The 66,896-nt window shown below is 42.2% G+C and overlaps 2 protein-coding genes across 2 annotated transcripts in view; one reads left to right on the forward strand and one right to left on the reverse strand.

Moving 5' to 3' along the window:
• Positions 1 to 7,559, forward strand: part of DGKK (diacylglycerol kinase kappa) — a 108,952-nt gene extending 101,393 nt beyond the window's left edge. The window contains exons 25-28 of the mRNA XM_062184297.1: positions 228 to 314; positions 3,320 to 3,430; positions 6,038 to 6,165; positions 7,484 to 7,559. Of these exons, the coding sequence (XP_062040281.1) occupies positions 228 to 314; positions 3,320 to 3,430; positions 6,038 to 6,165; positions 7,484 to 7,559 (402 nt within the window). The remainder of the gene's footprint in view (positions 1 to 227; positions 315 to 3,319; positions 3,431 to 6,037; positions 6,166 to 7,483) is intronic.
• Positions 7,560 to 15,953: 8,394 nt separating this feature from the next.
• LOC133752796 (G2/mitotic-specific cyclin-B3-like) lies at positions 15,954 to 49,156 on the reverse strand. The gene is given in 12 exon segments (XM_062183107.1): positions 15,954 to 15,995; positions 15,997 to 16,057; positions 16,298 to 16,428; positions 20,662 to 20,811; positions 21,600 to 21,755; positions 25,509 to 25,646; positions 33,183 to 33,275; positions 35,102 to 35,200; positions 36,502 to 38,860; positions 39,917 to 40,041; positions 46,432 to 46,503; positions 49,061 to 49,156. Coding segments are annotated over 12 exon segments (3,522 nt in total).
• Between the last annotated feature and the right edge of the window lie 17,740 nt (positions 49,157 to 66,896).

Below are 66,896 nucleotides of genomic sequence, written 5' to 3' on the forward strand. Positions count from 1 at the left end.
GTCACTTCTTAGGGCACACCAGAGCAACTGTACCAGTATTTGACAGCTGGCATCAGTTTCGACTAGTTGGAGCCCGTGCTGTACTAGTTGTCCTGTGTATTGAATAGTACTTTGTCACCTACAGTCATGTCCTATTATTCTGCTCCCACCTTCCCACAGAGAAGCCAGATGCATGCTTACTAACCCAACAACTCCTCTTTGTCCTTTCCCTTCACTTCTTCTCTCAGACTCTAAGCAGAAACGACGCAGTAGATGTTACATTTAGTCTTAAAGGGCTCTACAATGACACCAAAGCTTTCCTGGATGAAAATTTGGTGAGTGCAGGGGATGGGAGCACGGATGGGCTGAGTATCCCATCTGAAGTTGGTCTGTGCTTGGTTCCAGGGCACTGGAGACGTGGGAGCATTTTGATCAACGGCTTGCCCAGCCGTCTCTGTTGTGTCACTCAGGACTGTCATTGACCGTCTCAGTTCATAGGTTATTTTAATCCATAGAGACTACTATACCCTGGAAAGAAATGTCTCCTTTGCCTTTGGGAAATGGCTCCTGGGTCCAGACTACACCAATCCAAAGCAGAGTGTTCTCATCATGCCCAGTGAACTCTTCTGAATTGCTCATATTTTCCAAGTTTCTACATAGCTTTCTCACCATGCGGGAAGGCAATAGAGACAGTGGGAAAACTAGGGGAACTTGGGGTTCAAATCCCAAATCTACCACTTACTTGCTGTGTTTGTTTCCAAAGTCTGCCATTTCAAAGTGCCAAGAACTGGGTGACTTCAAAGCACAACAGTTCCAGATGCTAGAAGTCCAAACTCAAGGTATAGACAGGGTTTCCCTCTGAAGCCCACAGGGGAATCGATCTGGCTGCTGGTGGTTTGCTAATCGTCTTAGGTGCTCCTTGGCTGGTATGCATCACTCCAGTCTCTGCCTCCATCTTCGGCTGTGTGTCTCTATCTTTATTACAGTCATGGCATGACCCCAGCTTAACAATTCATTATGTCTGCCATGACCCTGTTTCCAAATAAGATCCCATTCTGAGGCACTGGGGATAAAGAACCCCTTAACACTAGCTGTGTGAAGTAACTTCATCTCGTGGGTCTTGGTTTCCATTTCTATAAAATAGGAGATGAAATCCCTATCTCTCAAGGTTATTGTGGGACGTTAAAATGAACTATTGTATAGTAAATGCCTAACACTGCCTGGCACATAGTAGCAGCTTGATAGATGGTAGCTTTTATTAGTGCTAAAGAGAATGGACGGAGGCTTCATTTTCAGGCTAAGACTAGCATGTTTCTCACAATGCAAAGCCCACGGCACACTTGGTAAGTGTGTTCTGATGAGGCAACTGATCATGACCACTCCACGTTGGGGTTGGTTGCTGAGGCCCCGAGACAGGTGCTGTGCTTTGCCTCTCATTAAATTAAAGTTTATTTGAAGAGGGGATTCTGAGTCGATATTGAAAGAAGTGTATCCACTTCCCCTATTCATTTGCTCATCTAATTGCCACATTGCACAAGAGGCAGAGTGGCTAAGACAATCAGGCCAGGCTGTCCCAGCATCTGAGCCCCAAGCTAGAGTCTTTCAGCCTTAGACAACAGCATCAGAAGTACCTTCTATATATAGACATAACACAATGTTCTTGCCAGTCTGGGGCAGCAGGAAACATGAGAGTTTAGCCTCTTGTTGCCACTCAGGATTTCTTAGGGCTCGTTGGCTGAAAATGGGTTTGTGCCAGCTAACAACCTAACTTGAGCATATACTACACTTGAGAAGGCTCCCGCTATGAGACCTGGTGAGGACCCCCCCCACACACACACACACACATGCACACAATCCATAATGAGGCCAGGAGGCAGACAGTAGCAATATAAGAATGGCATTGGATCTCCAGAAGGGCTGTCATAGAGATGGGATGGAGATAAGATTTGTTTCTGTTGGGTGTTGTTTATCCGCTTGAGGAAGGAGAGCTGTGACAAGCTCAGTGTCAGCAATGGGATGGAGATTTATGCTGAAGTGGATCTCACCCAGCAACTCCCATTGCCCTTATCTGCCATACACATGGGTCATGCAGCTGGGCCAGTCTGTATTGTCCTAAGTCATTCTTTGTAAAGCAAAAGAGCTTATTGTCACTCTTGACTTGCTTCTCCATCATCTCCCATCCTAACTGGCCATTATTTCCCATCCTTTCCTCCACACAGTCACTGCCACCCTTTTATGCCAGCTGGTGAGGCTCTAACATCAGCCTGGAGCAGCAAGTGATCCATGCACAACAAGAAGCCACTTAAGTGCCATATAGAGATTAGAATTCATGGTGGGGAGAAAAGGAGGCCAGATTAGGCAAGCTGCAAGCATGACAGAATTGATGATATCAATGTGCATGTGTGCTCCCAACTCCTTACTTAATGGAACATGAACTATCTCACCTATGTTACTGGTCTAGAACTCAGTTCTGCTGAGTTAGGATTAGTCCCAAAAGAATCCATAATAGGTTTCCCGTGAACTTACAGAGTTCAGAGTGTGCAGGGTGTTATCAGGGAGCACTTAAGCTTTGTTTCCCGAGCCTGTGGGACAAGAACCTGGAATTAGTTTCTTCTTTACTAAGAATGAATAGCTGGGAGCTAAAACTTAGCCTGGCAGGGCAAACCCTCTTTGCTATGAAGTGAAAATTGGAGCCAGTCTTTCTCTAGCCCTCTCTCCTTGCTTCATAAAGTGACCTTTACATTACAATAAGTGTGTAATAAAGATTCTCCCGGTATCTTGTCACTCCACATGTCCTTTCTGGAACAGTGTTGTGTTGAGGATAAACCATAGAGTTAAACAGATCTATGTTCTGTCTAGTCATGTGATTTTGAGCACTAAACTTCTTCAAGTCCTTTTCCTGACCTATGAAATGAGAACAATATGCCTTGGAATGAAATTACGTATGTATACTGCCTGCCTGACATACATTGTGTGCTCAAAACTTAATAGCTATTATTTAAGGCGATATCTCCAGGGACTTGAGGTTAAAGAATAAGACCCTTGTCCTGGACCCTAAGCTATAGGGGTAAAATTCAATGTTAATTGATACTGGTCAAAAGACCTCTCCACTTGCCAAACTGTATGTGAGTGTGGCCAGCCCCCTGGGGACCCTACAATTTGGTCATTTCCTGGATCTTCCTGTTGAGAAAGAAGAGAGCTGGCTACAGCCAATGAAGATGCAAGCAGGCACCCTGCGGTCTCTTAACTATTAGAAGTGCTGACAGTGAGGGAGAAGGAAATAGACTGTAGAGGTAAGGTGTTAAGCATTAGACACTCATTTTTTTTCTGTCTGTACCAGCTGAGAAATGCTGAAGACAAGGCCACATTACAAGCCGCCCTGGATGCCATGAATGAACAGTTTGAAAAGCTTTCTGAGATCGACTGGATGTGTCCAATTCTTGCTCCAGAGGTACTTAACCCAGAGTTTGGGAAGTAAAGGTGGAGGTGGATTCTTCTGTGGTGTCTTACCTTCCAGTATGTTCCAGAACATAATGTTTCATGTAGCAGAGGGAGCCTAGAGGTGGCTTTAAGCTTAATGGAGAGTCCACATCCATCTCTTCATCATAAGTGGACAGGGAAAGTAACAAAACACATTGAAAACTTAGGTGATCATAGGGAAATAAGACCCATTTTGTAGCCTAAGATAATCAAGGAATAGTAAGCAAGATTTTTTTTTCCTGTGTTTTCCTGGCTTCAAATTCCCCATCTCTGCTCAGGACCTGCTGCCAGGACTGAACTTCATCTGAAACACACACATCTGTTCTAAATGGTTGGTGCCCAAGCCATACTGGTGGTTAAATCTTCCAAATATCACCTTTCCCTGCTTCTTGATGGAGCTTAATGAGTGTTTTTCAGTTGTTCCTCCTAGCAAGTGCATGGTTGAAAAGAAAATCAAGCAAGGGAGAAGTTGCTACAAGATAGCTGTAGGGATGCTGTCTGTTATGGATAACCATAAGTGCTTTCCTAACATTGAAAAACAGTCCCACTTCATAAATCAAATAACCCAAAGAAGTCTACCTATCACTAAGAAATTACTCTCTTTGTGGTCTGAAAGGGTTTTTCTTGAAAATTCCCTACCATAAAACCGTTCCTGTCAACCTGTTGAAATCTTAAAATCCCTAGTCCCTCTACTCATTCTACCCAAGTTCTGATTCAATAGACCAGTTACATGCAAGCGAGCCTGCCAAACAGGTATGTTTGGATGAATCCAACAACCAGGCTACAATTTCTGAGAAAAAGCTATATACAAATTCAGATTTTCGAGGAGTCCCCAGCTTTCTTGCATGCCTTTGTTGACGACCTGAGTACTTTCCAGGACTCTTAATCAGTAGCACTCAAGGAAGACATTGTTAGGCAGAGAAGGAAAGAAATTCATGTTGCTTCCATTATTACCCAGTTCAGTTCTCCCTCACCAACCTTCCCAGCTATGTAAATGAGCTAGATCTTGAGAGAAATGAAGCAAACACAGTCCATTCCTTGAGGTCCCAATTTGTCTGTAAGTATGCCTGGCCTAGGACAGAATCTCTTTCCATAGGAAGGTATTTAGCCAAAGCAATAAGTAAGGGCTCACAAAATCATGCACAGCAGAGAACTGATATTCATAATACTGGAGCCCGTGTCTGAAGGAAGGAGTGCTTTTTTTCCCCCTAGTTCATGAAGAGCTGCCAGATGAGATAGTAGGGGCCTTGTTTAACCTCTCTGAGCCTCTGCTTTCTCATTTTTAAAAAGTTCTTCTCTGGGCCGGCACCGTGGATCACTTGGTTAATCCTCCGCCTGCGGCGTTGGCATCCCATATGGGCACCAGGTTCTAGTACTGGCTGCTTCTCTTCCAGTCCAGCTCTCTGCTCTGGCCCAGGAAGGCAGTGGAGGATGGCCCAAGTGCTTGGGCGCCTGCACCCGTGTGAGAAACCAGGAGGAAGCACTTGGCTCCTGGCTTTGGATCGGTGCAACACTGGCCATGGCGGCCATTTGGGGAGTGAACCAACGGAAGGAAGACTTCTCTCTCTGTCTCTCTCTCTCACTGTCTAACTCTGTCAAATAAATTTAAAAAAAAAAGTTCTTCTCATTTATTTGAAAGTCAGAAGCAAGGCTGGGCTAGGCAAAAGCCAGGAGCCAGGACATCCATTAAGGTCTCTCACATGGGTGGCAGCGACCCAAGTACTTGAGTCATCATCTTCCCAGGTGCATTAGCAAGGCAGACCAGAGAGAAACTCTGGGCATAGGTGTTTGATTAGATTTTCCTGACTGGGAGTAATCCTTCCCAGGTTCTCTTCTGGTCATGTAGAATGTTTACCCAAAGGTTCTGAGTTGAGCGTAGGAAGCTGGATTGAAATTGGAAGTAGAGTATGGTGGCATTGTGGCACAGCAAGTTAAGTTGCCACCAGCATCCCATATGAGGGCTAGCCACTCTGTTTCTAAACCAGCTCCTTGCTAATGCACCTAGAAAAGAAGCAGAAGATGGCCCAAGTACTTGGGCCCCTGCCACCCACATTGGAGACTGATGGAATTCTAGGTTCCTGGCTTCGTCTTGGTCTAGCGCTAGTCATTGCAGCCATTTGAGGAGAAAACCGGCAGATGGAAGATCTCTCCGTGTGTGTCTCTCCCTATTTGTAACTCTGCCTTTCAAATAAATAAATCTTTTTTAAAAAATGATTGTGGGACTTGATTGCAAGAACTCCAATATGGGATATGGGTATCTTGAGCAGCAGCTTAACCCCCTGTATTACAACAGCTACCCCTGCATCTTTATCTTTAATATGTGATTGATAATAGTCACTTTACAAGGTTATCATGAGACTTCTGTGAGTGCATTTACTATGAGGGTATCTACTCTCCCTGGCATTTTGGTAAAAAAAAAATCAGTTGTTTTCCTAGTGAGCAGTGAATAGAAGCATCTCTCATGCCTGCACAGAGAGATCTGCCTGCTTCCTGCAGCTATCCTTGCCAGGCATCCAGGAATTACTTATGAATGCTAGGTAACTAACATTTTGACCTTCCTCTTGCTCTGGTTTCCCAGGAAAAGTCTTCAGACATGGACAGTAGGAGCCTGAGGTTGAAAGGTCAGTTCCCCAAATTGGGGAAGAAGAAACTAGAAGAGGAAGACAGGCGTAAGTCAGGCCGAGGAATCCAGGGATTTTTTGGTAAGTCTCCACCACAGGGACACACAGCTCCAGGCAGAAATGCTCATAGGCATAATGGCGACGAAAAGGGAAGCCAGCTGAGAGCCCACAGCTTGGTAATGCCAAGCAATCGCTTGGAAAAGATGTGAATTCAAAAGTGATTGGGACACTGTGATCAGGGCAGGCGGTAGGGTGGAGGTGGAACCAGAAAAGGAATGTCGCTGTGTGGCCTTAATGATGTGTACAGCTGGAAACACAGACAGAAGCCAGCAGTTATTTTTCTGCTTGGCCCATTCCTGAAAGTCAGGAACAAGTTCCACAGCCTATCTAAACATTTTTCCCCATCTGTCATAAGAAGTCCCTGAAGATACGAAATGTCTATACATTTCATCACTTGAATTTGGCGCCCATTCCTTCCTTCTTCAGAATTGCTCCTAAGCACTACTTGTATGTCAGTAGGACTCAAAAGAATGTTTTCTTAGAGTCATCCATTATTCCAGTTCTGATGTCGATAGTTTATCTTATATCCGGAGCCAAGACAACCTGGAAGTTTGAGCCATATAGCAGTAGAGGACATGGGAAAAAAGAGAGTTGTTTTTTTTTTTTCTGGGTTGTGGGGAGTAACAAAGTTTGCATAGATGTCAAGAGAGAATCCCTTTCTTTTTTATCTATTTGAAAGGCACAATTACAGAGAGAGAGGGAGGGAGAGACAGAGAGAGAAAAAGAGGTCTTCCATCCACTGGTTCACTCCCCAAATGTCTGCATCAGCCAGAACTGGGATGATCCGAAGCTAGGAGCTGGGAGCTTCTTCTGGGTCTCCCATGCGGGTGCAGGGGCCCAAGGACTTGGGCCATCTTCCACTGCCTTCTCAGGCACATTAGCAGAGTGCTGGATAGAAAGTGGAGCAGTCAGGACTCAAACCAATGCCCATATGGGATGACAGCATTGCAACAGAGGCTTGACCTTCTATACCACAATGCTGGCCCCAAGAAAGAATCTCTTGAACCAAGAGATCTAGATTTTCTCAGCTATACTCCACCTGGTTTGAGTCCCTACTAATCTGCCAACTGGGAGACCATGCATGGTGATTGAGAGTATTTCTAAAGATGCTGATGGAGTCAGTAGCAATTCTATAAATTATCAGGTGCTGAGGATCCATCCCATTTGTGTTTGGCTCCCATGATATCAGCTGGTTTTCTCTGGTGATTCAGAGATGGTTGGTGTAGTGGGAACAAGCCAGTCTCCACTAACAGACTGTTTGCCATCTTTAGAGTTCATGTATTTGGCCATCTAGCAATGCACTAACCTTATGATTTCTGCACTTATTTTTTCTCTGAAGGCAGTTTATGGCATCGCCGAAATCGCGAATATCAAGCAACTGATGATGAGCCTCCAGCACCATCAAGATTTCTGTTGTAGCCCTTAAAAGCTGGAGGGTGAACTCACATACAAATTCTCCTTAAAAAAAAAAAAAACTCTTGAAACCTCAATCGAGCCTACACCACATTGTTTCAGAACAAGCATGTGCACCACCAAGGAAGACCCTCCAATTCTTTACACTAACACACTCTTCCTGGACTGCATCAGGTCTCCTTAGAGGTTTACATTTTCTCATTGGCCAAAGATTCTTGTTCTGAGTTGTCTTGTTCAGTTCTCCTTCTCTTTGTACATATTGAGCAATCATAGTATTTCCTGGGATGAGCACTTTATGAACAGCCTGGGATCTACAAAGGATTCAATGGAATTCAACTCTTGCAGCAAGACTGCTGATGCTAAGGAAACGAATGAATGCAAGAAAGACTTTCAGGGAGATGAAGAGAGGGGGCAGGACAGCCAGGTTTGGTTGTGTCTCCCCTCAATCCCTGCCAAACACAATTCACAGTTTCTTGATATCTCTGCTGGTTGGCTCACTAAGCTGAGTTCTAGGTCCTGGGAGCTGGAGGCTTGTCCACTTGCCTGTTTATATGACTATGTGAAATCTTTTTTTGGAGATATGGGAAACCCTCCTTTTCTGCAAAGCCTTTGTGTTTCTCCATGTGTGCTTGTAACGTCTCTGCACATGTCCAGGTGGTGCTCTGGTGGCTGGGTGGGTCCCTTGGTTGGCGCTCACCCCTCATAGCAACCATTAAGGCCCCCTCCTACTGCCTTAATCCTAGCCTGCATGCCTCCATGGGATGTTTGCCTGCATTCTTGCTGGGTTTTTTAAGTAAATGTTTTGCCACTGTGCTGCAGTATAGATTATATATAGAGACATAAAGATGTAAATATATAGAGATATTTTTAAAGAACTGAAAATACAACTCAACCTCTAAGTGACCCTATAATTTATTGTGCTAACCCAGGACTCCCTCCTTATCTCCATTGCCCTACACACACATACACCTCTACCAGCTGCCCTAGATCTTGGTGGAGCTTCTAATCTTTTGGTGCATTTTCAGCGTCTTAGAAATGGCTGGGCTCTACCTTTAGCCCAGTCAATTCTGACACCCCTTGAAAATTCTGAGCCAGGCCACAGAATTGAGAACAAAAAATACCAATGCCTCTGAGAAGGGGGCTATGCTGGCATGCTGCCTTTTTTGTTCAATTTGTCCTGGACTCTACATCAGCAACTACCCTGACCTGTCCTGGCCCCTTCCCCAGTAAAACAATCATTATGGAGCAACCAGGCCTTGAGTCACAGGCTGTTAGGACAGTCCCGAAATCACCTTCAGATCTTCCATCTTGCCTTTTTCCCTGGAGTGCAGAGAGGCATTCTACGTGACCAGAAGAGAACTTGGACATGGGGAAATGGAGGCTAAAAGCCCCTGCTTCCCCACGGTTTTTTCTTCCAAATTTCTAAGGACTACAAACAGGCCTAAACTGCTCCGAATCCCAATTTGTGTTTTTGAATTTCTACTCCCAGTCAGGCAAATCTAATCAAACACCTATGCCCAGAGTTTCTGGTCTGCCTTGCATCCTCACCCTATGCTCAACTCAGAACCTTTGGGTAAGCTTCCCTTCCCCTTTATCAAGAGAAAGCCAAAACCCTGACCTCTCCCCACTCTTCAAACTCAGTGTGCTCAATTTCCTGACTCAGTCCAATGGCTGGTTCATCGAGGTGCACAATCCAGACTCCAAGCACTGGTTCTCAGCTCTGGAACTCCACCAGCCTAATCCACTTAAACCAGCCTCCTGTATTCCACCTCTGCAGGGGTGAGGAGAAAACTACTAACAAGGGGATAATCCCCAAATGTCTGACTGCTCTGCCAAACAAAAGTCCTGGCGCTACAAGCAGAGAAGAAAGTCGAAGGAAAATGCCAAGAGGAAACATTTACAAAGCACCAGGATGTGTTAACTTATTGTGTATATCTGAGTGAGGAGTGTGCTGTTGCTGTGTTTTTGGCTTTCTCTGGATAGCTCTTTCTTTCCAAGAGGAGGTATTGGATCACATCAGCAAGGTCACCATCACAGCTCAACTTGGGTCCTCCATGGCAGCACGCCTTAATGCCTGCACACACACACTCATAGATTGGAAACCAAGTTGCATTTTTCTCAGAAGAAACTTTTCCAAAAGGGAAAATTTTCACATGAGAAAAGTTAAGGGAACAGAAGGAAGTCTTGAGAAAGGATGGCCTTAACTTGACCATATTCTAAGTGGGGCTATGTCTTGTAATTATTTTTTGCCAGTGATGATAGTAAACTGTAATAGGACTTCATATCTTGTGCTTGCTTGGCTGAAGTACTATAGGTCTTGGTACATTATAATGCTGCTGTTGCTCTGTTAATACCATGTGGATTCCCTTTCACCTACCCTATCTTCCCACCCTGAGTCAGAACAATATTGAATGTTCAGAACCACTAAGATTTGGGGCTTGAGTCCAATATGGAGCAGAGTTGACAGATGACAAGGCCCAGGAGCAGGTGTGGCTTGTTAAGTTGCTCAGTTACCTGCAAAATGGCTTAGTTCCCAGTTGTATCATGAAAAGGAAGACAACCTCCTGAGCATCTGTTCGTGCACATACTCGCTTAGAAATGAAGCAAGAAATGATTCCTCTCTCAAGGGAGTTGCCTTAGTCCCTGGGAGCATAAACTCTTTTCAGGACTTCACTGCTAACTACCTGCAGAGATACAATTGCTATGGTGGTGGGACCAGACACCAAATATCCATCTCAGTTTTGTTCACAGACACCATTAACAGCCAAAGCTCTGGGGTTTGGTTGCATCTTTGGTAGAAGTTTCTGAGGAATTGATAGAGTGGGCAATTCCAGGCCCGAAGAATAGTGGAGAAGGAAAAAGCCAGCTAGCTTTAAACTGGCATCAAGTCCTTTGGTGTCAACACTATAAGAGATTAGTCCCCTCATCCGAAAGGCCCTGTGCTATGTTGAACAGAACAGGGGAAGAGTACAGAAAAAAAAAGTCAACTTAATAAATATTAACCAGAAAAATCAACAGGGTCAACATCCCCTTCCCTGGGGATACAAGTGGGGAAAAAATGTTTTTTTACAAGAGGTAGAAACTAATACCAAAGCAACCAAACCGATTCACACCATTCCATCCTGTAAGGGACCTTGGCTGGCTGTGTGGATTAAGGGAATTACTTTTGTCTGTTTGATGGCTAGTCTGTAATCCTCTGTTGTTTTCTGTTGTGTGCTTTTTGTTCCCTCAGAGGCCACTGCAAATAAGCAGCAGGGCCAGGGGCTGGTGAGGAGAGGAAGTGGGGTAGTGAAAGGTTAACAGAAAAAAGAAAGAAAGAAAGAAAAGGTCCACAAAGTGTGCCTATTCCTCTTCCCCTCCTCCAAAATGGATCACCAGTCCTCAAAGTTAATAAAGTATTGCTTCTTAAAGTATTTTAATAAATGGATAAATATAGTTAACACCAGTGCTGCGTTATTTACCTCAGAATGGTGGGGGGAGGGCAATGGATGGTGGCAGAAATGGGAGGGGGAGGCTTGGGTGGTCACCCGGACTCTCTCAGCAAGTCACATGCACATAGGGCTGGTGGCAGCAGCACATGCCAAGAATATCCACTAGGGTTGACCGTAATACTAAAAGTGCTGCCACCAGGAATTCCGATGGCTAACTGCAACTCCCGACAACCCCATGGGGAAATAACTGCCACTGTAATTGGTTTAGAAGCCAGGTCTCTGCAGGATACAGATCTCAAGGAAGTGATTTGGTTACTGGGAAGATGAAATGGGATGATGGAGTAGAGCCCAGACTACTACTAAACACGCGTGTGAGGCACCTTGAAAAACTTGGCCAGCACAATCTATTTTCTCCAACACATACATCACATACAGTCCTCCCCTCCAGAAGGGCTTGTGGGAGAAGCCTTCCGTTTTCATGCAAAACTGAGTAGGCCCGACAACCGAAATGGTTGAACTCCTGCCTTATGAGCAGTGACCCCAGGCAAGCCAGATATTAGCTACATTGAATAGGTGGGCAACTGAGGCTGTACCAGGGCGGGATTTCACAACACACTATGCCAGGGTAGGACTCAGCCCTTGACTTTCCAGGACTCAAAAGTGTCTCTTCCTTAGAGACAAAAATCCTTGTGACTTTCAGGAGCACATTTTATTTTATTTTATTTGACAGGTAGAGTTATAGACAGTGAGAGAGAGACAGAGAGAAAGGTCTTCCTTCCATTGGTTCACTCTCCTAATCGCCGCCACGGCCGGTGCTGCACCAATCCGAAACCAGGAGCCGGGTGCCTCCTCCCGGTCTCCCATGTGGGTGCAGGGACCCAAGCACTTGGGCCATCCTCCGCTGCCCTCCCAGGCCACAGCAGAGAGCTGGACTGGAAGAGGAGCAACCGGGACTAGTACCCAGCACCCCAACTGGGACTAGAACCCAGGGTGCTGGTGCCGCAGGCACAGAATTAGCCAAGTGAGCCACGGCGCTGACCCAGGTGCACATCTTAGTCTACTGCGACAAAATGACATCCTTACACTTTATGTGGAGAAATAGCCCTACGGCCAAGGATCAACCACCAGGCTGGGCCCTCCTTGTGACCCCCACTAACAAGTCCATACTACATCCTGGAGGCTAGGGAAGAAACTTCCACATTCAACTTTCAAAGCTGCTTTCACAATTATCATACAATAACAGTACCCTTGTTCCTCTTGGTGCAGCATTCATGTGTGAAGACTTAGTAACTACCACCACTGTCAGGATCCTGAACAATTGCCACTGGCCCCATAAATCTCCTTAATACTGTTCCTTTAAGTCACTCCTTAACCTTGCCCCCTTACCACGGCAGTTTTGTCCTTTCAAGAATGTCACGTACTATGTAACCTTTTGAAACAGCCTTCCTTTTTCAAAGATTTATTTTTTATTTATTTGTTTGAAAGTCAGAGTTACAAAGAGACAGGGAGAAAGAGAGAGATCTTCCATCCATTCATTCACTCCCTAGATGGCTGCAATGGTCAGGGCTAGGCCAAACCAAAGCCAGGAGCCAGGAGCTTCATCCAGGTCGCCCACGTGTATGGCAGTAGCCAAACCCTTGGGCCATCTTCAGCTGCTTTGCTCAGGCCGTTAGCAGAGAGCAGTATTAAAAGTAAAGCAACTGAGACTTGAACCGGCACCCATATGGGATGTTAGCATTGTAGGTGATGGCTTTACCTGCAAGGCCTGGTGCCAGTCCCTAAAACAGGCATCATTAGCCAGAATAATGCCTTTCGGCATTTTTTTTTTTTTTGACAGTCAGAGTGGATAGTGAGAGAGAGACAGAGAGAAAGGTCTTCCTTTTTGCCACTGGTTCACCCTCCAATGGCCGCCGTGGCCGGTGCGCTGCGGCCAGCGTACTGCACTGATCCAAAGGCAGGAGCCAGGTGTTTCTCCTGGTCTCCCATGGGGTGCAGGGCCCAAGGACTTGGGCCATCCTCCTCTGCACTCAAGGGCCATAGCAGAGAGCTGGCCTGGAAGAGGGGCAACCGGGACAGAATCCGGCGCCCCTACCGGGACTAGAACCTGGGGTGCCGGCGCCACTAGGCAGAAGATTAGCCTGTTGAGCCTCAGCGCCGGCCTCAGCATCTTATAAGTTGTTATGTGAATTAAATGTATTGCTTTTGCTAATGGTATTCTATTACATGCGTCCATCAGTTTGTTCCTCCATTCACCCACGGAAGGATCTTTAGGTCATTTCCAGATTCTTTGATTCATGAATTATTTCAAAATGTGTTATTTCATTTTCAAGTGTTTGAAGATTTCACTATTTTTCTGTTACTGATTTCTAGTTTTCCCACTGTGGTCAAAGAACACATTCTAGGGGCTGGTGCTGTGGTGTAGGAGGTTAAGCTGTAGCCTGCAACACCAGCGTCTCATATGAGTGCTGGTTCAAGTCCCAGTTGCTCAGCTTTCCCATCTAGCTCTGCTAAGGCACCTGGGAAAGTAACAGAAGATGGTCCAGGTGCTTGGACCCTGCCACGCACATGGGAGACTTGGATGGAGTTCCTGGCTCCTGGCTTTGGCCTGACCCAGCCCCAGCTGTTGAAGCCATTTGGGGAATGAACCAATGGATGGAGTACCTCTGTGTGTGTGTGTGTGTGTGTGTCTCTGTAATTCTGCCTCTCAGCGCCAAGCCGTAGCAGCCACTTGGGGGGTGAACCAACAGAAAAAGGAAGACCTTTCTCTCTGACTCTCTCTCTCTCTCACTGTCTAACTCTGCCTGTCAAAAAAAATTTTCTTTAAAAAAGAATGCATTTTATATTAGTTCAATTCTTTTCAATTAATTAAGGCTTGTTTATGACCTAGATTAGGGTCTGTCTTGGTGGATGTCCCATGTGCACTTGGGAAGGTGGATTCTGCTATTGTTTTGTAAGATAGTCTAGAAATGCCTGTTGGATTCAATTGTTTGATGGTGGTGTTTATTTCTTCAATGTCTTTTCTGATTTCCTGCCTGCTAGCTTCTGCACCAATTACCAAAACTCTAAGTGTGGCTGCATTCATTTCTTCCTTGAATAATATCAGTTTTTGCTTGTATTTTGAAACCTTGATTATTAGGAACAAACAACATTTAGGATTTTATGTCTTCTTGGTGAATTGAAACTTTTATCCACAACAATGTACCTCTATCCTTGGCAGTTTCTTTGCTTTAAAGTGCACGTTGTCTTATGTTAATTTAGCCACTCCAGCTTTCTTTTGATTCATTTTTTGAATCAATGTTTTCAGTCTTTGATTTTACTTTTAAGGGCAACCCAGTGCGTTTTGCTTTTCTAAAGCACTGAAAAGTTTTTAAGGGCATTTTTATTCTGACACAGACCACGCACACTGAGTGAATATGTTGTCCTATTTTTTTAAAAAAGATTGATTTTTTTTATTTATTTGAAAGGCAGTGTTACAGAGAGAGCAAGAGCCAGAGAGAAAGGGAGAGAACTTGCATCTACTGCTTCACTCCCTAAATGGCTGCAAAGGCCGAGGCTAGGCCAGGCTGAAACCAGGAGCCAGGATTTTCTTTCCAGTCTGCCATATGAGTGCGAGGGCCCACGTATTTGAGTGATCTTCAACTGTTTTTCCATGGCTGTTAGCAGGAAGCTGGATCAGAAGTAGATCATCCGAGTTTCCAATCTGTGCCCACAATCAGATGCAGGTGTCACAGGCAGCAGCTTAACCCACTACTTCACAACACTGGCCCTAGCCTTTCACTTTTTTTTTTTTTGACAGGCAGAGTGGACAGTGAGAGAGAGAGAGAGAGAGAAAGGTCTTCCTTTGCTGTTGGTTCACCCTCCAATGGCCGCCACGGCCGGCGCTCTGTGGCGGGCGCACCGCGCTGATCCTAAGGCAGGAACCAGGTGCTTCCTCCTGGTCTCCCATGGGGTGCAGGGACCAAGCACTTGGGCCATCCTCCACTGCACTCCCTGGCCACAGCAGAGAGCTGGCCTGGAAGAGGGGCAACCGGGACAGGATCAGTGCCCCGACCAGGACTAGAACCCCGTGTGTCGGCGCTGCAAGGCGGAAGATTAGCCTAGTGAGCTGCGGCGCTGGCCAAGACCCCTCTTTCTGTCTCTCTTTCTGTCCATAACCCTGCCTCCCAAATAAATAAATAAATCTTAAAAAGAATAAAGTACTGGGTGTTTTCTACTGTGGCAGACATTACTTGCTGAATGTGGGGAGGCCGTGGAGGTAGGATTGAGGCAGTAGCTCTTGAACAACTTGCACAGAGGATGTTCAACTCCTCTACTAACATCTGCACTAACTTTCCCAGGCACATCACGCCAGAACCTCCTAAGGCTTTAGGAATTAAAATTGGTCAAGTGGTTGGTACTTGTATTCATGGGACATCTTGCTGATTTCCTGGGCAGCAGGGTCTTCTCTTGGTAGACAAAGAGTTCCAGCACATCACTCCGAGCAATTTTTAACAATATTTAGACTCCACAAAGCTACCTAACTATGAAAGTAGAGCTGTGTTGGGGTTAAAGTCCTGATTCCTACCTTACCATCACCTGGGAAGAAGCAAACAACCTGAGATTGGGACCCAAGGGTATTAGTCTACACTACCAGTTGTACCAGCCCTAAGCACTGAGGCCTGCCTCAGAGGTAGGGGTTTTTTTTCCTTGGTACAGCCTTTCCTAAGGCAGGAGGAAGTTTCTTGGATTGTGAGTGGAGCTCCTGAGCCACAAGAAAGGGAGTGAGCCATGTTAACAATAACCATTCATTTTTATTATTTTTTATGCTCATAAAATATAACAATAATTTCTTCTATTTAATAAAAATATTTATAACTTTTTTTTAACTTCAGGAGAGACAAACATAGAGGGAAAACAAGGAAAACTGATTAAGAAACAAATTCAGATAGAATAAATATAGCCTGGTTACATGTCTGTCCAGCCCTGGTGGCTACTGCCAGAAAACCAGGCCCTCCACCTCACAATTAGCCTTTGAACATCTCCTCCAGCTTCGATATTTCCAAGGGAGGGATTGTGGAGACTTTGAAGAAGTCACTGCAAAAGGAAGAAGAGAGGTCCACTCAGTGTAAAACAGGCCAAAGCCAAACCAGTTCCAGGGAACAAGTGGGAGATGGAGCCCTTGGTTCCCTATCTCCCTTTTACCATGGAATAGAAAGAAAGGTGAAAATCTCCTGGTCCTTTTTCTCTTAAGTGAGGCTAGCCTGGGCCTAGTGTTTGAAAGCTCTCTCATGGATGAACATGAACTCAACCTCCAAACCGAGCCTTGGTACTTACCTCTGAGAATACTTGGAATACACAGTCCGGAGCTTGTCGCGAAAATGGAGAGTCAGAGTGCCATTCAGTTGCTTGACCAAGGGGTACAGCTCAGAGATCGTGTAGCCACTGTAAAATTCTAAGGAAGGAACCTGGAAGAAGCAATATCATCAGTGACTTCTATAGGAAGCAGACCCTTTTCTCCAGCTCTGCTCTCCCAAGTCTAAACTTCCTATCCATGGCTTAGGCAAGGATAATATTCTAAACATTTCAGAATCATAACAGTACAGTCATCAATGATTATAGAGTACTATGTAGAAGAGTGGATTCCAGCCAAACCACTGGGATGGCTATATTCATATGTACCAATTAGATATTATCCCTGGGTACAAGTATTCCTGTAAGCTAATATCCACCAATGGCCAAAAGAACAGGAGTAACTGTCATTTTCTTATGCTCAGGTTCACATCCAACAACCAGACAAACCCCTGAACAAACCTGTAGTCCCAGCTCAACAGTCAACAGAAACTTAAGACTGCTTATCTCTCAGGATCTAACAGGTATCATTCCATACATTCATTTTCTCACTCAGCTATCAGAATGCTATTATGTAGGCTTAACAGGCTAATCCTCCGCCTTGCGGTGCCGGCACACCAGGTTCTAGTCCCGGTTGGGACGCCGGATTCTATCCCGGTTGCCCCTCTTCCAGGCCAGCTCTCTGCTGTGGCCAGGGAGTGCAGTGGATGATGGCCCAAGTGCTTGGGCCCTGCACCCACATGGGAGACCAGGAGAAGCACCTGGCTCCTGGCTTCGGATCAGCGAGATGCACTGGCCACAGCGACCATTGGAGAGTGAACCAACGGCAAAAAGGAAGACCTTTCTCTCTGTCTCACTCTCTCACTATCCACTCTGCCTGTCAAAAAAAAAAAAAAGAATGCTGTGATGTAGCAGAAGCAATGGGGTTGTGCTTAAGAGCAGAGGTTCTGCAAGCAGACTGCTTCAGTTCAAATTCCAGCTCTACTAACAGCATGGACTTGAACCAGTTATTTAACCTCCTGGTGCCTCAGTTTCCCCAATCTGCCAAATAGGGACCCTTTTAGTAGTTACACCATTAGATTAAAGAACTCAATCTACAGTCATCCCCCAGCATCCATGAGGGATTGGTTCCAGGACTTCCTGTGGATACGAAAATCCACATTCAAGCCCCTTAGATAAAATAGTGTAGCATTTGCCTATAACCTACCTCCTATATACTTTAAATCACCTCTTGCTTACTTATAATACTGAATACAATGTAAATGTTATATAAATAATTGCCATACTATATTGTTTATGGAGTAATGACAAGAAAAAAATCTGTACATGTTTAGTACAGATGTAATTTTTTTCTAAATATTATCCATCCACGACTGATAGAATCAATACATGTGGAACCCACAGGTACAGAAGGCCAACTGTCCATATAGAATACATAGAACACAGTCTAGCAATAGCCCCTTAACATGATATCTAGGAGTAATATTACTGTGTAGGATGCTGGGGACAAATGATGACTAAAGCGCTTGCCCTGGAGGAGTCCGTAACATAGTGGAGGAGACAGACATGCAAATGAGAGTTATAAAATATGCATGATGGATAATGAGCATGGACACTAGAGGAAGACAGCAGCAGAACCCATGCGTCTGTGAGAGTCATAGAACGCTTCACCACAGAGAAAGGGCTATCTCTATTGGGTGTTGAAAGTGAAGTGGGAGAGAAAAAAAGAAGGGTATTTATCCTATAAGTCAGGAACTTTCTAAAAATGTCTTAAAGTATTTTATCCTGAGCCACATTTTCCCCCCAAGTAGCTTGCCTGGAAGTGGGGCTGGGGGCTAAGAAGTCTATCAATTTGAGTCCCTTTACCTTTCACATGGTGTCAGACACATCCACAGGAAACCCAGGGTTCCCCTGAATGGAGTTTGGAGACCACCATCATGGACAAAGAGCAGGGCAGTCAGTCGCTAGCACAGTCCACTGGGTGTGTTAGCTTAAGATCAAATGGCCCCACTGCCACTGTATCCATTCAGGCCTTCAGTGTTCACTGATGCCCCTATCCTTATACTCTCTCGAAGATATGAGACTTCCCCACAAAACACATGGAAAAGGCATATCATAAAAAAATGCATGGATTTCAAAAATCTTCTGCATAAAAACAGCTTTATCTTTTCATTCCATTTTCCATGAACTTTTTGAAGAAAGCCTGTGTCAGCTCTGCTGCAAAACCAGTACTGTTTCCCATACACACAAACAGGGTTTGTCAGTTCCCCAGCCTAAAAGCCCATCCATACCTTAGTCTAGAGTGGATCTCTTGGTGTGCCACGTGAGGCCTTCCCAGTCTGAGCACAACCTACAATTCTGGCTTCATGTCTTACCACTTCATGAACATAACCCTTTGCTTGAGCCCCAGGAAACATCCCGCTCCTTTCCTTAGGGCTTCCACATCTTTGCAGTTACTGCTCCCTCTCCCTAGGGCTTCTCCTCTCCCAAGTTCCTAATCGTCTTTTCAAGATCCAGCTTTGAAGTTCCCTTTTCTAGAAGAGGCGGGATACATGACACAGAGGACTGTAGAGCAGATTAGAGCTGACATTTTAGCTGATACTCACTGGCTTAACCACCAGGTGTGACTACTGAAATATTTCTATCCTGGTTGACACACACTTTGCTGCCCTGACCAGCTCAGCTGTTTCCCTTAAGACCCACAAGACTTGCAGACTTCTGCAGGAAGTGGAACTTCCTCAGCTCAGCGTGGAACCTCCAGGACCATAGCTCCAGTGCCATAGGCACGCTCACTCTGATTATACAACAAGGTTAGGTTTCTGAAAATTTTCTAGTTCCCACAGCCTAACCCCACCTCTCATCAGCTGTGTAAACATGGGAACAATTTCATCTATAAAACTGGGATAAGAGCCCTCAAAAAAGTTTGTGGAAAATATATGTTATGAAGACACGATGCATGGATTTCAAAAAGGTCCTGTATCAAAATATACATATTTACCTTCCAATTTCCACAAACTTTTGGAGGTACCCTCATCATTTTGATTTTGTGGAGTTGTTGTGAAGGTTAAACAAGTTAACACACTGAATGCTCAGATCACTTGCTAAGCACTAGATAAATAGAAGCCCTTTGCTCTTTATTTTTTTTCATGATCAGTACTGCCATTTATGGGACACTTCCTTTGTTCCGAGAAATTTCAGTATGACTCATCCAAGGTGGCATTTTTCCTTCAGTACACAGCAGTAGTGGTCCCAGGATTTCTAGGGAGGAGGAGTTTAGGAGTGGTTGGGCAGAGGGAGCTGTATTTGCTACTGTGTTCTTTCTTCTATTTGGGTTTCATGGTACATATGAACAAGAATCCAGGGGCTGGCATTGTGGCATAGAAGATAAAGCTGCCACCTGCAGCACTGGCATCCCATGTGGGCACTGGTTTGAGTCTTGGTTGCTCCACTTCCGATCCAGCTCTCTGCTATGGCCTGCGAAAGCAGTAGAAGATGGCCCAAGTTCTTGGGCCTCTGCACTCACATGGGAGACCCAGAAGAAGCTCCAGGCTCCTGGCTTCAGATCAGTGAAGCTCTGGCTAGCCTTCGTGGCCATTTGGGGAATGAACCAGTGGATGGAAGACACTTTCTCTCTCTCTCTCTCTCTCTCTCTATATATATATATATATATATATATATCCACTTTCTTCCTCCCTCCCTCACTCTCTCTCTTCCTCTGCCTCTCTAACTCTGCCTTTCAAATAAATAAAGAATTCAAAGTCCTCCAAGTGGTTTCTATTTTCATAAAATTGAGAAAAGAATTGAACATGACTTTTATTTGTATTGGGTAGAAGGCTTTACAGGCCTTTGTCTTTAGAGAACACTATAGCCCATGCCCTGAGTGCTCTGTGATAAATGCACACAGTTGCTTGACTATTACCCAGATCAAAGCTGTTCAAACCCTGTTGCAATGAGCTCCTTCAGGGACCAATCTGTCTAGGAGTCTGCAAGGCATAAGGGCAGATGGTACTAGGGATAAGAAGTGGGGCCACCCAACCTCTGTGTCATCCAGAATCACTTCATATTAGTCTGTTTGGTAACCTTGGATTTTCAGGTAGTTTTTGTTGTTGTTATTGTTTGCAACAAAGGATCCTGTGACTAAGAAAACCAAAATAATATATTTCAAACCATTGCTGTAGAAACCCATGCCCCTAAGGTGTCCAGATATAACAATTCGTAACTGTGGACATGTCCGAGCTCCCCACAACCATAATTGATACCTGCTCCTTCCTCCTGAGTTGACCCTGTGCTTTTAACCCCCCCCCCGCTCCTCCTCACCCCCCCCCCCCCACACACGCACACACATTTACCTGGTCTCTGAGATTCTTCATGTAGAGGGCGAGGAGGAAGGCACCTGCTGCCAGCTTGGAAGCCTTCTCCTCGACGTAGTCATACTTCTGCAGGGTCATCTCACAGATGAAGCGGGACAAGGTCAGTGTCCTCATGCTGGCATGGACACACTAAAGGTAGCAAGAAGACTAGTTCAAAAATTAATTCAGAAAACCGGCACCCAGCAGAAGACTGCCTGTCCATTTATCCCACTCCCAGACCTAATGGTTCTCTGTTTGAGAGAGCTAGCATGCTCTCCTGCTGCCATGATTCACTCTAAGGTCCTTCCCTGTAGAAGTACAGACTCTTGTGCAGCAGGGGTGCGGTGTGGGGTGAGATTCTAAAATCAACAGGGGGTTCACTACCGTTAGTCCTGCTAACCAAATTATCACCAAGTGTGTTAGCCCCCTCCCCTTCTGTGCAGCTGGCTTTTGAAGAGCCAAAGGCCCCTAGGAGATGCTCTAAAACAACCCACCTTTTCTTGTTTAAACTTCAAAAAAATCATTAACTATAACACACACATACAAAAAGGTCCACAACACACTTGTAAGATACAATGGATAACTGTAAAGTGAACTCCCCATTAACTAACACTCAGGCAATGACAAACAGAACATTGCCAGCATCTCCCAAAACCTTCCCAGGTGGCCTTTCTGAGTCAAAGCACCTTTTTCCACTCCCCTACTCTGCCCTTACCTCAACACCTTATTAAGCATATCTTGGAAATCCATAACTTGCCCACTGCACCTCACTACTTTATAAAGATTGCCAACCCTCAAATAGGCAAGTTGCATTGAAGGAGAAACATCTCCTTGTCCCAGTTGTCCCTTTCCCTCTTCCTCCCACCCATGTAGCCACTCCAAGTACAGAGTGGACTAAGTCAGAGGTGGGGGATGAAGACGCACCTCCTCCCTCTTACCTTAGCATATCTCCGCAGGTAATGATAGGCGCTAGGAATGTTGATGTCAAAATTGAGGGTTGTCAGGATACTCATTTCCATGGCAAGCATTTCACGTCGCAGGTAAATATTGTCACAGATGTACAGTAAGTCCCTCACACAAGGTGGGGAGGACTCCTATGAGTAGAAAGGGAAAGCAATCACAACGAGCTGGAGAGCTATCTCCTCTCTGCTTAGAGATCCCAAGCAGAGGGGGTAAAGAACGAAGGAAGGATGGAAGGCAACCAAATTGCCTGGCATAAACCTTGAAGGCCATCTTTTGGTCTGATGAGTAACTCGTTAGAAAAATAACAGGAAGCAAAGTAGAGGAGAGGTCTGCCCCGAAACTTCACCACTGCCACAGAGGAGATAGGGCCTCTTGGAGTGGATTTTCACAGTGCCAGATGGGACACAATAGCAGGGCATGGAACCTGTAGGCAGCAAGTTAAGGAGTGGTTGGGCAGGGGGAGCTGCATTTGCTAAGGCACTCTACTTGCAATGCATGTTCCATATCACCAAGAATTCCAAGTCCTCTAATGTGGCTTCTGTACAGTTGATTCATAAAATTGAGAAAAGAATCAAATGTGGTATTATGTGGATGGGGTAGGAGGCCTTGTAGGCCTTCCTCTTTAGAGAACACTCTTTCTACTTAGATTGCATGTTACACATTCACAAGAATTCAATTCGCTCCCCGATGAGTGAGCGCCAGGAATGGGAACACTCTAAGGGGAGTTCTGCTCTTGGGGGAAAGGGAAGGAGGCCATGGCAAGGGGAGCCTGGATAGAAGAGAAGCCTGCACTCTGTGTTCTCCTTTAAGGAACGAGAAAGGATATTTGGGGAAGGCACCAGACAAGGAGAGAGTGGGGAGAAGCAGACAGGCACAGAGGGAGCCTGGCAGGGACAAAGGTCTGATGCTGGGGACAGTATGTGGATGGGAGGGGCAGGTGGCAGGGACAGATGTGGCCAAGAAGAGCCACTGTCCTGGGAGAACCTGCCCATGCCCTGTCCTCCAGAGACTGAACCTTGGCTTTGGGGGAGATTATGAGAATGCAGGAAGATCCCTGACTCTTTACTGCAGCCCACTGCTCATCCAAGCCCTCTTTCTTCCCCTCCCCTCTCCATTTTCATATCACACATTGGACTAACCATCTGGTTTTGCAACAAGGAGTTGGAGGCCCAGAGAGGGAAAGTCAATTGTTCAGATTTGCATGGCAAACTAATGGCAACCACAGGGCAAGAATCTCTCCCTTCCACCACTCTGCTTGCCAGCTCCTCCTTCCTTTTGTTGCTTCTCATTCTATACCCATACCTCTCCTTACCAAAGCCTTTCTGTACTTGTCAATACTGTAAGGGGATATAGTATTGTATCCCCTCTGTCCTGGCTATGAGAAGAGGGGTGCTGTTTCTAAGATTTGCTAAGTATCCCCCTTTTTCTCTTCTTCCTATGCCTTCCTGCCTCCCTTTTGGTTGGCAAGGGACTCCCAGCTATGTTCTTAACATCCCCTGAGGCTAAGCCCTAGAGTATCTTCTCATTCCACTGGGAGAGCCATTCCTAGGGAGTCTAGAAGAAGAAGGGAGGAAGCAAGGCAGGGAGGAAATGAGAGAACAGGTGATGGAAGAAGGGTCCAGAAGGTGAGGTGGACAGAGTGCTGAGCGATGTGAGTGTTAGGAGGCAAGGGCATAGGAACCAAGGCAATCACAAGTGTGGAAAGAGCAGGGAGAGCAGAGGAGCTCTAGGAGACCTACAGCAGGGGAGAGCAGGAGAGGGAGAGCTGGACATCCTGGATGAGTAGGGGAGTGCCAGTGCAAGGGGAGGGGAGACTGCCAGAGCACAGAACAGTTCTGGAATGGGGCGCACAGGGGTGGGGTGGGAGTGATCCAGGAGGAACAAGGAGAGAGCTGAGAAGCATCAGGAGAGAAAAGGAGCGCGGGGAGACAAAGCAAGAAGGAGAGCGCTGAGTGGTAGGGAAAGGTAAGAGCAGGAGAATACAAGATGGGGAACCTGTGAGAAGGGCAGGGAACAGCCCAGAGAGAACACGAGGAGAGAAGGCAGGAATGGGGGGAAGATACTGAGACGTCCTGCAGAGTAGAGCAGAGGGGGAGGGGCAGAGAGCACACAGGGAGAGGGAGAGAGCAAATGCACACAAGGAGAGTGTGAGAAAAAAGGAGAGAAAGGGATGGTACCAGGAGAGTAGGAGGAGCAGAAGTGAGCATGCCCAGGGGAGCAGGGGCATGTACACGTGTGTGTGTGTGTGTGTGTATTGGGGGAGGGCGATCACATAAGAGGGGATGGCATGAATAGAGGTGGAGTAAGCATGGAGCACAGGCAGTAGAAGGAGCAAGGGAGAGCACAAGGAGAGGGGGAGAGTGTGGGAACGGGGACAGGAACCCAGAAAGCAGGAGCCCAGCTGGTGCAGGAGGAGAGCGCAGAGTGCAGGGAGAGCCCCGCAGAGCTGGGAGTGCCAGTGCAGGTGGAAGCAGGGGAGAGGGGAGCCGGTACAGAGTGTGAGCAGAGGTGTGGGGAGCTGAACAGCACACACAGCAGGAAAACAGCAGGGAGAGGGCAAAGAGGGTCAGTGCTAGGGGTTGGCATGGGGCAGGGTGGGGGATGTGAAGAGAGCAGAAAAGTGAAGAATCTGAAGGAGAGAGTAGGGAGAACATGAAGTGGGAGGAAGAGGAGTGTGGAGAGCCAAAGAGCAGAGACAGAACGGGGAAGCACAGTGAGCCCCTGCAGCACAGTGGGGCATGGGGTGGGGAAGTGCGGGAGCAGGGAGGGAGGGGGTGAGCACAGGAACAATGAAGGAAGAAGTGGAGAGAGAAGAAGAGAGGGAGCAAAAGAGGGAACAGGCAGAAGGAGGGGATCAGTCAGGCTAGGGAAGGAGTAAGGAGGGCAGTAAACCTCAGATTGATGGAAGGAAGGAATCAGCACATGTACACGCCCACAAGATTATTTGAATCCTTTAGCAAGAGTTGCTACCTCTGGACTACCTAGCCCTAAGGATTCACACAATTAGCTTAGGTGAAGGAAAAGGGAGACTTGAAAGAGATCATTTCCCATCTAGGGAGAAAGAACCAGAGAAGTTAGCTAGTTGTTTTAGGGGTCAAGAACATCCAGCCCCAGGGCAGTATAAGGCCTGCTAAAGCAATCTCAGGTGGGACTTAAATAATTCAATACATCTGTAACAGGCTAATTTTTAAGTTTATAATTTTGTATGGTCCATGAATGATGCTATAGATATCCAAATGGCCCTTAGCAGAAAAAAAAGGTTCCCCACTTCCTGTTTTATGGTCATGAAGAAAAAGCTAACTACTTGATTTTACACTGCTACTTTAAAAATAAATTTTACCTGGGATAGATACACTCACTAACATCTACACCAGTCATTTTCTCATAAATGTCTCCAGCACTCTGGTTTCCAGATGCTTTATTATATTTGCAAATTAGGATCCCACTAGATGGGAGTGGAGCTGCTACAACAAGAAAAGCCTAGGGGTCAGGGAACCAGGAGTAGAAGGAAGCTTTAAAAAAAACTATTCATTTCATTAGGCAAATGTTCATACAATACGTCTTCAAAGAAGAAACGGAAAAACCTTGATGAAGCCAGAAGCAAATACACCACCTCTGCCAACCAACACCAGCTTCCCTGCTTTGGGGAGACAGAAAACAATTTAGCAGGAAAAAATATTTGTATGGAAGTATGTGATTTTATACATACAGTATACATCCACAAATGCATACTCATATGTTTACATGCTTATATATACATATATATACATATATATATATATATGCTTGTATAAATACATACATATATACTTATATTTGTGTAGATCACTGGTCTGGATATAACCTTGGTTATTTCTCTCCAGGCCTTCAGAACTTAGGCTTACCTCAAATTTTGCTGCAATCAGAAAGGCAGCACAACCAAGGAGTTGTAGCTTTTCCTTCTTGCATATTGTCTCATTCAAGTAGTGATCCACCAGCTTCACTGCCAAGTACAAGGTCTCATGACTCATCTCAAAACCCATCTGGAAGAAGAAAACAACAGGGCAGGAATCTACATATTGTCCCGAGCCACAGCCACCTCCAGATAGATCTAGCTACCAAGACTGCGGCTTCAAGGACAATCCAGACAGTTGGAACTCAACTAGAAATGCAGAAACTGCTTCAGCTAAGTGCCTGTGCATATCTCTGTGCTTTTCCTAACATTATCTATCCTTATATATTTGGGGAGGTAACCAGTCCTCCAAACCAGAGAGAGATGTTCTGCCTTCTCTGTGGGCACCTTGAGTGGACACACCCTCTCCCTTTGATATCTAATACTTAGATTCTTACTTTTCCCACTCGCTGCTAATCTATACCATGAATGCCCAAAAGAAACAGGTGAGAAGAAACCAAAAGAAAATGATCAATCAAATCTATAGAAGATATAACAATTACTCTTAGTCTTGAACTAAGAGACAATTATGACAAAAGCCATCTCAAATTCTAAAACTCAAAGACTACCTTCTATAAAGATGAATAAACAAAAAATACATCAGACATATGAAAAAGGATAATTATTAAAAACACAAATAGTATTAGGAATCAAATCAAGTGTCTAACTTAAGAAAATTTTTCAGTCCAAAGAACTGGAATGAAAATTTTTAAAGTACACTCTTAGCAAGCTCCAAGATGACACTGAATATATAAACAGAGAACCCTTCTGGGGTCCATAAAGACTGGTTTCTAATGAAAAAGTAATTTTTTAAGTGTAACTGAGGCAACAAATAGCATATTAGATACTGCCAAAAAAAAAAAAAGCAACTTTAAGAAATTTTCCCAGAACTGGGAGGTAAAAGGAAGATGAAGATAATGAATAAAAACCTGAGAGACATAGACAATAGATCCTGATGTTACAAACATACAATAAAAAGGAGAAAAAAAGGCAGAAGGGTAATAATATCACAGAAGTAAAAGAGAAAATTTTCTCTGAGCCAAAGGAAAACTGAACTTTTAAACTGAAAGGACTCACAATATGGGGCCGGCGTTGTGTAGCAAGTTAAGCCTCTGCCTGCAACACTGGCATCCCATATGGGTGCCAATTCGACACAGCTGCTCTACTCCCACTCCAGCTCCCTGCTAATGCACCTGGGAAAGCTGCAGAAGATGGCCCAAGTGCTTCAGCCCCTGCACCCACGTGGGAGACTCGGGGAAGGCTCCAGGCTCCTGACTTCAGCCTGGCCTAGCCCCAGCCATTGTGACCATTTGGGGAATGAACCAGCAGATGGAAGATATCTCTGTCTCTCCTCCTCTCTCTGTAACTCTGCCTTTTAAATACATAAAAATAAATAAATCTCTTTTTTAAAAAAAATGAAGAAAGGCATCACCATATACCAGATAACATTGACAACAACAAGTCCACATCTAGAAATTTCAGAAACATTTATTCATGGGGAAGATAAGAATTTGGATCTAAAAGCCTGGAGTATTTTAACTGAACACAAACAAAAAAAGAAATGAGTTAAAATGACACAAATTATCTCATCTTATTTCTGAGGAAATTAACATGTCAAGTCCATCCAAAGCCTTGATGGAATAAAGACTGTATTTCTAAGCAGAGCAGCCAGGACTCAAACCAGCCCCCTGCTAGGGGATGCAGCATCACACGTGGCTACTTGACCTGCTGCACCACAACACTGGCCCCAAATATTGGCATCTCTGAAGTGCCCCCTTTATTAGCACCTTCTCCCTACTTCACTCTCACTGCTACATCCCGACAGATGCTTGGTAAAGAATTTTTCAACTTGTTTGACTTTAGTCTGCAAAGTAGAAGTGGAGTTGCCAAAAGAAATAGACAGACTAAGAAATCTTACCTTTTAGGCAGATAGCGTTTCTCTCTCCCATGAGTATCATGTCTCTAAATAGAACACCCTCCTCTACACCACTTGGTGTTTTGCAGTTGATAATGAACCTTCTTATATTAAATCACATTTGTTTACCTTATGAAGTGTTTAGGGCAAGTTATTTTTTTTAACTTTTATTTAATGAATATAAATTTCCAAACTACAGCTTATGGATTACAATGGCTTCCCCCCCCATAACTTCCCTCCCACCTGCAACCCTCCCCTTTCCCGCTCCCTCTCCCCTTCTGTTCACATCAAGATTCATTTTCAATTCTCTTTATATAAAGAAGATCAGTTCAGCATATATTAAGTAAAGATTTCAACAGTTTGTACCCACATAGAAACACAAAGTGAAAAATACTGTTTGAGTACTAGTTATAGCATTAAATCACAATGTACAGCACATTAAGGATAGAGATCCTACATGAGGAGTAAGTGCACAGTGACTCCTGTTGTTGACTTAACAAATTGACACTCTTGTTTATGGCGTCAGTAATAACCCTAGGCTCTTATCACGAGTTGCCAAGGCTATGGAAGCCTTTTGAGTTCACCAAGTCTGATCATATTTAGACAAGGTCGTAGTCAAAGTGGAAGTTCTCTCCTCCCTTCAGAGAAAGGTACCTCCTTCTTTGATGACCTGTTCTTTCCACTGGGCTCTCTCTCGCAGAGATCTTTCATTTAGGTCATTTTTTTGCCAAAGTTTCTTGGCTTTCCATGCCTGAAATACACTCATGGGCTTTTCAGCCGGATCTGCGTGCCTTAAGGGCTGATTCTGAGGCCAGAGTGCTGTTTAGGACATCTGCCATTCTATGAGTCTGCTGTGTATCCCGCTTCCCATGTTGGATTGTTCTCTCCCTTTTTTATTCTATCCATTAGTATTTGCAGACACTAGTCTTGTTTATGTGATTAGGGCAAGTTTTAATTTCCCCATCTTACCCACAGTGAGGTTGAGACTTGGAAACACTAAGTGACTTTCTCTCTCACCAGTATGACTATTAATTATAGGAGAAGCTGGGTGTGGTTTCTCAATTGTAACAAATATATCATACTAAGATAAGATGTTAATAATAGGGGAAGTTGGAGAGCAGCAAGATGGCGGAATAAGAAGGGAGCACATTGATATTTTTCGGCAAGACACACGTTAATAAAAGTGGAGATACTGCAGGGTCAAGGAAGAGTAGGGGAAGAAACAGCAGAGGAAACTCTTCCGGAACTAGTGATTCACAGTGGACCTGCGTGGAGAGTGTGGGAGCCCAAGTTCGGGACACCAGTGGCAGACTCAACGCACCAGCGCTGGAACGCAAGGTGAGCCGAACCTCAATAGCCCGAGACACCAGCGGGAAAGCAGAAAGAGGAGACTAGAGGGAACGAGGCTTGAAACTCCGTGGGGAAAAGTTCACCAGGCTAACTAGAAGAGAGAGAGGGAAAAGAAAAAAAAGTGACCGATACAGACACGAGTTTCTCTCCGCTCACCCCTCAAAGGCGAGCAAGACAAAGAGCAGGCGCCATTTTGTACATACGTCATAAGCAGGGCGACCTCAGGTCTGCACCGGCCCTGAGCCTAGCAGAAAAACCTGACTCTGGGGGGAGGGGTGAAATAACAGGAGATTAGGATCTAACTTGGCAACCCAGTGGGAGGCTGCAGGAGAATTGGAGCCCACACTGAGGGCAGCAGAGATTCCCTGTGTGGTCCTTGGGAAAGAGCTTCCGATCTCTGGCTCCTGTGGGTATATCATTTGCCTGCTAACTACCTCAAATTACGTTCAGCTGTGTGGAATTACTTCCCTTTTGAATCAAAAGAAAAAAAAAAGAAAGAAAGAGAGATTTACAACGCCTAACCTGGGAGTGTCATCTTTGACACACCCTCAACCCTGAGGAACCAAACACAGCTCTCAGTCCACACTCATCTCAAGCCTCTAAGGCTCCACTGAAAGCAGACAGTCCACTTAATATAGAGCCATAGTGTAACAAGAAGAAACACCACAGTGAAGAAACCAAATATCTCCAACATGCCATACAACAAACGCAAAAACCGAGGTAACAAGAACAAGGAAGACACTATGACGCCCCCAAATGAAAAAGACACCCCAATTCAAGATTATGAAGATGATGAGATAGAAGAAATGCAAGAAGCAGATCTCAAAAAATTGATAAGAACATTAAGAAGTTCTCAAAAACAAATTCTTGAACTACAGAAATCCTTAATGGACAACATAGAAAATCTCTCTCGTGAAAATGAAATATTAAGGAGGAATCAAAATGAAATGAAACAACTAGTAGAACAAGAAACTGTGATAGTGACGAGAAATCATAATGAAATGAAGAATTCAATAGATCAAATGACAAACACATTAGAGAGCCTTAAAAACAGAATGGGTGAAGCAGAAGAGAGAATATCAGACTTAGAAGACAGAGAACAGGAAAGGAAACAGGCAAACCAAAGAAAAGAAGAGGAAATCAGAAATCTAAAAAATACTGTCGGGAATCTACAGGATACTATTAAAAAACCCAACATTCGGGTTCTAGGAGTTCCTGAAGGCATGGAGAGGGAGAAAGGATTAGAAGGCATTTTCAGTGAGATACTAGCAAAAAAATTTCCCAGGTTTGGAGAAGGACAGAGGCATCTTAGTACAGGAAGCTTATAGAACCCCTAATAAACATGACCAAAAGAGATCCTCACCACGACACGTTGTAATCAAATTCACCACAATGAAACATAAAGAAAAGATCCTAAAATGTGCAAGAAAGAAACGTCAGATTACTCTTAGAGGATCTCCAATTAGACTCACAGCAGACTTCTCATCAGAAACCCTACAAGCTAGAAGGGAATGGTGAGACATAGCCCAGGCACTAAGAGAGAAAAACTGCCAGCCCAGAATATTATATCCTGCAAAGCTCTCATTTGTGAATGAAGGTGAAATTAAGACTTTTCATAGCAAACAGAAACTGAAAGAATTTGTTGCCACTCATCCTGCCCTGCAAAAGATGCTTAAAGATGTCTTACACACAGAAACACAGAAACATGGTCACCAATATGAAAGAAGGTAAAGGAAGGAAACCTCACAGCAAAAGATCACAGGAAGCTCAATTTCTCTTTGACATAGAATTAAACTCTGATGCTCTGTTAAAGCAATGTGATAAAGTAATCTATTATGTTCTCTTGATGTCTGTTAAATTCTAATTGTTCAAAAACAGCTGAATTTTTATTAAGAGCTATGGGTCATTTAAATATGTGCTTATTTTCAAAGATTTGAATAATCACCTTGTAACAATGATCAAATTTGGTCTATGTTATGTCATGATTTTAAGGAATCTTATTTCAACCAGATATTTTGGATTTTGAGCCTTCTTGGCATTCATGGCAGGCATTCAAAAAATCAAAGTTTCAAACAATCTGGACTCTAAAATTTACAGTAAATCCTGGACTTTGGTTTTTCCAGTTTGGGCCCAACTGAAAAAAAATCGAAGGACCTATGTTTCTCATCTTATAGAGACACCAACTAATCAGGCTATTTGGATTATATTAGAAGTACTGTCAAGATGTGATGTGATACCAAACTTTAAGTTTCTATAATGGAAAATGCTATTAATACAAATGTTTGAGAATTAAAAAGTCTAATGATTTTGTGTTACTAGACATGATAGTTATCTTAATGAGAAAGCCCCAGAGGCCTAAAATGTTAAATACTTGTAAAATCCTACAGGTGCTTTCAAAAATACTGTGAAGTAAGCAAGTGCCTCTTGTTGGTTGATGAGTTTATAATTTTAAACATGGCGACTTAAAGTCTATTGTCATCCATAGTTATATATGATTTGCTGCTCATAAAACTAAAGTTTTGTTGGTTCTGTGTTTAGCTGTCCTCCTATAGGTTCCTATGGACTTTTTCCAGCCACTTCTATTGTATCAGTACTTTGGGATGGCTGTGTAAACAGATGAAGCCAATAATGTATTAACAGTACCAACTGAGAGAAAGTATGGTTAACTGAGGTTACTAAAAACAAAAAGCAATTCAAATCAATTGGCAATCGACAAAAAGAGTTAAAGATTTTAAAAGCTATTATTAAAATTGCTATATTGGTCTATTATGCTATGTTATATGTGTGTACATATTGTATGTCCACATGGGGAAATTTTATTAAGAGTTTTATTTTAAATGGCTTGTAGATAAGATTGTCCATAAATTTAAGCTGCTAAAATCAATCAAAGATACATTTTAATTTGTGTGACCTGAATCTCTGTATCACATGTTTTAAACTTATTGGTAGAAAGAAACTAAAAACATTTTATATGGTTGTGCTTAGGTTTACTGGTTAAACAAACTACACCATGTTAGATATTTAAGAGGTGTTTTCAAATACATGATTCTTAAAATTTACAGAAGGCATTGGACCTTCTGGTAAATGTTTTCTTAAGTTGTTATCTAATGGTTGAAATGGTTTGCTAAGTATTCATGTAATATTGCTAATGTCAGCAAGCGATCTAGGACTTGCTCCCTCATTTCTCTATTCTAAGCCCAACTTGTTCTTTCATTTCTCTATTCTCTTCAAGGTAGGAAACTAATTCTATTATGAAGGAATCTGTAGGACGCACAATTTAATCTTTAGACCTTATAAAAGAGATGGCTAACATTTTTCTGTAATAGCATAGCCAAAATAAGAACTTAAATAATAATCTCATAGCTAGTATTTTGGTATAAATCTAACAAAATATGTATAGGATTAGTAATGGTGAGAGAAATAAATCAAGGGAAACCCAAATAAATGGAAACACATCCCATGCTTTTGGGTTGGAAAAGTGAACATAGTACATTGTAAGTTCTGTTGAAATTCACCTACAGATGTGTGTCAGAGGTCCTTAACACACAATGATTTTCTAGAGGGACTCACAGGACTCAGCATATATTCACAGCTATGATTTGTTATAACAAAAGAATAAAAAGCTAAAACAGCTAAGGGAACAGGAGGAACATGGGAAAAAGTCTAGAGAAACCCTAGAGTTCTACCCCAATAGGATCATTTCATGATGAACTTAATTCCTCATTCTGTGAAAAGACATACGAAGCATTGTCTACCAGGAAAGCTAATCACTCAATGTCCAAGACATCACTGGGAACTGGTCGCATAAGCACTCTCTGTCTAGCATGTTCCCAAATCTCAGACTCCTGGGAAGAAAGCAGGTTATCAGCATAAGTCACATTGTTTGTTTGTACAAAGATTTCAGGCACAATGAGGCACAGTGATCATTTAGCTGGAGTTTTATATCAAAGTCGGGAACTATTTTACCAGCCAAGTGTGGAGCTATCAGCCAATGGCCAACCTTGCAAACAGGCTTTTTTAAGGATAGCAGTAATGGGACCATTATATTAACTCTTTCATGAATAAGACATAACTCAAACTTCTAGCAAGATCTTTTGTAGATACAAATTGATCCTAAAATTTATGTAAAAAGGCAAAGGAACTAGAGTAACTAAAACAATTTTGGAAAAAAAAAAAGAATACAGTTGGAAATATAACTTTACCCAGTTTTAAGACTATAGAAATAAAGACCAGGTGATACTGACAAAGGGTTAAACACAGAGATCAATGAAACAAAATATGAAAATAGACCCACCAAATTGATGCTGAATGACTAGTTAAGAAAGAATACCAGCACCTTAAGGCAGTAGTTGTCAGGCTTACCTGTACCTCCACCAACCAGTCCACAAGAATGGCTCTCATATCACTGCTGATCTCAACCTGCCAGCTCATATATTTTGTAAGTATGAACATTTTCTAGCAGCAATGAGAAAAAAATTAACATATAAACTCTTCTTGTAGTTCAAAATTGTAACTTAACAATTAACTTTTCCCTCATGGCTCTCTCTCATCATTTTCATTTGCTATCTGATAGAAGCAGATCAAAGTATCCTTTATCCAGACCAGTTCCAGTTAGCCTTGGGAAACAGACACAAGCAATATTCAGGGGTCAAAGTGGATATTGAGGAGTCCAGCGGGCAGAAACATGCCTATGGCTAAAGGGGAATACCAAAATGGTTAAGCCCCTTCTCTGCAATTCAGTTTAAAGCACAATAATATGATATGTTGAATAGTTTTTTTCAATATTTAACATGCAAATACACCACATGGGGGATTTTATAAAACTTTAGATTCTGACTTAGAAGGCCTGGGGTAGGGCTAGGCTTTTGCACCTCTAACAAGATCACAAGTGAAACTAATACTATTTAATCCAAGGCTCATACTTAAATTGTTTCTTAAAGGTGCAGAAGGTTCCTAATTCGACTTGGAATTCTGTGACTTAATGATGGTGCAAAAGTGATGCACATTTAGCAGACACTATACCTCAAATTTTCATCTTAAACTAGGCTAGCAATTTGTGATCTGATATTCTTTTGTGATTCTGGGCAGCAGCAGCAAGTGCAGCTCCAAGTCAGCCACGTGATCATGAAGGGAAACATCCAATGCTCTGCAGTGTACTGTGTTACTGAGCTATGATATGAATTAGGTGAAGTGTATTAGTGTATTTTTGATTTATAATATTTTTGACTTATGATGGGCACATCAGGGTGTAACCCCATCATAAGTTGAGGGATATCTACAGATTAGAAAAGGCACCAGGGTGAGCATTTGACACAGAGGTTAAATTACTGCTCAGAATGTTCACATCCTACATCAGAATGCCTGCTTTGAGTAGTGGCTACTCTACTTCTGGTGCATGGCTAGTACATACCCTGCAAAGCAGCAGATGATGGCTCAAGTACTGGGGTCCCTGCTACCCACATGAGAGACTCAGACTAAGTTTGGGCTCCTATATAGCCTGGCCCAGACCTAGCTGTTGTGGGCATGTATGGAGTGAAGCAGTGGATAGAAGATATCTATCTCTCAATATCTCTTTTTCTTTCTGTCTTTCAAATAAAAATTAAAAATATTTTAAAAAGAAAAAGCATAGAATTTAAAGTCATGCAGTTAATCACTCTCTCTACAGAAAGAGATATTATTGCCTTGTTATACATGGGCTGCTAAAAATTCTAGTTAGTAGACAATCTTGATCCTGTCTGTTTCATTGAGAAAGACAGAAGAAAATGTGGAATTGAATAAAATTAGTGGTTAAAAAAAAGGAGAGAGACTGTCAGAATTCAAAGGAGAAAAAAAAACTTCTCCACATTGGAACACTTAAACATGGGATGTGATTTTACATGCAGTGCCAGAAACATACATAGAAAAGGAAAGTCTACAAGAGCAGTCACTCAAACACAGATGAGTTGACCATTTTTGTGTCTGAGACAATCTCCTCCGCAATTAGACAGCAGGATTACAGTTTTCAGAGTGACCAGACTTTAGTTAATAGCCTAGCTTTACTGCATCATTTTCCCTACCTGTAAAGGGAGGTAATAATACCTACCATCATAAAGTTATTGGGAGAATTAAACAAGATAATGTCCATAAATCTCTTAGCACAATGTATGACCCACAGTAAGCTACCAATGGATACTGGTTGTTATTGTTATTTTCATCATTCCATTTCAACCTGTATGGTGAAAGATGGAATGATGAAGAAATGAGAACTAGAAATCATTGCACACCCATAGCTACCTACATACCTCTCTCTCCTTCATATAATTGAAGATATCCTTGGCATATGCTGAGTTGACATATGGATCATTATAGTACCTGTTAGTATCTTCCAGTTCATGATTCACCTTTAAAATCATCAGAAAGACATGTTAGGAGAAGAATCCAAGGAGGGCTTAGTACATACACATCGAACATGGATCTCTTCTCCCCACTGTCATATATTACAGTTCCTCAAGTCTCATATGTCCTAGGCCATATCAGACCATCCCCTGGCCCTGCAATTCCCATATCCAGTGACAATAAATGTCTAGTCTCCCTTGTATATACCCATTATGCTCTATTAATCAAACACCCTTTTTTTCGGATAAGCTCAAAACTTCCAAAAAAATAAGACATTCTTACTATATTTCAGCTGCATCACTTGTCTTCTTAGTCTCTTGGTTTTGGCCCAATTCATCCCCCTGAGAGTCTCTTCCTCCATTCCTCACTGAGGTTGTTTTGTTGACAAGTTTCAGGGCCAGCATTGTGGCATAGCAGGCAAAGTATCTGCCTGCAACGTCGGCATCCCATATGGACACCGGTTTGAGACCCAGCTACTCCACTTCCAATCCAGCTGCCTGCTAATGCACCTGGAAAACCAGTGAAAGATGGCCCAAGTGCTTGGGCCTCTGCACCCACGTGGGAAACCTGTCAAAAGCTCCTGGCTCCTGGATTTGGTCTGGCCCAGCCCCAGCTGTTGCAACCATTTTGGGAATTAACCAGCAGATCTAAGATATCTCTCTCGCTCTCATTCTCTCTCCTCTCTCTATAATTCTGCCTTTCAAATAAATAAAAAATAAATCTGAAAAAGGACATTTTCCTCCTGCTTGCTAAATCTCATCCATCACTCTTTTAATTTACAACTTAAATACCACCTGCCAGGAGGGATGCCCCAGTGAACTTTATCTTTGACTAAAGCCTACTATATTGTAGACTGAAATGAATAAGATAATTTCCTGAATGAAATGGTCTAACCACTATTGCAAAGCTCAAGTATATAGCACAATATTCCATATTCTTGTATGTATTCTTGGAATAAATAGTTTCTGATTGCTTAGATCTATCACTTATACCAATCAGGAAGTCAAGAGACTCTACAAGACCAACTTAACTTAAGAGAAAAACACCAAATAGTCTGATAAATTTATCGCATATCGTGGGGTAACCTTAGGCTACAAAATGTGAGAAGAGATGATTTTTTTCATCATGTATCATTCAATAAAACTCAAAGTAGATCCAAGAAATGCTTGCTTGCTTTATATATAGACCTCCCACTACTTATACACAGTTCATTGCTTAGGAAGACAGAAAAAAATCTCTTTGCTAGCAGCCAACCCCAGGACAACAAAACACTTCAGCTAATTTAAGAAGAGATTAATACCTGTACCTGTTCTCCCTTGCCATTAGGTGTGGAAAATTTGTTGCAAGAAAATTCACACGTACTGGAGTTGCCGTCAGAACTGGACCTGTGCACACCAAACGTGGTGGGAGTTCTGGGAGTCACCAATCTGGATCCAAGGGCAGTGCTGGACATGTCTGAGCTGGTCTTAACTAGGGGGACCATTAAGAATGTCTTGAGAAAGGTAGCTCCTTTGGGGAAAGAATTTTCTCCCAAAGCCATTGTTTCTTCAAAGAACAACCTCTTCCCAGTGGTGAGGTTCTTATTCAAGATCAATACTTCCTTGAGAACGAATGGCCCATTGATGACAGTCTTTGCCTCTGAGGCTAATGCTTCTTTGATTATGGGCTTCTTCTTCTCAGGGCTTGATTTCTTCTGAAAGGCCCAGTGCTCATTCAGGTTAATCCCCCTCACTCTTGCCCTGTCCTGTAATATCACGGGTCCCTGAGAGTAGCACTCCTCATCAAATGTGAGAGTCTTCTTACAGGACAAGCACTTCTTGTACAGAGTCCCCTTTTCAGGGCTGGGCTTCTCCTGTGAAGCACAGGGCTCCCTCAGCTTAGCGTCATTGGTTCTTGCCATCTCACGAAATATTAAGGGCCCCTCAGAGAGGCTATCCTTTTCAAGGGACAGCTTTTTCTGAAAGGACAGCTGCTGCTTGCACGGAGCCTCCTCTTTCCTGGGGCTGGGCTGCTTCTGCAGGATGACCCCCTTCATTCTTGCCCTCTCCTGAAATATTACAGGCCCCTGAGAGTAGCACTCCTCATCAAATGTGAGACTCCTCTTAAAAGAAAACTGCTGCTGGCACAGAGGCCCCTTCTTGGAGTGGGACTTCTCCTGCAAGGCCAGTGGCTGCTTAGTAAAAGGCTCCTCATTCTTGGTGATATTCTTCCATGGAGCCAACTGCTTTTGCAAGAGGCCTCTCTTCCCCTGAGCAGTGGGTTCCTTCTCTGAAGATAATTGGCACTCTGTGCTTGTTGCTGCCTCAGTGGACAACTGGTTCAAAAGCAACTTCTTACTGCCAAGGGACTCCCTTTCAGTGATGCTTTTGTCTTTCAAGGTCAACAGCTCATGGAAAGAGTCCTCTTTGGGATCAGGCTTCGCAAGCAAGACCAAAGACACCTGAGAGGTGGACTCAGCAATGTCATGTGTCACAGCAGGTGAAAAGAGCTCTGGAGAGAAAAATATCTCGTCACCGGTAGGCTTTGCCTTCAAAGTCAAGGATCTCTTAATAGGTGATTGTTTTTCCATGGTGCTCTTCTTCTTTGAGAAGGACACCTCCTGAGGAGCAGTGCGCTTCTCTGTCAGTGCTGATGGAGCCTTCAAAAGGACGTCCCCTGCATTGAAAGGCTGCTTCTTAGAGGACAGCAGCTTCTTATTCACTGAGTCCTCTTGAAAGGTGTTCTTCTGCAAGACCAGGGGCTTCCGTAAGGGCGTCACCGGTCTCTTAGTGACTTGCTCCTTATTTGAGGACAATGGTATCTTGGGGAGGATTTGCTCCTCAGTTGCAGGGCAGCCCTTCTGCAATACTGGTGGCATAGAAGGGAACACGGCCCATCCAATGGCCTGCTTCTGCTTCTTTGGAAATATAGTGCTGGACTGAGGTGCCTCTTCAATGGCACGCTTCTTCTTAAGAGCCAAAGCCTCCCTAGAAAGCGACTTCTCCTCACTGGCATGTTTCTCTCGCAGTGCAGATGGCTCCTGGCAAAGGGACTCCTTCTCCATGGCAGGCTTTCTATTAAAGGAAAATGGCTCCTTAGTGAGTGGCTTGTCTTTACAGCTGACCCACTGCAATGCCAGGGGCTTCCTGTGGGAACTCTTCCTTTGAGGAGTACACATCTTTAAGGATAAGGGCTTCGTGGTTGGCTTTTCAGTCTTAGATTTCTTCTTAATCTTCAAAAACCGCACACCAAAGGGATTGTCATCATCACTGCTATCGTCAGTGGAAAGGAAATCTTTCCAGCTGAACTTATATTCCTTACGTGCACTTGTCTTCTGCTCGGAGGGCAATGTCTTCTTGGTGGTGGCTTCCTCCATTTTACGTCTCTTTTTAACTGCCATTTCTTCTAGGAAAAAGTCATTGTCACTGTCATTTTCTTTCTGAAAAGCAAGTGTCTTCTTCAATAAGGGCATCTCACACCTCAAAAATCGCCTCCTTGAAGATGATAATTTGCTGACTATGGTTATATGGTCACAACTTTCTTCATCTTCTGAAACTTGTGTTTTTTTGAGGGCGGATGCCTCCTCAGTAGTGGGTGCTTTAGAGATGGTAGATTTCTCCACAGGGGGCAGTTTCTCCTTATTTAGTACCAGTGTGGAAGAGGCTACTACTGGTTTTGGCTTATATCTGGTAAACAAAACAATGTCTTGGTAAGAAAAACATAGTTCCAAGGGTACTCATCTACCATACCTGCTTTGTTGCTATATTTATCAAAGCTATGTAAGGGGAAAAGGCTTCCACCTCAAGAGACAGATTAGAAGGTAAAACATCAATGGATAGGAACCTTGATAAATCAAGTAACTAGCATACTATAGAGTTCTATGCCTAGGTCGCTACATGTTTTCTCCTGAAATCCATATTATGCTTTCATATATGATCTGGCTTTTATTATCATACTTATCACAGGGAGATAGTAATGTCTCCATGGTCATGAGGGACAAACCTCCCTTAAATCTTCTAACGGGAGAAGCAGACTGGTAAGCTATCAGCCAGCTCCTGAGAATCCCAGAAAAGTTAAGTTGTCTCCAGACCTACTCAAATAGTGACTGAATTACTAAAAGAGAGAAGGCTAAGGTCTTTTGATAAATTGCTTGATGAGAACAGCTCTTTGAATATGTGCACACACACCATGAAAAAGAGAAAAAGTTTGTAACTCTGCAGCATCCACAGCTGGGCCTACCTCAGAACTCAGGGTTAATATAGTAGTTACCACTGTGACTCGCTAAATATAGTCTCAACAAGGACAGAAGGGGATCAAAAGGATGACACATACTCACCTTTATCATCTGAAACAATGTCAGCTGAGCCTCCTCCTGTGGTGGAATGAGAAGGCCATGCCAAGATGGCCTCTGGCAACGGAAACTGCCTGGCAACAGGCTGTGATTGGATGGCTTTGGAAACCACATGACAACGGAGCCTGCCTGGCAACAGGCTGTGATTGGATGGCTTCGGAAACTGCCTGGCATCAGGCTGTGATTGGTTAGGGCATAGACCGCCCCTTGACCAGATAGGCTGCCTTGGCTATTTAAGCTGCTGTACCAACTGAAATAAATGAGTCTGCAGGCTTCTTGCCTCTGGCCTGCTTTCACCGGACTCCCGGGGTCTGTGTGGTGACTCTGCGCCTCTTGCTCCCATCATGCTCCTCCTTTCAGAATGAATCCACCTCAACATCCTCGTACTCACCTGTCAGAATTCATCTTGCTGGTTTTGGTCAAGCTTAGAGCTATATTCCCCTTTGTCTTCTTGGAAACATCTTTTACAAACTCATTATATCCCTTCTTGGGCTGGGCAGGTTGAATTTGACAAGCCTATGGAAAATAAGGGAGAAGGAGGCAGTCAAACGAAGAGAACAACAAATGTTCCAGTAGATGGCTCTTACAGGTCCTGACCCACCTCCCCATCTTCTTTGGGTGTTCACAGGAGTGAGAATCTAAATATCTCATAACCAGTATAGCACTGGATCAACCAACCACAGTAGAAGCTAGCACCAAACAAGCCCTATAGTAGCACAGTACATACGGGCCAAGTAGCAGCCTTAAGTGCTTCCAAGGAATACAGAACTGGCTAGCTTTCTTAACATCACATTCCACTCCTTTTAAAGATGTACAGAGGGGATAATGGTGGTATGACTGGCTTTGTCACCTGAGCATGCTAAAAGCAACTAGTTTTTCAGAGTAGATTTCTAACACAATGCTATCTCTGATCCAAGTGTCCCATGTCATTGAGTTATGGTATTTAATTAATGTGGGGCTCTGGGGAGTTCCACAACAGACTCTAATCATGACTGCCTCTATTAAATAGTAGGAAAGATCCCGGGACTGTGAATAATGTCAGTAAAAACAAATTTAAGTTATACTTTTCAAATGAAACATGAATCTATTTATATTTCAAATAAATACCATGTCCGCATTAAAGGGAAAAGAGGGAAACTAAAGAAAATAAGAAATAACCAATCCATATAACTTATAAATATAACTATATACTCTGATATATACATTCTTGATCAGGATAGGTTTGTGGGAGGTAGAGACTGCAAATAAATCTGGAACTCTTTTTAGTAGATTTGTTACAATAGTACAGCTGGAAGTAACTTTGAAACTATTTTAGAAGTATTACAGTACTGAGAAAATGTGTCCATGTTCTTGAGAACCAGCGTTCTCATTGCAGAAAAAGGAACATACATAGATAGATAGACAGACAGACAGACTGGGGAATGCAAGAAAGAAATTTGTTATGGAAAGTGGAGCTATGTAAATCCATGGTTTCTTAAACAGTATGTGTTTGTGTGTGTGTATGTATTTTTGTATATATATATATATATATATATATATATATGAATACAGATGTGTTTATGTGTATATGTACAAGTGTGTGAAACAGATTTTCCTAGCTCTCTCTGCTGAAAGGGCAGAAAAAGCAGACACTAGTAGCATAGCTACCACTGAGATCTTGATATATAATACTGTTCCCCATTAAAAGGAATCAGAACTCTTTGGAGAAATGGTTGACTCCAGTGCCAGGACAAAGTAGCTATGACATCGAACAGGAACGTCTTTTTGTGCTGGAAAGAAAATGCTCAAAAAAAAATTATAAGAGCATCCCACATTGAAGTGACTCCTACTGACCATAACTGAGACATTTCAAGTACCAAAATAAAGTACAATAAAAACAATAAACCACTGGAAAAAACAGCAATTCATGAGTCCATATCAATAATAAACAAACAGGGGAGAAGGAAAAGCTCAGGCTTGTAGAATGCCAAGGGAAGACTGCTAAGTGGGGAAGTTCTGGAGTTGGAATAATCATAATAAAGATTGATTTAGACAAAAAAATCAATGGATGCTAAATCTAGGGAACATTTTGATGAACAGCAAGTTATTTACAGGCTCTTAAGAGTATGTCCTAGTGGTCAGTGTTGTGGACTAGTGGGTAAAGCTGCCGCCTGTATCCTATATGAGTGTCGGTTTGTGTCCTAGCTGCTCCACTTCTGATCCAGCTCCCTGATGAGGGCCTGGGAAAAGCAGCAAAGGATGGCCCAGGTGTTTGGGGCCCTGAAACCCACATGGGAGATTCAGATGAAGCTCCGAGCTCCCAGCTTTGACCTGGCCCAGCCCTGCCCACTGCAGCCATTTGGGGAGTGAACCAACAGATGGAAGATCCCTGACTCTCTGCCTCTTCCTCTCTCTATGTAATTCTGACTTTCAAATAAATAAATTTTTATAAAGAATATGTCCTACAGACTGCTTATGAGTTTTAAGAGGAAAAATACAGGAACTATACAGTAGAGAAACCAGGTCACATTTTGACCAGGTGATCAAAATTAACATCAACAGTGAGGGACAGATAAACATGTGCTCCCAGAGATGATACATTAAGAAAGACTGAGCATCACCTACACCTATACTAGTATTCCAGTCCACAATCTATAACATTGATCCAAGTACAAGGAAACATCACCTAAACACACAAAGAGGACTGTTAAAGGGGAGTTGAGGAGAAGGCATTTGGATGCCTGCAACCCATATGAGAGTTCTTGGGTTCAAATCCCAGCTCCAATTCTGATTCTAGCTTCCTGCTAATGTGCACCTCGGGAAGCAGCAGGTTATGGCTCAAGTACTTGGGTTCCTGCCACCCTCATTGAAGACCCAGATTTTGCTCTGGGCCTTTAGCTTCAGCATGGCCCAGCTCCAGCTGTCGCCAGCATTTGGGGAGTGAACCAGCTCTCTCCCCCACCTCCTTTCAAATAAACAAAAAGTTAATAATTTAAAATGCTTAAAGGGATTTGGGTGGGACTCCATCACTCAAAAATAACAATGTTATGAAAATTAAAAAAAACATACAAAGGTAGAGCCGGTATTGTGGCATAACAAGTAAAGCTGCCATCTGCAATGCCAGCATCCCAAATGGGTACATGTTGTGTCCTGGCTGCTCCACTTCCAATCCAGCTCCCTGCTAATGGCTTGGGTAAAGCAGCAGAAGATGGCCCAAGTCCTTGGGCCCCTGCTACCCATGTGAGAGGCCTGGAAGAAGCTCCTGACTGCTGATTTTAGCCTGGCCTAATCCTGTCTGGTGCAGCCACCTGGGGAGTGAACCAGCAGATGGAAGATATTTCTCTCTCTCCTTCTTCCTCTCCCTCACCCAACCCTGTGTGTGTGTGTGTGTGTGTGTGTAACTCTTTCAAGTAAATAGAACAAATATTTAGGGGGCTGGCAGTGTGGTGTAGCTGGTAAAGCCACCACCTGCAGTGCTGGCATCCCATATGGGCACTGGTTTGAGTCCCAGCTGTTCCACTTCTGATCTGGCTCTCGGCTATGGCCTGGGAAAGCAGTGGAAGGTGGCCCAAGTCCTTGGGACCCTGCACCCATGTGGGAGGCCTGGAGGAAGCTCCTGGCTCCTGGCTTCGGATCAGCGCAGCTCCAGCTATTGCAGCCAGTGGGGGAGTGAACCAGCAGATTAAGGCTTCTCTCTCTCTGCCTCTCCTTCTCTCTCTGTGTAACTCGTTCAAATAAATAAATAAATCCTAAAAAAATAAATATTTAAAAAATACTGTGAATTCCCTACTTGGTATAGGGTTAATCTTATGAGTATAAAAATTAACTGAAAATTGATTTCTGCAAAAAATAAAACTGAGAAAGGAAGAGGGAAGAGGAAGAAAGGCAGGAGTATGGGAGGGAGGGAGGTGGGGGGAAGAAGCACCATCTTCCCAATTGTGTATATATTAAATTCATGAAGTTGTATTCCTTAAAAAAAAATACAAAGGCTATGGAAATGTTCCAGGCTAAGAGGCTAAAAAGATAAGGCAAGTAATTGGCCAGAGTGAGATTAGAGTCATTTACTGGAGCAGAAAATCATTTAAAGAGTATTATGACATCAAATGAGAACACTGGAAAATGGCTAATCACATAAAAGTGTTTCATCAGTATAAATCTATACAGTTGGAAACTGTACTGTGGTTATATGAGACAATTTCCTTATTCTTTGGAAAAACACACTGAAGTACTCAGGGGAACTAAAAGCCATGGTATATGTAAACAAATGATAAAGCAAATATAGTAAAAGTTATAAGAATATTCTTTATTTTTGCAATGCTTTGCAAATTTGAAGTGATTTCCAAATGAAATGTGGAACAAAAAGTATGTCTCTGTGTCAGCAGATCATAATGAGCAAGTGTAACTTAATAGGGAATTATTTATTGGGTCCTCAAGTCATCCACCTCTGCTCTTCAAAGAGCTTGGCACCACTTTCATGTTAGTTTTACAAACTCACTGTATATGCAATCAAGATTCAGAATGGGAAAACAGGTGCATTTCTGGACAAAAGAGAGGTAGAGATCCTAACCTCCAAAGTTAACCTCTTTACTCACCATATATGCAGGTTCAAAGCACTGATACTTTCAGACCTAAGCTCAAGGGACAATTACACATTCTTCTCCAGAATTCTTTCACCACAAAATAGAATAGAGGTGAAAATCCAAACATGAAACTACGTAGGTAAACAAGGATATAGGCCCTATCTCCTTATCTTAGCACCTGCTTCGTCATAACAAATGCCCTTCCCATTCTGCAAATGATAAGAGGGAGGGTGAAAAATTCATAGATCAGCTTATTAAAACATATCAACTCTTTTTAACAAGCCAGGATCTCACTGTCACAAATGTTGAAAAGCCAAAGATAGGGACACAGAGACCTAGTAATACTAACAGGAAGGAGCAAATCATCATATAAGGAATCCCCAAAATTCAGAGCGAAAGGAGCCCCTCAACCCTCAATCTGATGAGCTCAGACATTGGTATAACCTAGACACTAGGAATGGTTTAGGTATATTGCAATTATGTAACCTTTCCTGGAACCCACCAAAGAACATTCAAGGCAACCAAAGTGAATCTGCAGAATTTGAATGCAGAAGAGAAATAGGATTTCTGAGCAGCTGGAAAGCTAGAGGCAGAAATACCACTCAGGGATGCCTTGCACCCTGCCAAATACTGTCAATAAGGATGTGACCAGTAGTTTGTTTGAAGAACCAAGAAGGTTATATATACTGGCACAGATTTCCTAGGATTGAAACAGTTCATTTGTGTCTGTTCTTTCTTAATAGTGATAAAAAAAAACCCACTCATGAAAGAAAGGAGTGAAACATAGTAAGAAAGTTTCTCATATACTGTGGAGCCTTATTACTGTGGTCTGAATATTTGTGTCTGCCCAAAATTCATGTCAAAATCTAATCCTCAATGTGACTGTATTAAGAGACGGGTTCTGCTGGGAGGTGATTAAGTCATAAGGGCAGAGCTTGCAGAAATGGGATTAGTGCACTTATAAAAGAGGGCAAAGGGAGCTTGATTTCCCCTTTCACCATGTGACAACACAGCTAGAAGATACCATTTATGAAGAACGGGCCCTCTGTAGATACCAGCACCTTGATCTTGGATTTCCAGCAATACATTTCTGCCATTCATAACCTTACCTAGTCTATTTTGCTATAGCATCCCAAACAGACTAAAACACCTTTGAAAAGTGTCATTGTACTCCCCTTAGGGACTCTGTGGGCCAATGGAGTTACACTAAGACTAGCTGTATAGCTCATGATTTGTGTGGTTACCTTATTTCAACCAAGCTCCTAGACCCATGGCTCAGTAGATTAGGAAGTAAATCTAATCTTAGGGGGTGTGTATGGGAGGGAGTTCTTTTTACCAATTATTAGTAAGTCTAAGATTATGCAGAAAGCCATGAATTAACCACATACATTTTAATTTGCATCAGAATGTGACTGCATTAGTAGAAGGATGGTCATACATCATTTACACAACAGGAATCCAAAGGACAGAATTTTGCCAATTCTTATCCAATTCTTCCCAAGACAGTATAACATTATCTAGCAGATACAGGTTTTCTGGTAACCACAGAAACACACTCTATTCTATTGGGCAGGAATTGTTCACCAGGTTTCTCTGTAGCCTGGATGAAATAAGACTTCAAAACCAACATTGTCCTCATCTGTAAAATACAGATGATTACAGTATCTGCCTAATAAGGTTACATGAAAATAACCTGAGTTTATACATTAAAAAGTGCTTAGAATAGTACCTACTACATGGTAAGTACTCAGTATTCTTTAGTTGTTATTGTTTTCTAAGACCAGCAGTTACCTTCAGCCTGATTTTATACTCCATTAGCAAATTCTCTTACTTTTTATGTTTGCTGGTCCTTTAATAATACCAGAAGGGAGGTGACTTAGAGGCAAACTTGGATCACAGAACTACAGTTCTCAATGGTTCTGCACATAAGTACTTTTTATTGTCCTACACAACAGAAAAATTGTGCTGCCCAAAATGCCCATGGTGCTTGAACTGATAAACACTGCCCTAGTCTACAATGATTCTACAAAGTACTTGCTTCTAAGACATAGGCAGCCAACTGAGCCACATCTGGACTTTATCTCAATGCCATATCCCTTATCTATAATTTCATATCTGTTATTCACTCTGCCTACTACTTCCAGAGAACTCTACCAATTGACCCAGATGGTGTGTGCCAGTAGAAGAGCCCCCTGGAGTTTCTGAAGTTGAGTCACTCATTCCAAATAAAATCTGCTCTCAGTGTTTCTGAGAGGCTCAGGGGGTATGGTAAACTGGAAAGGTTCCCCAAGGAAGAAGCTATCTAACCCTTATGCAAAATGACAGAAGATTGGACTGGCATACTCACATTGGTGAGATCTTCAAAAGCTGATCTCATTGTGAATACTCCCTGCAGTGAAGAACAAGATTTCTCCACTCTCTGAAAAAGTAAAAAGAGGTTAATGAATATATCCAATTGCGAACATTCTCTTCGTGAACTATGGGTCATAGTCAGGGTTCTGGGGAAACTTCAGAATTGAATCTCCAGATAACTTAAGATACATATAATAAACCCCAATTGACTACAATATAAGGAAATTTTTACACTCAGAGCTACTTACAGAGTCTCTGAGGAAGGTACTCACTGATGATAGGGACAAGGCTTTTAAGAGAGAAGATGACCTTCAGTTTAACTCTCAGAATGAGAAAATTTTGGTGAAGCTAATTTTTCTTCTTTCTCCTTTCATGCTTATGGTTATCCTATCTAAGATAGGATATCTAACATAGGGATCTCTTATGTTAAAGTAGCAGATTTAAGACATTTCTAAGAGGGACAGTAGCATACATACCTCGATAGTGTCTTCCAGGATCAGCTCTTTACTACCTCTTTTTTTTTTTAAGATTTATTTTATTTGAAAGACACAGTTACAGAGAGAGGTAGAGACACACACACACACACACAGAGAGAGAGGTCTTCCATCCTCTGGTTCACTAACCAGATGGCCGCAATGGCCGGAGCTGCACTGATCCAAAGCCAGGAGGCAGGAGCTCCCACACAGGTACAGGGGCCCAATCACTTAAGCCATCTTTTACTGCTTTCCCAGGCCATAGCAGAGAGCTGGATCAGAAGAGGAGCAGCCAAGACTAGAACCGGCGCCCATATGGGATGCCAGCACTTCAGGCCAGGGCTTTAACCTGCTGTGCCATGGCGCCGGCCCCTTTACTACCTCTTGGCCTTGGACAAGTCACTTAATCTCTGAGCTTCAACTGGAATGACACCTACCTCACAGAGCCTTTGAGGATTAAATGATAGAATGCATGCTTTTTAAAAGTGCATAAACTATAAATGGAGAGAAATAGTACTTAAAAGTATGTAGTTTGATATGATTATAAACCTCTCAAGGGAAATTTTGTATTTTAACAAAGGAGTTTGGTAATCCAGAGTAACCTTCAATTGCTAGCGTATATACAGGAAGGATGAGAGAAAGGAGGAAAGGGGAATACTTTGATGCAGAGGAGGTTTGCTTTCTAGGTACTGTGAATATATGCATGCCTTACTCAAGTCCCAAATGAGTAGGGTTATCAGAAGTTAGAGGTTAGGGAAAATGACGCTGTAGTGCTCCTCTATCCCCAACAGCTTTTATTTGGTGAAAGTCTCCTAAGTCTCCGATTTTCCTTACAGAATTCTGAGAATAAATCTTGCTTTTTACCAACGTCAGAGAGCAGAATGTCAGTGAAGCAGAACTCTGGGATCAGACCATTTGCTTTCTTTTCCAGTTCCTCCATTAACAGTTGGTACATGACACAGTAAGTAATCAGGTTAGAAAATGGATTCATGATAACAATAGTTCAATCCAATTCAACAGAGTACCTGGTAAGGCTGAGAAGAATTCCTTCCATTTTCTAATTGATTAAGCTAATAAGTAAGTAAATGATTAGTCTCTTGTCTAGTTCATGAAAAATAATCCTAGTATGAATAATTAGCAAAAAGTAAAATATTATTTTCTTACCAAGTAGCCACGAAATGAACTGTAATCTATTATCCAATTCCTATTTAATACTACAGGTAGAAATAATCAGCCTCATGTAAAAGCAGCAACTGAAACAGAACTCAATAAAACCTAGGCTTGCAAAATATGCTCCAGGAAAGTTGGATTTGGAACATAATTGACACAAAAGAAAACTACAGGGGCAGAACTCTAGTCAGAAAATTAAATATGAACAGAAACCAGATCAATGTATCAAATATTTCCTAAAAAATTTACATGGGAAAAATTTGGCTCTTCCATGAAAATCATTTTAGTAAAATAAGGAAAATTATTAGAAAATATGTATAGGGGCCGGTGCCATGGTGTAGTGGGCAAAGTTGTTGCCTGCAGTGACAGCATCCCATATGGGCGGCAGTTCGAGTTCTGGCTGCTCCACTTCCTATCCAGCTCTCTGCTTTGGCCTGGGAAAACAGTGGAAGGTGGCCCAAGTGCTTGGGCCCCTGTAACCACATGGGAGACCTGGAAGAAGCTTCAAGTTCCTGGCTTTGGATTGGCACAGCTCCCAGCCATTGTGGCCATTCAGCAAATGAACTAGCAGATGGAAGATTTTGCCTTTCAAATAAATAAATCTTTAAAAAATCAATGATAATACATTTGCTAGCATAATCTTCATACTCTTCCCAGAATGCACTAGACAGCCTCTGGCAAGCCTTCTTAGCTTCTCAAGGAAAGTAAGAATATAGATGTGATCATTAACGAGGGTTCAGTATCATTTGGCTTTGAAACTTATAGAGAGTGGCCTTCAATCGGCCCACGCATTTATGGGAAAGAAGACTTCACACTTCGAAACTTCTCATTTTCTGGTATTCTCCAACTTTAAGGACTGCCACCTCTCCCCATTTTCTCAGATTAAATCGAACATACTCTGAACGATTCAGAGGCGAGGATAGATACTGAGCCAACAGAAAAGATTACTTGTGACACTTAGGAAAGACAGCTTGCACTAACCTCTACATGATGGCCACGATCCTTGAATGGATTTTTACGGTACTGAGGTCTCTTAATGTTAGGTTTAAAGATTGGAGGTGATTTTGGCAATGACATCTCTGCAGATTTAGCTATGCGTTATCCAAGACAGGGCTGCAATCAGAAAGGGACATTTTTAAAACATCATTCACCAAAAGCATCACAGAATTATCTTCAGATTCTTGAGAAAACCCAGTATCTCTATAGTAATCCCAGAGGAAAACCAGACATTGAAGTTAGGCAGATATAAGTTCAAACATTGGTTCTATCACAATCAACCATGGGCAAGTGACTTCAATGACCTTATCTGTGAAATGGAGATAAGTATGCACACAGTATCAGAGTGTTTTTCAAATTAAATGAGACATTCCACGTAAAAAGCCCAGCACAATGCCTTGCCATCCTCTGGAGCCACTAGGACTATGGCCTAGTCCCCAGTTTAGACTTCAGAATACTGGAGATAAATTCCATGAAAGTTTTGTAATGTAAACAGTGAAGAACATGGTAGCTTATATAGTCCGGGGGCTTGCTGGTAAAGTCAGTGTTCTTGAAAAGACATGAGGTCCCAGCCACAACAATGATAACAATCCTACACAAAAGATAGAATTATTGCATGCCCCGCACACGTGTGTGCACGCATGCATGCACACATGACAGTCTGAGTAAGCATTTTTAGGCTTCATTCAGTCAGATGAGACTATAATCCAGTTCCAGATGCCTGGTAGGAAAGAAAATTCAAAAGATAAGATAACATGGGGCCAGCATTGTGGCACAGTGGGTTAAGCTGCCACCTGCAATGCAGGCATCCCATAGCAGAGTGCAGGTTGGAGTCCTGGCTGCTCCACTTCCAATCCAGCTTTCTGCTAATGCACCTGGGAAGGCAGCGGGAGATGGTCCAAATACTTGTGTCTCTGACACACATATGGGAGACCCAAATAGAGTTCCAGGTTCCTGGCTCTGGTCTGGCCCAGTCCCAGGCACTGCAGCCATTTGGAGAGTGAATCAGTAGATGGAAGATTGATATCTCTCTAACTCTGCATTATAATTGATTGATTGATTGATTTTTGCAAAAGAGATGAACTGGGGCCGGTGTTTTGCCATATTGGGTAAAGCCACCGCCTATAATACCAGCATCCCATATGGGCACCATTGTATGTCCTGGCTGCTCACTTCTGATCTGGCTCCCTGCTAATGGCCTAGCAAAGCTGATTTGGGTTTTGCTTTGGACAAAGAAGTATTAAAACATTTTTTAGGTAAAGAAAGGCCAGTGCAACTACATGCCTTCACATTTATTATCTCAGTTTATTCTTACAATGAAACTCAGGCGGTAAGCAATGCAGGTACAATTTTCTTCATTTTACAGTACCAGATTAGTTAAGTTACTTACTACCTGGGATAAATTAACCATCAAGCAGCCAGATCACCTTTTCTAGGATTCCTAAAATACCATTAAGTTTCTCAGATCACATGGAAAAGCATTCCAAAAAAGTGAAAGGAAGTCGAATGAACACAGGTTTTGGACTATGAGCAACTAGGCTTCTAAACCAGTTCTCTTAACATCTCTGCGCCTCAGTTTCCTCATCTTCAAAATAGCTATAACCACAACGACTTACACAAGAGTCAGGTGGCTCAATGTTAACTTGGATATACAAAGCCTGGAGCATGGCACTCAATAAATGGCAAGTCTTACTTGCCTTCTCATTCTTCAAATCCAAACCTATTTTCTCTCTCATCCTTCAAAACTCAGCCAAGCAGCAATAAAACTAAATTGAGTGCACCCACTCAACTTCACCACGTGAAAACCACTTACTCCCCTTTTATTATTTATGCTTCCTACAATTCCTTATAGATATCCAAAGACTCACGCTCTGAAACCTTTACATTTCAAAGGGAAAGAACATTGAACAGGCTAGGAACTTTAGCTTACAGCATTACAGGTTAACTAAACCTCCGAGAATGTAAGATTAGGCAGATGATAGTCATATACAACATTCATTATCCTAAACACTCATCACTTGCTTTGGAGGACCCACACTTAGGAAAACTAATTCTGTTGCCTCTGGGGATAGAGATGGGAGGGGACTGACACCACCAAAAGCAGCCTTTTATAAAAGGACACACTCCACAGAACATTCATGTTCTACCTCCTGCAGAACCCTGAACCTTAATTGGACAAGAAAATTAGGAAGCTTTTGCCTTTTCAGACTCCCCACCTCCCCTACACACACACTAAATGTTGGAGACACCAGTGGGCATCCCAGGGCTGGTGCTGAAACCCTCACAGGGGCAGCAGAGTTGATGATCAAAACAGCCTCTAGGAAGGAGTAGCTATTTTATATAAAAAAGCAGGTTGCAGACAACAAGGAACAGGGAGAGAATGCCAAATGGTATCAATGACAGCAACACTGGGCAGGGAATGATGCCTTGGGGTCTAGTTTTGGCCCTGCCACAAGCTGGCTGGGTGACACAGGGCAGCCTGTGCCTTGGTTTCTTTACCTAATAAAATGAGGCAATGGGCACAGAGTCTTCTCAATATTCAATATGAGGCCAAAGGACAAGCAACATTAGCATCACCTGGGAGCTTGTGAGCAATTTAAAAACTCAGGCCCCAAGCTAGGCCTACTAAATTGGAATCTGCAAATTAACAACATCCTTAGATAGTTTATATGCACTTTAAGAGGCACTTTGCCAGGGTCCCTTTCAAAGATTTTAAGCGGACCATAGCACAGGGCGGTGGGAAAGCCTAAGGGGATAAAAAAGGAGTAGATCTCTAATTCATCTGGTCCTACAGCACTTGGGAATGAAATTTATGCTGCACACTTTCGTTTGTAAAAGACATTCAGCAAAAGTCCTCTGGTTCAGACACATTTACTGGCTGCTCTATCTAAAAGCTGGGACCTAGTCTTGTTTGCTCTGACTTCTCACTCCCTAATTCACGCTCTCTGCCCCACTTCACACAGAGCTCACTCTGTGGACCGCCGACGGGAGAATGAGACAGAACTTCTGCCACAGGGATGCCATGCATCCCTGCAAGAGAAGACAGCAAGTATCAAGGGACTCGAGGGATACTGAACAGAGCTGGACACTCAAGCAGGCAGCACAAGCCCAAAGGCGCCTACCTCACACCGAGACTGAGAACAGAACAGGAAAAACCACAGACGCAGCCCTACACCAGGAGAGACCAGGCAAATGAACGGAGCTCTGTGTCGTAGTGAGCGAGCTAAGTCTGGCACAACCTGGCCGGTGGTCAGTCAGTCCAATTAGCCCAGTAGGAGCCTTTGAAACCTGCAGCCTCAAGAGGAAGCGTAGTGGTGATTGGCCAGCGAGGGACCAATCAGCGTGCAGAAATGAGATGGGCACCAGCCTAGCAAGGAGCTGGGGCTGGGTAGTTTTAAAGTGAACTCTGCGGCTAATGGACTTCTCATTGGGGCGTAATTTTGAGCATAATTGCCTGGACCAGGCTGGGCTGACAAGAGGGGAATACTGGGTCTTTCTAAAGACAGGTTTTCATTTAAATATGCCTGCTGAAGGATGGCAAGAGAGTGTGGAGGGCGAGGGTAGAAGCGGCTGTATAGTGTAGTTTAACACCAATGTTAACATTAGTATTAATAAGCCCTCATAGAATCAACCATTAACTCTTACAGTCTTCACAAATGGCCTCGTGAGGGGAGCAGGGCAGAAGTTATTCTCCCTATTTTATGAACGAGCACTACGCATTAACTCAGCACTAGCTCTGGGTTACTTGCTGCAAAATTTTTATTACTCAAAAAGATAGGTTCTTTTTCAAAATCCATTTTTTTATTAAACTTTTATTTAATGAATATAAATTTCCAAAGTATAGCTTGTGGGTTACAATGGCTTCCCCCCTCCCGCCCGCAACCCTCCCCTTTCCCGCTCCCTCTCCCCTTCCATTCATGTAAAGATTCATTTTCAATTCTCTTTATATACAGAAGATCAGTTTAGTATATATTAGGTAAAGATTTCAACATTTTGCCCACATAGCAACGTAAAGTGAATAAACTACTATTGGAGTACTAATTATAGCATTAAATAGCAATGTACAGCACATTAAAGACAGAGATCCTACATAATTTTTTTTATTTTGAAAGAGTATAGAGGGAGGGAGGGAAGGAGAATCTGTCTGCTGGTTCACTCCCTAAACAACAGCATTGGCTGGAGCTGGGACAGGCTTCCACTAGGCCAGGACAAAGCTAGGAGTTTCTTGTAGGTCTCCCACATAGGTGGCAGGGGCCCAAGCACTTGAGCTACAGTTAACGATAATGTATCATATATTCCAAAACAGCTACAAGAGATGATTTTTAAACGTTTCATCACAAAGAAATAATAACTGAGGTGGCAGAAATGCTGCTTATTTTCTCTGTATCATTACTCAATGTATACTTGTATCCAAACATTATATTGTATCCTATAAATATGTATCATTATGACAATCAGAAATAAAACAAAAACGTTTTTAACCTGATAGAAAAGATTAGTAGTTATCATTTTCCTAGCTTCTACATAAAAATATATGCTATTTTAATAGATTCTAAAACTTAAATGTGAGAATGAAATGATGGAAATACTAGGCAAAATATAAAAGAACATTTTATAATCTTTTCTTAAATGATTTATGGATTTGAAAGGCAGAGTGATGTGTGTGTGTGTGTGAGAGAGAGAGAGAGAGAGAGAGAGAATGAATATTCCATCTGTTGGTTTACTCCCCCAAATGGCCACAAAAGCTGGGAACTGGTCCAGGCAAGATCCAGGAGCCTGTAACTCTATCCAGGTCTCCTACATGGACGGCAGGGTCCTAAGAACTTGAGGCATCTTCCGATGCTTTCCTAGGCGCATTAGCAGGGAGCTAGATCAGAAGTGGAGCAGTCAGGACTAGAACTAATGCTCTGATACTCTGATACAGTATGTCTGCATTGAAAGTGCTGACTTAACCTGCTGCACCACAATGCTGGTCATTTTTATAATCTTGCAGAAAGAAGAAAAAAGCTTTCTAAACAGGACCAAAAAAATCTTATTAGCTAAAAAGTTCTAAATTTCTGTTTAGCAAAACAAACAAAAAACAAGGTTAAAAATATCGAATAACAAACTGGCAAAGGCACTATCAATACAAATGACAAAAGAATTATTTCTTAAATGTACAATGAAAACTTTATGATCAATAAGAAAAAGAGGAACTACTCTCACAAAAGTTGACAAGAAAATTAACATTAAACAAGAAACCCAAATAGTCAATAAACATGGAAACATGTTTCTTTTCAATAAAAACTAAATGCATATCAAAACAGCAATTGATTACTTTTGTTTAGGACATTGACAAATGTTTAATAATAGAGTAATAATAACTTCTGTTGGTGAAGAGGTGGGGAAACAGGAACTTTTATTCACTGTTGAAGTGAATAAAAATTGCCATGAACTTTGGGAGAGTTATTTGAAAATATCACTGAATTTGGGGCCAGTGCTGTGACATAGCGGTAAAACCACCACCTGCAGTGCTAGCATCCCATATAGACGCCTGTTCAAGAACCAACTGCTCCACTTCCCATCCAGCTCTCTGTTGTGGCCTGGGAAAGCAGTGGAGGATGGCCCAAGGCCTTGGGCCCCTGTGTGGGCCCAGAAGAAGCTCCTGGCTCCTGGCTTCCAACTTGCACAGTTCCAGCCATTGCGGCCACCTGGGGAGTGAACCAGCAGATGGCAGACTCTCTCTCTCTCTCTCTCTCTCTCTCTCTCTCTCTCTCTCTCTCTTTCTCTCTCCTCTTTCTGTGTGCAACTGTGACTTTCAAGTAAAATAAATAAATCTTAAAAATAAAAGAAAATATCACTTAATTTTAACTGTCTGAACATTTTTACCCCCAGATTCAAATTTTAATCCTCTTTCCTATGAGAATACTTATCCCAGGAGCCAACATTGTGGTGCAGTACACCAGCATCCAGTATGAGCAACAGTTCAAGTCCTGGCTGTTCCACTTCCCTGCAGTTCCCTGCTAATGTGCCTGGGAAAGTAGCAGAAAATGGCCAGAGTGCTTGGGCCCCAGTCACCCACATGGGAGACCCAGATGGAGTTACAGGCTCCTGGAATAAGTACCTCTGGATGGAGTTCAGCCTGGCCCAGCCTCAGCCATTGTGGCTATTTGGAGAATGAACCAGCAGATGGAAGGTATTTCTCTCTCTCTCTCTCTCTCTCTCTCTCTCTCTCTCTGCACCCCCTTTGTCTCTCCCTCTGTGGCACTCTGCCTTTCAAATAAATAAATACCTTTTAAAAAAAAGAAAAGAAAATACTCACTAGAAGAAATACACCTTAAAGTTTTCAAATTTGGGATAGTAATAAGCCTTAGATTCAAGAAACTAAACAAACCCCAAATAGGACAAGCCTAAAGAAATTTTCACAAAACCTCACCATAATCAAACCTTTGAAAATTAACAATAAAAGGAAAAAAAGAAACCTTGGAAACAGCAAGAGAGAAATGACACCTTTCTAATAGGGATACAAATTTTGAATGACAATGGATTACTCACCAGAAACCATGTATTTTCCGAGAATAAAATAAAAGAGTTGTCAACGCAGAATTCTGCAGACAGAGGAACTGTCCTTCAGGAGTGAAGGGGAAATCAAGCCATTCCTGGGTAAAGGAAAATAAGAAAATTTGTCAACATTAAACTTATCCTAAAGTAACAGAAATTTCACAAAATAGAAAAAAAAAGATAATAGGAAATTTTAGAACATGAGGAAGAAAGAACAGTGGAAACAGAAAATGTATGGATAAATACAAGACATTCCTTCTGATTCTGAGTTTTCTCAATTATGTTTCACAGTTATAGCACAATTTATAACACTATCTCTTTATCTCTCTCTCCCTCTCTCTGTGTCACTCTGCCTTTCAAATAAATAAAACAAGATTCCAAGATGGCTGAATAGGGAAAAGATATGCCACTTTAAAAAACATAGGAAGTGCATTCCCAGTGCAGAGTTGGAGAAAATTTTGCAGTGGAAACTCCACAGAAGGAAGACGAACACTGTGAAGCAGCATGGAAGGTGTGGATGTACAGCAGCAAGCAGGGACACCACCCACAACTTCCACAGCAGAGTACTCGAGGAGGCACCAGCATCTAGAGCAAGATGAGAAACAACAGAGCTAAGTGATGCTATGGACAGAATGAACCTAACTGATACCTACAGAACATGTCTTCCCACAGTTGAAGAACACATAATCTTTCCATTAATACATGGAACTTTCTCTAGGATAGAGCATATGCTAGTCCATAAAGCATGTCTCAGCAAATTCAGAAAAAATTGAAATCATTCCATGCATCTTTTCTGACCACAAATGGAGATTAACAATTTAAGAATCTCTAGAATTATGCAAACACGTGGAGATGAACAACACCCTCCTGAAAGAACAGTGGGTCATAGGAGAAATCAAATAATTCCTGGAAACTGTTGAAAGTGAAAATACAACATATCAAAACTTATGGGATACAGCCAAAGCAGTGTTAAGAGGGAAGTTTAGGGCAATTGGTGCCTACATCAAGAAATTGAAAATGTACATTGGGTTCTAGTCCCGGTCGGGGCACCGATCCTGTCCCGGTTGCCCCTCTTCCAGGCCAGCTCTCTGCTGTGGCCAGGGAGTGCAGTGGAGGATGGCCCAAGTCCTTGGGCTCTGCACCCCATGGGAGACCAGGATAAGCACCTGGCTCCTGCCATCGGAACAGCGCGGTGCGCCGGCCGCAGCGCGCTACCGCGGCGGCCATTAGAGGGTGAACCAACGGCAAAGGAAGACCTTTCTCTCTGTCTCTCTCTCTCACTGTCCACTCTGCCTGTCAAAAAAAAATTTAAAAAAAAAAAAGAAATTGAAAATGCACCAAATAAATGACCTATCGATGCATCTCAAGGACCTAGAAAAACAACAACAAACCAAACTCAAAATTAGTAGAGGAAAAGAAATGACTAAAATTAGAGGAGAAATAAACAAACTTTAAACAAAAATATGAAAGATTAGTAAAATGAAGATCTGATTTTTGAAAAAATAAACAAAATTAATAAAGCATTGGCCCAACTAACAAAAAAGAGGGAGAATACCCGAATCAACAAAATCAGAACTGAAAAAGGAGATTTAATCATGGACATCACAGAAATAAAAAGCATCATCAGAAATTACTACAAACAGATATATGCCAACAAATTAGAAAATCCAGAAAAAATGGATAGATTCCTAGAGACATACAATCTACCAAAACCAAATTGTGAATACATACAAAAGCTAAACCGAACAATAACCAGGACAGACACTGAATCAGTAATAAAGATCCTCCCAAGAAACAAAAGCCCAGGACTGGATAGCTTCACTGCCGAATTCTACTAGACTTTCAAAGAACTAATTCCACTGAAAGACTATTGGAACTCATAAGAGAGTTCGGTAAAGTTGCAGGTTATAAAATTAACACACAAAAATCAGTAGCCTTTGTATACACAGACAGTGTAATGGCTGAGAAAGAACTTGTAAGATCAGTCACAATAGCTACCAAAAAAACTTGAATACCTTAGAATAAATTTAAGCATGAGGGCAAAAAAAAAAAAAAAAAAAAAAAAAAAAAAAAAAAAAAAAAAAAAAAAAAACTCTGCAATGAAAATTACAAACCACTAAAGAAAGAAATAGAAGACACACAAAAATGGAAAAAACGCTCATGCTACTGAAAGAAATATACAGATTCTATGCAATCCCAATCAAAATACCAATGACATTCTTCTCAGACCTAGAAAAAAATGATGCCAAAATTCATATGGAAACACAAAAGACCTCCAAATAGCTAAACCAATCTTAAACAGCAAAAACAAAGCCAGTGGCATCACAATACTATATTTCAAGACATACTACATGGCAGTTATAATCAAAACAGCATGATACTGGCACAAAAATAGACATGTAGACCTAAGGAACAGAATAGAAACTCCAGAAATCAACCCACACATCTACAACCAATTAATCTTTGACAAAGGAGTCAAAATCAGTCCTTGGACAAAGGACAGTCTCTTCAACAATGGTACTGGGAAAATTGGATTTCCATGTGCAGACGTATTAAATAAGACCCTTACTTTACATCTTATACAAAAATCAACTCAAATGAATCAAGGATCTAAATCTACAACCTGATATCATCAAATCCCTGGAGCACATTGTGGAAACTCTGCAATACTTGGGCATAAGCAAAGATTTCTTGGAAAAGACCCCTAAAGTGCAGGCAATAAAAGTAAAAATAGACAAATGGGATTACATCAAGCTAAGAAGCTTCTACACTGCAAAGGAAACATTTAAAAAAGTGAAGAAGCAACCAACAGAATGAGAGAAAATATTTGCAAACTATGAAACTGATAAAGGATTGATATTCAAAATCTATAAAGAGCTCAAGAAACTCAAAAATAAAAAAACAAACAACCCAGCTAAGTAATGGGCAAAGGACTTAAACAGACATTTTTGAAAAGAGGAAATTGAAATGTCTGACAGACACATGAAAAAATGCTCAGGATCACTAGCCATTAGGATAATTTAAATAAAAACCACAATGAGGTTTCACATCACCCCAGTTAGAATGGCTCTCAAACAAAAATTATAAAACAACAAATTCTGGCAAGGATGTAGGGAGAAAGGTTCCCTAAACCACTGTTGGTGGTAATGTAAACTAGTACAGCCATTGTGGAAGACAGTTTGGAGATACCTCAGAAAGCTGAAAATAGATCTAGCATATGACCCAGTCATTCCACTTCTGGAAATCTACTGAAACCAAATGAAATCAGCATATGAAAAAGTTATTTGTAACCCCATGTTAATTGCAGTTCAATTCACAACATCTAAGGAATGAAATCAACCCAGATATCTATCAACTGATGACTGGATAAAGAAAATGTGGTATATATGCACTATGGAATATTGCTCAGCCATAAAGAAAAGAATGAAATTGTGTCTTTTGCAACAAAATGGATACAACTGGCAACCAGTACACTAGTGAAATAAACCAGTCCCAAACAGACAAATACCATATGTTTTCCCTGATATGTGGTAACTAATAGGGTACACAAAATGTAATGTATAATTATTTACATTGCAATCTGCACAAAATTATTCTTGTGCATAAACTGTTGAGATGAAATGACTTAAAGTATAAATTAATTACTATCTTGTAACCACACAGGAACTATTTGTTACACTATCATTGGTTCTATTTCACTTAAAGAAATTATGAGTGAGCAAGAAACTATACACAGGTGAAATGGTGATTTTCCCATTCAATTATTATTTATAGCCATCGTATATATTCTCACTAAACTAGTGTCTTTTTGCTTTTTGTTGCTAAACTTCTTATTTGGTGAAGTATTAAACTTTTTCACTATAATGTAAATTTAAAATATATTATCTCACAAATGAAAAAAGAGAGAAAGATATAAGGAAGGAGAGTGGGAACGAGGGAGGAAAAGAATATCATGTTCTCAAATTTGTATATGTAAATCATATTGAGTCTGTTAAAATTAATTAAAATTAAAATCTAAAAAGAATGAAATAAAATACAAATAATTTTTAAAAAGAGGGCAGGGCCAGTATTGTGGTGCAGTGGATTAAGCCACCTACCACTTGTATTGCCTGCATTCCATATTAGAACACCAGTTCAAGTCCCAGCTGCTCAGCTTCCAATCCAGCTCCCTATTAATGTGCCTGCTAATGTGCCTGGGAAAGTAGTGGAAAATGGCCCAAGTACTCGTACTCCTTTCACCTATATGGGAGACTCAGATGGATTCAGGCCCAATACCAGCCATTGTGGCAATTTGGGGAGTAAACTAGCAAGTAGAAGACCTCTCCCTGTCTGTCTTTCCCTCTCTCTCTGTCATTCTGCCCACCAAATAAACAAAAATATTTTTTTAAAAAATTAGAGCATCAGCTCATTTCATAATAGCTAGGATATGAAATCTACACAATTGTGCATCAACTGAAGACTGGATAAAGAAATTATGGTATATATACACTATGGAACACTACACACAATAAAAAAAGAAGAAATCCTGTCATTTGCAACAAAATGGATGCAACTGGAAACCATTATATTTAGTGAAATAAACCAGTCCCAAAAAGACAAATACCATATGTTCTCCCTGATCAGTGGTAACTAATAGAATATCTAAAAGGTAATCTATAGAAGTGAAACTGACACTTTGAAATGCGATGATTTTGAACAGCTCTTGTCTTGAGTGTGAGGAACAGTGTGTTTTTCTTCATACTATTTGTTGAACTCTTTACTTAGTGTAGGACTAATCTTATGAGTATGAAGTTGACTTAAAATAGATTTTGGTGAAAAATAAGAATGGGAATAAGAGAGGGAGGAGGAAGCAAGGTGGAAGTGCAGGTGGGAGGGAGGGTAGGATGAGAAGAATCACTGTGTTCCAAAATTATATATGAAATGCATGAAGTTTGTATATCTTAAATAAAAGGCTTCTAGGTAAAAAAAAATAGAGCATTATATGATATAGTTCTCAATGTATGAAGAGGAAATTTTTAAAACAATATCAGAAATGAAGGAAGAGGATAACAAGATGTAAGTGGAGGAAAGGTTTCTACACCTCTCTCAAACTCTCAAACTGGGAAAATGTCAACTCTAGAAGAATGTAATAAACCATATAAAAGATAGCAAGCACTAAATTACTATACAAACAGAAACATTCAAAAATACTATAGATACATTGAAATAGAATTCTAAAGAATATTTAAGTAACTGACTAGAAGGCAGATAAAAAAAGAGGTATGAAAAACAGAATAATCAGAAACCAAAAATAAATAGCAAAATATAAATAATCTCATTTAAGTAGAGAAATAAAAGACAGATTGGTAAACTGGATTTTAAAATCATGTCCTAACACTATGTTGTCAACAAGAAACCCACTTCAAATACAGTGACATAAAGTAGGATGAAAATTTAAAAATGGAAAAAGATATACCATGCATAAATTAATTTATAAAAAGCTATATTAATATCACATACAGTAATACCAGAGAAAAATAAATTACTAGGAGCAGAAAGGAATGTCAGATAATGTAAAAGTGTTAATCCACCAAAAAATGCAGCAATCTTAAGTATCTAGGTACCAACCAACAGAAAGGTAAAGTATATAAAGCAAAATAGTGATAGAATGTAAAGGAGAAATAGGCAAATCCTAATTTATGGTTGAAGATTTCAACATCCGTATCTCCATAATTGATGTTTAAAAACTAAATTTAAAAATCAGCAAGGTTATAGAAAAACTCAACACCACTTGCAACAAAAAGAATCTAATCAACATTTATAAGTATAGAACCCCCAATAACAGCAGTACACACATTCCTTTCATTTGTTCATGGAATATTTACCAAAATAACTCTGCCTTTCAAATAAATAAAATAAATCTTTTAAAAAATTATACAAGTTTAGTGTGGTTCTTTATTAATCATATCTCAATAAACCATTTTTTAAAAAAGGAAACCAAATAGGGTATCACTGCAGATCCTACTAATATCAAAATGATAATATAGGAATATTTTTGTACACATAAATTTGATAAATGAAATGGACCAATTCATTGGAAAGCACAACCACAATACATCCAATATGAAATACATCATTTAAACTATCCCATATTTTTAAAGAAATTCAAATTTTAATTTTAAAATTTCCCCCCAAAGAAGGAATCTCCAGAATTAAACCAAATATTTAAAGAACAGGAATAGGGGCTGGTGGTGTGGCATAGCAAGTAAAGCTGCCGCCTGCAGTGCTGGCATCCCAAAAGGGCACCCGGCTGCTCCATTTCCTATCCAGCTCTCTGCTATGGCCTGGGAGAACATGGAGGATGGCCCAAATCCTTGGGCTCCTGAACCCACGTGAGAGACTCTGAGGAAGCCCCTGACTCCTGGCTGCAGATTGCCTAGGGTCCCGCAGTTGCGGCCATTTGATTTGGGGAGTGAACCAACTCCCTCTTCCTCCCCCTCTCCCCCTCTCCCTCTTCCCCTCCCTTTTCCCCTCTCCCTCTCCCCCTTCCCTTCCCTTTCCCTCTTCCCCCTCCCTCTCCCCCTCCCTCCCCGTTTCCCTTTTCTCCCCCCTCCCCCTCTCCCTGCTTCTCTGTAATTCGGCCTTCCAAATAAATAAATCTTTAAAAAAAAAACAAAGAAAGAACAAGTAACACCGGAAAATGCATACTGTGAAAAAAAAAAAAAACGCGTAACTTCAAAACCGCACAGGTTTTGAAGCCCAACATCCCCACAGAGCCGCTCTACAAACATCGTCACCCTATTTTAAAGTCCCCCCAAAACGCGTGTCTTAGCGGCGCGCGCTGTCACAGGGGAAGGTGATTAATCCACCCACTAGGAATTTACACTTCCAGATTTTACACTTTCAGATCAAGGTCCTCCCCTCTTGGTTTTCATAGGGACTCATTGATAAAAATGCTGTCCAGATGGAAACATAAAGACTTTGTCAATAATTAACACTACATTTACTTTTTAGACCATTTCGACAGATAGTCCCAAGATTGTTGGTTTGACAGCAAAAAAACCTTTTGATCAATAGGCTAGTTCCCTCTGCCAGTTCACCCACCCTACCTCCCAGCCCCCATCCCTAGCCCTGACACAGGTTACATTCATAAATTTCTAAGGTAGAAAAGCTCTTCAATTAATAGAAGTTTGAAAAAAAAAAAGAAAAAGAAAAAGAAAAGCTCTTCAAAAGGCTAGCGAAACAAATGCTACCCTTAAGAATTCATAGGTTGGAACACAAGCTTTGCCTTGGAAAGGCGTTCTCTGCCGATTGGAAAAAGAAATAAAGAAGACAACACGCGAATAAAGTTCTCGCGCGGGCATGGGACTAACCCATTCAGCTTAACAGCCAACGCCCAAGGGCGTACTGAAATAACCGCCGCAGCGCGACGGTTAGAAATAACTGTCAAACCGACCCTTCCATTCTCACCAGCAGGTGGAGACAACGAAGCAACTCTTCTTTCAGTCAGGCTTGAAACCACCAGGTGGGGCCAGAAGATCAGAGTAGTTCCCTTTAAACTTCTCAGAGAACTTCTCCATCTTCAGACCCTAAAGAAAGAATGGAATCCGAATCTCACATATACGCACCCCGCCGCACACCCATCTTGAAGATAATGGAAGTGGCCAGTGCCTGAGCCAGCCGGACCGTCAGCCCTAGCGGCCTAATACAAAACGGAGACTAAAATAGCACCCATTTGAACAAACGTACACGTGACTAAAATAACAACAGTAATATGTATCTAAAAACGGCTTGAAGAGAGGAGTCTGAGTGTTCCCATCACGAAGCAAAAAAGAGAAAGATCTGGAAATTACTCTGATCTGATCGTTATCCAATGTAAACTCATATCGAAACATCGGGTTAGATTCCCCAAAACGTACACAATTGGATGTCAATTTCAAACAAAAATTTTAAGACCATACCCACTTCATAAAAAGCACAGCACCAGACAAATTCTCGGACCTCACTCCAAACTATAGAAACAGAAACTGAGAATGGGGTCCGACTATTTTCTTTTACAAGTCCTCTAGGTGATTTAGATTTTTGTGAAAGTGTGACAATTACTGCTCTGGGAAGAAGCCTGCCCCCTTTAGATAGCTAACCAAGTTTTTTGCCATTGTTACAGATTCCATGATCCCTGGGCTTCTGAAACATTTTTCCTGCCTGCTATTCCAAAGCCATCTTTTGTTTCTTGAGTTTATCTTTGCCTTCAGTAGTGTGGCTGACACAATGAATAGGAGGCAGCCTGCCCTCCAGACTTTCAATGTAGGTGATCCAGGAATAGAAAAGTTAATTAACTATACAGGGCCAGATCTAGTAAATGTCAAATGAATTATACTGACAATAAGCAAATGTTCTAGGAAATCCAAGCAGGGAAATTTCACAGTTTTAAGAGAGAGGAACCTGATCAGAAACGGCCATGGCCAAGGCAAGTCCGGCTCTCAAAAATAGCTGTAAGTCATTTTCTGCAACAAGGCAATAAACAAACCTTAACTGCCTAATTAAGTCCCTGCCTACAAAGAAACCCCCAACACACCTATGAGTCCATTTACCTCTAACAGCTGCCCCTGAAACTTCAAAAAATGAGAATGTTTACAGCTTTTGAAAGTCCTTTATTTTCTCCCTCCATTCCTTCAATCATGCAGAGGAAAGGACAGATAAGCTCAACACAGATATAACATAAATACTTGACAGAAGTAATTATGTAGCACCATTGCCGATATGTTCAGCACAGCCATTTCATTACTCACTTTAGTATGCTCGCACGAAGCTGCTCTAAATGACATTGTGCATTCTCATGGCTGGAAACCAATTCAGGAGAAAAAGAAATGGCATTCCCAATTGTATTGACTCACAATGAATGATGTCTGATACTCACGGGCTTCACTAACCGTTTTCCGAATGGTCACAATGTCATCCCATCAATTAAATTAGGTAGGCTAAATCTGAAGCTGGAAGATACTCTGCAGGCGGTGATTCCAGAAGACTGATAGCTCATTTCAATTCCTTTTGCCATTATTCATCATCATTGTATTGTAGACACACGTTCCATTTTTGTTATCTTAATAGTTTTTTCCCAAGCTAAATGCAAACTGGGAGATATGTAAAGTGTTGATTTGTACTATTGTTCATGAGTTTGTGTGGAAGAGAAGATGTTGGGGTAGAATAAAGGTTAGAAAACTGGATGATGAGATGATGATGATCAAAGCGCCTGTGTTTAACATCTCTGGCTCTTAAAGACGAAACTAAGCACAGACTGCTCCCAGAATTCACACACTAACAGAGCACCCTCCTTATTTTGACTATTGAAGAAGGTTCTTTCTCCCTGATCTGTCCCCCGCACCCCTCCCCTGCACCCAGTACAGGCCAGTTCGAGAGCCACAGCAGCTTATGAGAAGGAAGATGCAGTGGATATGCTACAGCCTATGACTGAGCAACATCTACGGATTCTTCCCTCACATTTCCATCATTGGTTTCACATCCAAAAGCTGTTCTTTTTTGCTCCTGGTTAGCCTCTAAGATGACAGGAATGGGGTACCATGGGATAGCACTCCAATCATCCATAATAGTTCTCCTTTTGTCATTAGGGGATTTAGTAAAACATTTTCCAGGCATAGATCATGGTTGTTCCTTTCTGAGATGGGAGACATAGAGCTTGCTTTTTTTTTTTTTAATCTCTTAGGGATATGTGTTCTTGTGCTTGGAGAATAAACAAACACTTTTTTCCTTTGCTTCTTAATCCACGGAGATGAGCCAGACATAGGATCTGCAACTTTGTCTTTAATCATCAATTTTCATCCTTAACAAAAGGGTGATACAGGAAAGACAGGTCCTGTATGGTGGATTTTAGCTGATCATAACTGACGAAGACTCTCTCCTTGACCTTTAGTCTGGCTCCTTTGAGCCCTATTCCCCACTAGGCCTCAACCTTGACCTTAGAAGGACTGCAACTTTCAGCACAAATGATTTCACCTACCAGCCCCCCAAACTAAGAAATTTGAACAAATACTAGCAGTTTCCATCAGCCAAGGTCATGTCCCTAGAACAATGAGCTCATCCCTCTTAAAACACCTGCATGAAAACGATGGTGTCAAAAGAACTTACTCTTTGTTCCAGCTAAAACCTAAATATAGGGGCCAGCATTGTGGTGCAACTGGTTAAGCAGCTGCCCACAATGAGTCCCAGCTACCCCTGATCCAGCTCCCTGATAAAAGTGTCTGGGAAAGCAGTAGAAGATGCCCCAAGTACTTGTACCCTTGTCCCCCACATGGGAAACCCAGATGGAGTTGCAGGCTCCTAGATTTGGCCTGGCCCAGCCCCAGTCATTTTGGCCCTCGGGGGAGTGAACCAGTGGATGGAAGATCTGTCTCTCCCTCTTCTTCTGTAACTCTACCTTTCAAATAAATAAATAAATCTCCAGCTACCATTGTGGCACTGCAGGTGAAGCCACCGCCTGCAATACCAGTATCCCATGTGAGCACTGGTTTGAGTCCTGGCTGCTCTGCTATCAATCCAGCTCCTTGCTAATGCACCTTGGAAAGCAGCAGATAATGTCCAAAGTATTTGAGTCCCTGGGTCCCTGCCACCCACATGGGAGAGCTGGATGGAGATCCTGGCTCCTGGCTTCTGCCTGACCCAGCTCCAGCCATCATGGCCATTTGGGGTATAACCAGCAGATGGAAGGTTCTCATTCTCTCTCTCTCTCTCTCTCTCTCTCTCTGTGTGTGTGTGTGTGTGTGTAACTTTGCCTTTCTCTAGCCCTTTGAGATGTTTCTTCTACAACCCAAGAGTATATTTGTCAAGGGTCTGGGCACCATTCTTTAGAAATGTAATCACTAGGAAAGATAGGACCCATGTCTTCCAGTCTCTGTGGACAGGAAAGAGCCCAATTTTGATCACTGCCAGTCAGCAGACACAGATGCCCTAATCGCATTGATCTGCCTCACCAGTGTCCAGTACCCAGTGTCCCTCAAGACCCTTCCTTTAACACACTCTGCCTTTTGTTTCAGCGGCATTGACCTCTGTTCATTGCCTCTCCCATACTGCAGTGGCCTAAATAAATTCTATTTTCTGTCCCTTCACAAATGTCTGGCTCTGTTTCTCTTTGATACCATGAACTAACAGGATGAAATCTACACACAGGATTAAGACATGAAGTCTCAGGTTAGCAGGGAAAAGAAGAAAATAGAGACAGAACCAAGAATATGAAACTGAGGCCACAGTTGCAGTGTAGCAGGTTAAGCTGCTATTCAAGTCCCAGCTA

The sequence above is a fragment of the Lepus europaeus genome, chromosome X (assembly GCF_033115175.1).
Source record: "Lepus europaeus isolate LE1 chromosome X, mLepTim1.pri, whole genome shotgun sequence".
NCBI classification, from domain to species: domain Eukaryota; kingdom Metazoa; phylum Chordata; class Mammalia; order Lagomorpha; family Leporidae; genus Lepus; species Lepus europaeus.